Raw genomic sequence first — 71,652 nt, forward strand, 5'->3', positions numbered from 1 at the left:
AAAGGCAGTGTTAAGGCAGAGGCACCAGAACTCTAAGCAAATCACCAGCGATTACCTACTTGAAGAATTTTCTATCTGCATTTGAAGAAAAATTTACCCCGATGGATGGACACATAATCTGAGCCTGGATGGTCCACAGATGAACAGGTTATCACAGAAAAATATATGCTCCGCAGATGAGCAGGCTGCCTGAAACTAGATGGTCCATGAGACAAAGAGGTTATCTAACAAAGGACACGAGTCCGAGGGTAGCTGTGTTATTAGAGACAACAGGAGTCTTCTGTGGAAAAAACAGCTAACTGTGTATCAGGACTGTGCATTTTAATTAGAGGAAGAATTATCAAGTTTGGTCATAATTAATAACAGAGATGGATTCACATTCAGATGGCATACTTAATGCTTAAACTCCACAGAGTTGCACTGCAGCTCTTCAGAGTCAGATAAGCAGAACTGATTCCTCTGATATCTTACATTGTACTGCTATTTACGTGAATAAGGTCTTATTATTATTAAAAGAATTTATATTGAAGTTTGCAGTCTAAAGCTTTGTTAATTGTGCTCAATTGATCTTATTCCTTACCCGTGAGCTCTGGCTGATAAATCAGGTGCAAAAAAGCAAGGAAGATAGAGATGCCAAGGTGAGAATAAAGAGAGGCAGTAACAGGAGCAGCGGTGAGTTTGAGGCTGCTGAGGCTTTCTTTGCACCATGCAATTACTGTGCAGCTATTTTGTACTTCTTATTTCTTACCCTGTCCCTTAGTCTCATGGGCTAGGGAATTACTCATGCCAGGTGGAATTACTCTTCTTTTGCTATAGTTATCTGGAAGTTAATGATCTAAATCTAAGGGACTTGGGCTTTCTGGAGAGTTGATAGGGGCAGGCATGACCAGGGTTCACTGAATTTGCTAGGATACTTATGTCATCAGTTTCACTAGTAAAAAGTACTAAGGGCAGGGAATGAGATGGGCATGTCCTATAATCAATGACAACAAAGATACCCTTAGAGGATGAGCTAACAAAGGCAGTGAACAGATGCAGCAGTTTGCGCAGCAGTGTTTGGGCTCTGACTAGAACTTGAGGATTTTGTTGGAAGTTGTGGGCTTTCTGAGGACCCCCGAGGAACTAGAAGGTGATTGCTGCGAACAGGAAAGGGGAAGCTAGGCAAGGACAACTGCAGGAGACCTTAACTTCTTCTGGGAGAAGCTCTAGCTAGGAGTAGCTGACGAGCTCTCTTGGTTGCCCCTTACCAGAGGGAGTTGGGGCCTTTGATCCAGGTGGCCCCTGATTACGGCAGGTCAAGCACCCTGTGAGTCAGTGCTAGGGAGAGGCCTGTATAAGAGCCAGGCCTAGAGCACAGCTCCCAGAGGCAGTGAACAGATGCAGCAGTTTGTGCAGCAGGGTGCAAGAAGGCACCTTTGTTTCTGATCCCTCCAGTGTACGCTTCAAGCGTGGTCATGACACGCCGCAGAGCACATTCCCCAGTGGCTGCTGGAGTTGCTGTGTTGGCTGTGTCAGAGGCTGGGACCCAGACAGACCCTCTGACAGTAGATGCAGCTCTACAGGTCTCAGGCTGCAGGGAGTGCTTGGGGCCTCTCCGGGAGGCCTGGGCTGGCAGTCAGCTCTCCTGCAGGAGGTGTACTGCTGTTGATGAGGTTATGTTGTCAGGTAAAGGAGTTACGGGAAGAAATCAGTAGGCTGTGTAGCATCCGAGAAGATGAGCAAGAGATAGGGTATTCTCGGAGACTGTACAGCTTCAGGAGTCTCAAGCCCCCACAGCAGTGGAGTTGCCGGAGGGCTCTGTGCTGTGTGAAACGGTACATCATAAAACTGTAGAAGGCGGCTGGAAGCCGCTGGTCACTGCTCATAGGAAGAGAAAGGCTCCTACTCCTCCTGAGATTTTGCATTTGAAGAACAGGTTTAGTGCTCTCCAGGATGAGGAGGAGATGGGCATGGCTTCAAGGGAAGTAACTGGGACAACAGACCCTGGGACAACAGTCCCTGTGCCTTGCAGGAACACCTGGAAGAAGCGGTGGGTGATTGTTGTGGGGGACTCCCTGCTGCAGGGGACAGAGGCACCTATCTGCCTACCTGACCTCATGTCTAGAGAGGTTTGTTGCCTGCCAGGGGCTTGCATATGAGATGTCATAGAAAGACTGCCAAGGCTTGTCCACACTTCGGACTATTACCCGCTGCTGCTCTTCCATGTGGGCACTAATGACACCAAGGGCAAACTGGAGACCATCAAACAGGACTTCAGAGCTCTGGGGATGGTGGTCAAGGGTCTGGGAGCCCAGGTCATCTTCTCCTCAATCCTGCCAGTGAGGGGGGTGGATGAGAGGAGGAGATGGACTTTCCAAGCTAACAACTGGCTGTGCCGCTGGTGTTGGCAACAGGGTTTTGGTTTCTACAACCATGGGACCCTGTTTGAAGATCGACAACTGATGGCGAGAGATGGGATCCACCTCATGAGGCGGGGCATGCGGGTCTTTGCCAACAGGTTGGCCAACGTGGTAAGGAGGGCTTTAAACTAGGAAAGATGGGGGAAGGGGAGAGTTAGAGTGCCAGGGTAGTTGGCAAAAGACTGCTCAAGTCAGGACGCCTCCAACAGGTGCATGCAGCCAGGGAAGTGCGCGTGGGATGTGGCTATGGAGGATCCTCTGGTATCCCTCCTGGGAAACTTGCATGCTCGACTACCTCTCTGAAATGCCTGTACACCAATGCACGCAGCATGGGGAGCAAACAGGAAGAACTAGAGATCTGTGTGCGGTCGCAGGGCCATGATCTCATTGCCATTACAGAGACATGGTGGGATGGCTCACATGACTGCAGTGCTGTCATGGATGGCTATGTGCTTTTTAGGAAAGACAGGCCAGGCAAGCGAGGTGGCGGAGTTGCTCTTTATGTGAGAGAGCAACTGGAATGTATTGAGCTGTGCCTAGGGGTGGATGAAGAGCGAGTCGAGAGCTTATGGGTAAGGATTAAAGGGCAGGCTAGCATGGGTGACGCTGTTGTGGGTGTTTACTACAGGCCACCTGATCAGGAGGAGGAAGTCGATGAGGCCTTCTACAGACAACTGGAAGTAGCTTCACGATCCCAGGCCCTGGTTCTCATGGGGGATTTCAACCACCCCGATATCTGCTGGAAAGACAACACAGCTAGGCACAAACAGTCCCGGAGGTTCCTGCAGAGCATTGGTGACAACTTCTTGACACAGGTGGTGGAGGAGCCAACGAGGAGAGGTGTGCTGCTGGACCTCGTACTAACAAACAAAGAAGGACTGGTGGAAGATGTGAAGGTCGGGGGCAGCCTTGGCTGCAGTGACCACGAGATGGTAGAGTTCAGGATCCTGCAAGGAGGAGGCAGGGCACTGAGTAGGATCGCAACCCTGGACTTGAGGAGAGCAAGCTTTGGCCTCTTCAGGGACCTACTTGGAGGAATCCCATGGGTGAGGGCCCTAGAAGGAAGGGGCGTTCAAGAGAGCTGGTTAATATTCAAGCATCACTTCCTCCAAGCTCAAGATCGGAGCATCCCTATGAGTACGAAGTCAAGCAAAGGAGGCAGGAGACCTGTGTGGATGAGCAAGGAGCTCCTGGCAAAACTCAAACAGAAGGAGGAAGCATACAGGAAACAGAAAGGGGGAGAGGCCACTTGGGAGGAATATAGGAACATTGTCAGAGTATGCAGGGATGCGCCGAGGAAGGCTAAGGCCCGTTTGGAATTAAATCTGGCGAGAGATGTCAAGGACAACAAGAAGGGCTTCTTCAAATACATCAGCAGCAAGAGGAAGACTAGGGAAAATGTGGGCCCATTGCTGAATGGGGTGGGTGCCCTGGTGACAAAGGATGCAGAGAAGGCAGAGTTACTGAATGCCGCCTTTGCTTCAGTCTTTACTGCTCAGGCCAGCTCTCAGGAATCCCAGATCCTGGAGGCAAGAGAGAAAGTCTGGAGGAAGGAAGACTTTCCCTTGGTCGAGGAGGACTGGGTTAGAGATCATTTAAGCAAACCTGACACCCATAAATCCATGGACCCCGATGGGATGCACCCACGAGTGCTGAGGGAGCTGGCGGATGTTATTGCTAAGCCACTCTGCATCATCTTTGAAAGGTCATGGAGAACAGGAGAGGTGCCTGAAGACTGGAAGAAAGCCAGTGTCACCCCAGTCTTCAGAAAGGGCAAGAAGGAGGACCCAGGGAACTACAGGCCAGTCAGCCTCACCTCCATCCCTGGAAAGGTGATGGAGCAGCTCATCCTGGAGGCCATCTCCCAACATGTGGAGGACAAGGTGATCAGGAGTAGTCAGCATGGCTTCACCAAGGGGAAATCCTGCTTAACCAATCTGATAGCCTTCTCTGATGGAATGACTGGCTGGGTAGATGAGGGGAGAGCAGTGGATGTTGTCTCCCTTGACTTCAGCAAGGCTTTTGACACTGTCTCCCATAACATCCTCATAGGGAAGCTCAGGAAGTGTGGGTTAGATGAGTGGACAGTGAGGTGGACTGAGAGCTGGCTGAATGGCAGAGCTCAGAGGGTTATGATCAGTGGCGCAGAGTCTAGTTGGAGGCTCGTAGCTAGCGGCGTCCCCCAGGGGTCAGTACTGGGTCCAGTCTTGTTCAGCTTCTTCATCAATGACCTGAATGGAGGGACAGAGTGCACCCTCAGCAAGTCTGCTGATGATACAAAACTGGGAGGAGTGGCCCATTGTTATGGAAAATATTAGGCTCGCCATCCACCATAACAGGGTCCGACCCTAGGTTCCCGCTGAGGCAGAATTTCAAAGTCAGATTGGGGAGAAATAAAATTTAATGATACATGTGTGGTAATTACAGCTCGAGCTGGGTGCCTCTGATGAGGGACCCTGAACAAAGAAATCCCTGGGCAATTATACCCTTACAATCTAAATTCCCCACCCCTTAAGCGATAGTTTGGACCAATAGTAATAGTTAGGTCTGGGTTCTTCCCCTTCTTCGCTGGGCCCCTTCATTGTCTCTAGGCAGGCTGCTTCTTATCTTCAAGGTTGGCTGCTCCTGCTGTCCGTGTAACTTCTTTATCTCTCCAGCTTGAACCGGCTCTGGGGCCCCCTTTTACTTATCTGAGTAAAAGTTCACACAGCCTGAGGCCTAAGGCTTCAGCAAATTTAGCTACTAATGCTAAGCAAGTTATGCTAAGCAATTAATTCTAGACAGCTTCAGTCCGATATTCTCTAAGATGATACACCAGAGGGCTGTGCTGCCATTCAGAGAGGCCTGGAGAGGCTGGAGAGGTGAGCGGAGAGGAACCTCATGAAGTTCAACAGAGGCAAGTGCAGAGTCCTGCACCTGGGGAGGAATAACCCCATGCACCAGGACAGGTTGGGGGCTGACCTGCTGGAAAGCAGCTCTGCGGAGAAGGACCTGAGAGTGCTGGTGGACACCAAGTTAAGCATGAGGCAGCAATGTGCCCTTGTGGCCAAGAAGGCCAATGGTATGCTGGGGTGCATCAGGAAGAGTGTTGCCAGCAGGTCGAGGGAGGTGATCCTCCCCCTCTACTCAGCCCTGGTGAGGCCACAGCTGGAGTACTGTGTGCAGTTCTGGGCTCCCCAGTACAGGAGGGATGTGGCACTACTGGAGCAAGTCCAGCGAAGGGCTACAAAGATGATTAGGGGACTGGAGCATCTCTCTTAGGAGGAAAGACTGAGAGAGCTTGGCCTGTTTAGCTTGGAGAAGAGAAGGCTGGGAGGAGATCTTATCAACGTGTACAAGTATCTGAAGGGAGGGTGTCGAGAGGATGGGACCAGACTCTTTTCAGTGGTGCCGAGCGACAGGACGCGAGGCAACGGGCGCAAACTGAAACACAGACGCTTCCATCTGAACATGAGGAAAAACTTCTTCACTGTGAGGGTGACAGAGCACTGGAACAGGTTGCCCAGAGAGGTTGTGGAGTCTCCTTCTCTGGAGATATTCAAAACGCGCCTGGATGCAATCCTGTGCAACGTGCTCTAGGTGACCCTGCTTGAGCAGGGGGGTTGGACTAGATGATCTCCAGAGGTCCCTTCCAACCTCAACCATTCTCTGATTCTGTGATTCATTCTGCTTATCACACTTATCTTAAGATGGGATGAATTGTCCTTTAAAGGTGATATTGCTCCCTTTGTCTACAGGGGGAGCCTAGAATAGATGTTGACTAGACCCCTAACCAAGGGTAGGGGAGATTAATTCACAGAAAGATTTTTCATTACAGTGCACCTGCTGAGACTCCTAATTAAGGCCTGGTGTCTTGCAGGAGATCTAGTTTACAGACATTAAACTGCATCGAGAGTCATAAATACACCAAGTACTTTAGTAACACCATTTTTCTGAAGAAAGAATTCCGAAGCTGCAAGCACATCTGAAGATTTGGCTCACAGGGGGAATAAACTGACTTGATATCTACAGTATCTACTCTTGCCTTTCTGGATAAAAGAGGTCAGTAAGAGAATAGTTTTGTACATATGCAATACCTTGAAGCCTATGCTAGAAACAGACCTCAGCAAGAACTGAAACCTCCATTCAGTCACCCACATGATAAGAACTCTGCTTTGAGAGCGTCAGCCAGGTTACTGGTAACCTCCAATAGATTAACAATAATTTTTCATGTGAGGTGAAGCTAGCAGAACCTTTACAGGGATGACTGATTCCCTTCTTGTTCAGGATTCCTTCCCTTTTAGCATGAGATTTTTCACCCTCTAAATGGAAAGTATTTCATTTGGTGACTCTTCCCAATTTATTCCTGAGCAGAAAATGGCCACTTTTCCTTGACAACAGGGATGCAAGCAAATGAGAAATCCTTTCTGTATGGGAAAGTGCGGAAGGATGTCGAGGAGACAGGCGATGGAAGCTAGCCAGACCGTTCTGTGGGAAAAGGAGCATCAACAGGGCGTGTTGACCCATAGCCATGTATCTGGGCCTATGCCAGTGTGGTGTGCACCTGGGCTTTGACTCGAGATTAGCGATGAGCTCAATGTGCCCGCTGCGCATGTGTATAGTACACAAAAACCACGTACAGTGCCCCCTCAGCGTTCTTCACCGTGGACCAACACTCAGCGGTGCCCGGGACTCTCCCACTCCTTTATTGCCTCGATCTGGAAATCACTGGGGAATCCCCGCTCAGATGCCGCGGTAATAAACGCTCAGCATTGACCTTAGTGTGCCTTGTGTTTGTGTATCTGTTCCTGCCGGGAGTCCAGGTGTCGCCCCTGCCAGACCCTTACACTTTCTCAGCCACACCTGAATGATCTTGTGGTATCTCCTCCTCTTTGGGAAGATGCAAAGCTGAGTTTTCCTGCTGCTGTTGCCATTTAGTGCTTGGCACCATTTCATTCAAGAGAGGAAACTCTTACTTTCTTCTGCCAGGATGTGGATGTGTTATTTGTATGTTTACAAGTTGCAGTCCCAAAGGTCAGGGTGGTGGAGGTCCATGTAATTAAGGCAGGTCTTAGCAAGTTGGCGCAGCTGCAGCCTAACCATTATATTCCTATTTCAGCAAGGCTGAACAGGGGCTGCTTTGTCCCGTTAATGGACTTTGTGGCCCATACTGAGCTACAACTACACTGTTACCAATGCCCACGGGAGTTAGTTAATAGGCAAAAAATGTACTGGTGATTGCAATACAGAAAGCATGATGTCTGAACTAATGTCAAGACCATGTATCTTCAGGAACAAGTGGGCCATTGCCCTTGGAGTGGGCCATTTGGATGATACTGTACACCCAACGCTGGCCACGAGTGAGGGGAGAAGAGTGCTCCGTAGATGTCCTCAAGAAAAGCAGACTTTTTTCCTTAAAAAAGGAGAAAGGGAGCACACTAAAACCATTGTAGTGCCAAACTAGGACTTGTGTTTCACAGTGCTGCTGTTGCCTTTTGAATAAATTCTTTTACCTTTCTGCGCTTTCTTATCTCACCTGAAAAATAGGAACAGTACTCCCTTGTATCACAAGTCATTTCAATGCGTAATTAAAGAAGTCTAGTCAGAAGCTATGATGAAAATGCGCCGTGCTTCCTTGTGGCTATTGAGACAATAAACTGTGTTTTGCCGGTTTCCCATTACCTCTAGGTGTTGAACCAGTTTCTTGTTGGGAGATAATATGAGTGTGCTGGCAACATGCCTGAGAGGAATCACTATGTGGCCATTAAGTTTATCCTCTCTGGACTAACAGAAAGCCAAGAGGTGAAGGTAACCTGCTTTTTTTTAAGCACATTGATAGGGAATCTTGGAATGATCATGTAGATGAAGGTTGATCCCCCAGCTTCATACACTGTGTACCTTTCCCTCAGTAACTTGGCCTCTGTGAATTTCTGTTACTCCTCAGCTATCTCCCCAAGGCTGCTGGTGAACTCTTCAGCAGTGAGGAGAGCCATTTCAGTCAGTGCCTGTGTGGCACAGCTATTCACTTGTCTCCTCACGGCTAGTGCTGTGTGTCCCCTGCTGGCAGTAATGGCATATGACTGCATGTGGCTCTCTGTAACCCTCTCCTTTATGCAACTGTCACGTCCTCAAAAGCCTGTACACAGATGGTAATCATCTCCTATTTCACTGGCTTTGTGCATGCACTTGCGCAAACTATCTCCACCTTGACATTCTCTTTCTGTGACTTCAGTGTTATCAGTCATTATTTCTGTGACATCCCCCTAGGATCCAGCTTTCATGCTCTGACACCTATAGCAAAGAGACGGTACTTCACATTTTTGGTGTGTTTCGTGGCACCTTCACACCTCTGGCAATTCTAATCTCCTCCATCTACCTCATCTCCACCACCCTGAAGATCCACTCCTCCAAGGGCAGATGCAAAGCCTTCTCCACCCGTGCTTCCCATCTGAGAGATGTCTTGCTGTTTTATGGGAGCACCGTTTTTATGTACGGTAGCCCAATATCCAGCTGCTCGTTGGACTGAGATAAACGGGCCTCTCTGTTCTCTGCAGTGGTGGCTCCAGTGCTGAATCTTATCAGCTACAGCCTAAGGAATAAGGAGGTGAAGGATGCTCTGAGGAGAGTTTTAGGTCATATTAGAGAAACTTCAGAAGACTTGTTAGAAAGAGAACTTTGTTTGGGGAAAATTTATCAAAACCTTGATTCAAAGAGTAGGACTTCCAAGGAAGATTTGATCAGCTTCCAAGGGTGAGATTCAGAAAGGTACTTAATTGTTAGAAGTGATTTTAGGTGGACTTTTAACTGGTTGTATCTGCAATTTCTATCTTGAAAGATTGTGTTCCTCTGCTGCTGAAAGCTGGAGGAATCCTGACTTTTAACTTGCAAGTTCCAAGCACAACCAGGACTCCTGCCTGAGGAGTGCGTGGCACAGAATTGCAGTTCTCTGTTCTATTAGGAACGTTTGCTCTTGTAGGAAAACCACCGGTCCCTCAAGATGAGAAAAAACTTTCAAAGATATTCAAGAGGAGAAAAGAAATGTGATCTGAATTTATGGCCATTTCTGCTACGTCTTCGGTATTTCAAAGGAGTAGCCTCTTCCAGTGCAACACAAAGAACCTGAAGTTCTGCAAAGGAAATCTTGGAGAACAGACACCCATGTTTTTGCCCCCCAAACACTAGGGAAAGTAACTGTCCCTCTTCTGTTAAATGTCCCTCTTCTGTCAGTCATTACTACCTCCTTTTTTCCCCTTCTGCCTGGAAACATGAAAAAACTACAGAAATGCAAAAAAGATTGATTAGAAAAGATTCTAATTTTGCTACCATTGTAAAGTAACAAGAACTTATTCCTGCTTTTCATCTCCACAGATCGTCAATCCACTTGAGGCAACTGAGTGAATTGGTAGTTATTTTAAGGACATTGGACATAATTTGAAAGTTAATCAAGCTGCAGTGTTGTTTCACTTAAAAAAATGCTGAAATAAGATGGTGACTTACCAACTAACATGTCTGTCATCAATGTGATTTTGAGAATAAATGACCAATCATTGCTGGAAGATGAGAAAGCTGGGAAAGGCTTTGGAATCCTTTTATCAATTCAACTAAGCTAGCTCTAAGGATAGGTGTTCTGTCGCTAATAGATGTTTCATCCCTTCTGGCTGAGTTTACAAATGCTGTCCCTCAGTTGGCAGAAGGAGTTGAAATCTTTATTGAGCTGAAAGTGACAGAATTAATCTCAGACAGGTGAGAGGTTCCTGCATCTGCATAAGGTTTACAGTCAAAGGGGGATGGAAAGAGGTCTTGCGGATTCCCTTTGCATTTCACTGCAAGCCTGTTAGGGCTGTTATTTCCCCTGACTTCTTCTCCTTAAAGCTGTGCATAACTATAGCAAAGATTGTGTCCCTATGATCGCCTATGGCACCCTAAAGAAGAATTTTACAAGTCTCTTTTCGTCAAATGGCTGCCAGCATATTTTACAGAGAGGTGATATGACTGAGGAACATAATAATTTTTGCCCAAAGACACACGGCTGGGGAGAAAACTTATCTTCAGTATGTTGTAGTCTGAATTTTGATCAAGTAGTGATGATTAAAGGCCATCGCTATCTCAGAAGCCGTTTATCTCAGTAACACTAAAATTAGAATATGCACGGGGTAGTAAAAGCATTTGGACTGTATGCATTATTATCCCACTGGCCTGATAGTCCTAAAAAGCAGGAAAAAGAATGTGAAAATACAGCCTTTTGGTGCTGCTAGTTGTCATCTTTCTGTTGCTGCAGAGGCTGAAGCTCAAGGTTTATCTCTTGTTTCTGATTATTAAGTATCATCAGATATGTGAAGTTCACCATTTTTACACGTATCAATGTTGCGCTGTCCTTATCTTGAACAGAGAAGTGAGATTTTTAAACCAGATTTCTGAGTTATCCAAAATTGTCTCTTTCAGTGGACTCCCAGCTCAAAGGAAACAGCTTGAAAAGAAATCACAGGCATCATTTTATTTTCCTGTGTATGTTTACAGGTCTCTGGGAAGAGCAATGTACAATACTACTCTTCCAGAAAAAGACAGGTAGATTGTCATCAAAGAGCTTCCCTGCACAGCAATGAGTCATGTCTGCACACCTCTCTCTGCGCTGATGTTTAAGATAGTCAAAGCCATCTAGAGCTAAGCATCAGCAGAACCGGCAGCATGTTTCAATCAAGAATCACAATCTCAAACCTAAATATGCTTTCTGACAAATATCATCAAAAAGAACAGATTTTCATAAGCCCTGCATTCCTCTATCCCTTAGTCTCCACCTCGAGAAACCCAGACAAAATTAGGGAATTTAAAATGTTAAAGAGCTGCTGTCTCTTCAAATCTACACTTTGCTTTTCTGAGAAAGCCTTCTGATCCAACATCCAGAATCCTGTTCCTCTTCTTTCCTTCCCAAAATCTCAGTTCCAAGAGGAGATATGGGAAAATCCCTGCCTTGAATCACTTGTCATGACAGCAATACTAAAGTAAGTCCATTTGCGGTAGAACAGCATTACCTAGAGTCAGGAGGTCCTAGGGGCATTTGGGGGTTTCCCTGCTGCAAACAGTTGAGGAAAACTCAATGAATCAAGAACAGTACTGTTAAGAATTTTAGGGAAATTTTCAGTGTTCAGCTAGGAGTTAGGTTATATTGTGTGGAGTATGGAGAGATATTGGATCCCCGTATTTCCACTGAGATACCTGTTCCTTAGATTTTTATAGTGTAAAGCACCAGACGACTGGCCAAAGTATGAAACTTCATCCAGTCTCTAAATAAAGCAGTGAAAAATGTCCCAACAATTAAACTGGATTGTGGCTCCAACATTGACTATGGTATTTAATCATGCTTGGATTGCTGCTCTGATAGATTATAAAGCTCAGCTATGACATAAGGTCAAGGCCTTGGAAAGGTGTTAGCAGAGCTCCTTTAAATGAAACGTTCCCAGAGACACCAGGCTGGCACAGACTGATGAAAATCGGAGTTAATGCCTGGCATCGGGGAACGGCCTCTGTGTCCATCAGTGTTCCTGGGAGCCTTGGAAAGTCTAGTACAGTGTATGTCACCCTTCACTGTAAGGCAGAGACCTAAAACAGCATCCTGCTCCTCTCATGCTCCTATTTTACCATGCAATGAATCTCAGTCCCCTCAAAGGTTATTGCTGTCTTCAGCAGCTCTCTCAAGTTGAGGCACCTCATGTCAGCACACCAATATATGTGAGATGAAACCTGCTTGTGCTGTGCCACACTGAAGGATTTGCTTTCTCTTGGAAGCTTAGCACCACCATCACTTTTTTTGTGTAGAAACGTGAGCAGACACCACTCTCTGAAGCTCATAGGAGCTAGTAGGAAAGCATAACAATAGCTGAGTGGTCAGCAGGGTCTGCACCAGGGAGTGCACACAGCCTCCCACCCACGAAGCTGCCACCAGCCGGCCACACATACATGCTTCTTCATAATGCTTGTGTAATGAAGCGGCTTGCATATAGCAGCGTAACGATCATACGCCATTGCTATGAGGATGAACATCTCCGTGCAGGCAAAGAGATGGACCCCAAACAGCTGTGCTATGCAGCCCACAAAAGAGATGGTCTTCTTTTCAGCAAGAAGGTCATAAATGAGTTTGGGAACTGTGACAGTAGAGTAACTGATATCTACAAAGGACAAGTAGCTCAGGAAGAAGTATGGGGTGGGAGAGTCCAGCTGTTGACTGTTCTGTATAGCGATGATGCTAAGCAGATTTCCAAGAATAACAGTGGCATAGAAGACTAAGAAGAATGCGAAGCATACTTTTGCTAATGTATCATCTTGTGTGAGTCCCTGGAAGATAAACTCTGTCACATTGTTTTTGTTCTTCATATACGTCACGTAGACAGGACCTGAAGCACAGAATAAAGCCACCTGTGATGGCATTAGAAACACAGTGTTATCAGTACACATCCATACTGATCACTGGAATGTTCAATATTAATGTATTCCCTTTTATGTCTTTTGGGGAAAGTTTCCTTTCAAAGTCAATGCTTCTCTCAAGGGGTAACAGTTGATATCTAACTCAGAATGTATTACTGAAGTGTGTATAGTGAGCTCTGTTTATTTATTTGAGGGAGTTGGTGGAAATATCCTCCAGATTCATATTTCTGATCTTTGCCCCTTTCAAAAAGGAAGGCTAGTTACTAGGTTCCCTAAACATCCACTTTTGCAGTGTTGATTTGGAAATGAAAAACTGACTGAGAAGGATAGTGCATGTTACCATTTGAGTCTCAACACGTTAGTCATGCCCTAAGGAATTCTGCTCAAGCAGTGAACGTACCTTCTTTTTCAACCCTCTGAAGGAATTCAACAGAACTAGTCCTTACTCCTGCTCTCTGACTCTGGTAGAATGTCCATGCATTTTTGTGCAACCATCAGTATTCACATCATGACACAAGGCAGCTGGCTAATTAACATCACTTCAACTCTCAGTGTAGACCATTATGGAGGAGGTAAGGTGGACACCTACCTCATGTCTGTTTAGCAGAGATGTGCCTTTAGGCACAAACTGTCTTTAAGGCGCCCTAAGTGAAATCAGACCATGTTCAAGGCATGCCAGGAAACCTGAAGCAGGAGAGTCACTGTCCTATATGTGCTGTACTGGGCTACATCTTATGTGGATTGGTTCCAGTTATTGGTCATGAGTTTCTGGGTTGAGACCTCAGTCTCCAAAAGAGCTGGCTTGTATTTCCTCAGACCACCTTTGCTACAGTACGTGGGTGAATACTGGAGATAATCTGCATTAACGGTGTGTCAGTAAGGTTTTGTACACCTCACCCAAGTTCTGAACTAGGCATGGAAACCCCCATAAACACACCTGTGATGCCACTGGGGTAATAAATACATCGCTGTTGAATCTCCTTTACTCACCAACACCGTTGTACTCACCTTTGCTGCACTCTAGTGCAGTACGCAAGTATCACTAGTGTTCAGTTTCTACATTGAAAAGATAGATGGCAAGAGCTGCCTAACAATGTCTACAATACTGGCAAGTCCTTTGGGATCTTAATCCTGTTCCACAATCACAGGTCAATCAGTTCTTTCTCACGAGATCTCTGTCTCTTCCACCCTCCAGCTTTAGCAGCAGAGGAAATATTCTTTCGTGTCTCCGTCCCTATCTCCATGCCATTCCATGGGCAGAGGGAAAGCAGTGTGGGGAGGCCCAAAGCGTGTGTGTTAAGACCATTGTTGCCACGATGTGTACAGCAAGAGGGGACAAGTTAAGATTGAGTACGTAGGAAGTGCTGCAGCTACCTATTGACTCCTTGACTCTGTAACACCAGAAACTTCCTTTTGACAGATATTTCTGGAAATGGCATAGAACTGAAAAATAAGCAAAGAAGACACCAATTAAAAGAAAGGGTAAAAAAAATTGAGTTCTTTCTAATTCGTAAAATATACCTCACAAAAGTCACTCAACAGTAATGCCTGTTCTCAAAGGCAGGATTTCATAGTCACGCTTGAACAAAACAAAGAAGCAAGATCAGAAAACTTACACAGTTTATATTTGCTAGTCTCCAGCAGTTTGCCTGCTATTCTCCTCTGATGACCTTCTCGGACCACTTTAGGCAGTTTCATCAAAACCTCTCAGCTCCAAGCTGCTTCTTATGTGTCATGAGAGCAGTCCACATCTCTGCCAGGGCTAAAAACTACAGAGGATGAAACGGACAGCCTGAATGTCTAGCTCCATTTCTCATTCTGCAAAAACAACTTCCAAGAGCATCTGCAAGAACAACTCTCTCTCTCTCTCTCTCTCTCTCTCTCTCTCTCTCTCTCTCTCTCTCTCTCTCTCTCTCTCTCTCTCTCTCCTCCAGATGGGGAAGTTGTGGCAGAAATATTTCAAGTAAATTGCACAGCAGAAGCACAAGCTTACCAGAAGCAATGAGATCCCAGAGGCATGTGAAGTTTTCTTTGTCAGAAATAATCAGTGGATGGGGAGCTAAAATATACATTTTGGACAGCTATTAGAGTAATCTCTACAGGGTGACTCTGGAGCATGATCACCTAGACCATGTCACATTGTGTGGGGGTTTGCTTGCTTTCTTGCTTGCTTTCCAATGCTGTCCAGATAAATGGTCTTTACTTAGTATTAGCTATGTGCTTCTTTTGGAAACATTTCTATTTAAAATCAATGTCATGGCTGACCATTTGCAAGAGTTTGTGTTCACATTACCCTTGCAATCAAACATTTTTTGAGTAAAGATGTCTCCTACACGTGTCAGATATTTTTTCCCTTCTAAGCCTATAAACATATATTTCACATATGCTTTCTTATTTCTTATTAACTTGTTGTTACCATTGCATGTTTGCAGCATAAATAAATATCATAACTGTGCTATATGACTGTCAGCACTTAGACATCTGAACTGTACAAGTTTGAAAAGAGAAGTAAATGAGGAAATTATTTCAAGACTTTAAAAATGTTTGTGGTCAGGCCTCACTACTTGCCAGGTATGTTTACTCAGACAATGCAAAATACAGAAGCAGCTGGTTAGTCCTCATATTAAGTCATTATAAGAACCTGGGCCAAAGTGTAGAGGAATCAAATGTTGTTGTTGTTGACGTCTTGCATAAACTATGGTCCCACTGTTGCCTGCTAGCATCCAGCGGATGGAAGAGAAATCAGAAAAATCATGGCGTTCTTCCCCAAAACATTAACCCCCCCTCCCAGTTTTAAAATGATAAGCCTTAGCTTGAACTGGCCATGTGCCCTAATCCCTTAGCAGTTTCAGTATGAAGGGGGTGAGTGGGCCCCATCTGCCTTTCTACCTGCCCCACCTAGAGTGAGACAGAACAACCTCTGAAGGTGCCTGTCCCTCTCTGTTGACAGTGGTGCTGAACTAGACAACTGTCCTTCACTGCATGAAGAATTTAGACTGCTACAAATAGGTGGGGATGGTCCCACCTTTAGCTGTGTCCACAGAGTGTGAATGCTGGGTGAGGGACATGCTGGCCCAGGCCTGAGGGACACTATCCCTGTAAGGCCTGAGAATCAGGATTTATCCCAGTTCCATCCTGCTGGCTGCCATCCACATAACCCACCATGGTGAGGAGAAGACACTGAGATGTCTGCAGTGTACTGGTGCATGCCTGTGAAATGGGAACCCGCTCTGCCACTGCCTGCATAGAGCAGAGGACATTCGGGGAACCAGAGCATTTGCGACATTGTCCCGCGGTTTGGTCTGTAGATCTGCTGCTCTCCTGTGCAGGGAACACCTTCTTATCTTGAATCACACTTAAGCCATGTTGAGGTGCAACACAAGTGCAAGCAAATGTTTATAGGGAACATGAGGTGAAGAAATTTGTATCAGCAAATGACCCAGCCAGCATCTAATATCAGCAGTTTAATTGCTAACCCATGGATTCAGCATATGACAATGCAGTACTCATAAGAAGGCATTTACTCCAAAGTAAAGGGGAAGGAAGCCTTTGGTACAATTGCTTCCAGCAGCAGGGGACCTTGAAGGTCTTGCAGACACCTTGGGCCATCGTTTCCTAGCTGAGTAGACTGCAGAGTAGATGGAGTTTGTCTGACAGAAAGTTTATACCTGGGAGAGCTCGGACTAATGGGATGCTCTGCCTGGAACACATTTTAATATTTTTGATGGCATTCATTTATTTATTTGCTGGTGTCTTGACAGTGCTTGGAAGCCCCAGTCCTGGGCCTGTGCTATTCAGAAAGAGAACATAAAGGGAATCCCTGCTAGTCAGAGTTTACAATGTCATTCCAATCAAAACATGAACTTTCAGTGTCTTCCTAATTACTGCAACAGCTAAAACCAAGCTTTTCTTCAAAAGGGAGCTTTCAGTAAATTTTCCAAAAATGCAAATTCCAAATGGAATTATAGTGAGAGAGACTTGATTTTCTCAGCTCCTGAGAAAATGTTACCACACTTCTACACCTCACCCTTTTCACTCCAGACTTTTCTATTCCACAGCTTTCTCATGGCACTTTTCATCTCCTCATTTCTCAGCGTGTAGATGAGTGGGTTCAGCATGGATGTGATGACAGTGTAAAACACAGCTATGCTCTTGTCCTCCGAGAGACTGCTGGATGGGCGTATGTAGGTGAATGTGCATGGCCCAAAGAAGAGAATCACCACAGTAATGTGGGACCCACAGGTGGAGAGGGCTTTGTACCGCCCTTCGGATGTTCGCCTTTTCAAGGATAACAAAATGACAATGTAGGACGTGACCAGGATGAAGAAAGAGCCCAAAGAAATCATTCCACCATTGACAACAACAACGATGCCCGCAACATAGGTGTCGGTACAGGCCAGTTGTAGTAGGGGGTGGACATCACAGAAGTAGTGGTCAATTTTGTTGGGGCCGCAAAAAGGGAGGCTAACAGTTACGAGGGTCTGCACCAGGGAGTGCACAAAACCCCCCACCCATGAACCCATCACCATCCAGCCACACACACGCCTGGTCATGAGAGTGGTATAGTGGAGGGGTCTGCATATGGCAAAGTAGCGATCATAGGCCATCACTGTGAGGATGAAGATCTCAGCGCAGCCAAAGAAATGTGCTGCAAATAGCTGTGCCATGCAACCCCCAAAGGAAATGGTTTTCTTCTCAACAAGGAAGTCAGCAATCATTTTGGGAGCTGTGACAGAGGAGAAGCAAATATCTGCAATGGACAGGTAGCAGAGAAAGAAATACATGGGGGAGTTCAGACGCTGACTGCTAATTACAGTGACAACGATGAGCAGATTTCCTGCCACAATAACAATATAGAAGAACAAAAACACCACAAAACATATTTTCTGCACCCCCTGGTTCTTTGAAAGACCCAGAAGAATGAATTCCTTCACACTGCTTACATTCTCCATGTTGATCTGTTGGGTGCCAATATGCAATATACAGCTTATACACCTGGGAAAACAAAGAAAGACAGACATGTGATTCATGAGCATTTTTTCATTATTAATAATGAGTTCTATATCAGAAGTGGATACAAACCAAGAAAGATATAGGATTGGTATTAAGCTTACAAAGTGTTTAGTTTCTGTCATGTATTTTTTCACAGCTATTTAATTCTCCACAGTACAAAGCTTCTGCCATGGCTTTGGTGGCACAGAGATAGGTGCACTCTGTGATATGTTCCTTAATCCTGGTCCTCCAGGACTTTGAAGGATTGGCTCCATGGCTGGTAGCCTTCCATGCACTAAGGACAAGGCCAGAGTGTTCACCTTGGGCGCTACAAGGCAGATAATGCAGCATGTTTGCCCTCAGGGTAGACAAAGCCCCTGACAGCAATCTTTGTAAAATGGGTGTCTTTAAGAATACCCGGAAATATTGCTCAGAATGAGGATTTGTTTTATAAGTACAAATGATCTTTGAATTCTTGTTTAGAAGGGAAGTGTAACCACATGCAGAGAAAAGATCTCTCTTGTGTTTATACATTTTGAAACATAAATATGAAATGTCACAGGCTGAAAAATGAGTTCCGGGAAGGTTATCTATCATGGAGAAAAAATAATTACACATATGACTTAATGTAGTATTTCACATTGTTCTAAATCTCAGCATTGTTTCTATCAGGGGAAGGAAGAATGAAAGAATCTTGTGAGATCTTCTGTCCCAGCACTGTACTGGTTTTAGCTAGTATGATTTTTGATACGCTCTGCGTGATGCTTTCAAGGGTTAACTTAGCTTAATGAAGCTAATCTAACTAAACTCCTTCAACAGCCAGTATAAGTCTGATTCATAGGCTGATTCAGAATGACTAAATTAGGGTCCTTTGCAGAACCCTTTTTTTCTCCAGTCGCTATGAGGAGCTTAAGTAAATTAGCACCACCAGGTTAGAAGGACCTTTAGAGAATAATCCTTTTTGGTCCCTGAAAGTAGCTCAGAGCTTTGCCATCCACCTGTTTTAGGTTATGGCTGAGCTCCTTGTCCCTAGGCATTTCTACATCCATACAGTTTCTCATTCGAGACAAGGTCATGTTCCAGCATAAACATGGGACTTCTTTGGTTCACCCTGTACTCCAGCTACAACCCATCGAGCATTACATGTCACTAGTAAATGAATAGCCCACATCTTTAAAAAGAGTGTAACGCTTCTAGCTTGCCATTATGCACGCAGACCACCAGAGTTCCTTTGGTCAAAGAAGTCTGGGAACCACCAGATTAAACTCTTCACAGAGAGTTTAAGATCAGCCAAAAGCAGGCACTCTTTTAATAAAAATATCCACTGTATGGGCTTCCTTCTAGTATCAAAGCATTCCCCGTCAGCTGGTGTTAAAATGCACCATTTTAAGTCCTGCAGAATTACATCACAACCAGGTCTTCTCATTTGTGTTGGTGATCTGTGAGCAAATCTGTGGAATGATTCAGTTAATCCAAGTTATCTACCAACTACTTCAATCTGCAGCATAATCAGAAATTCTTGTGCAGGCACAAAGTGAACAAGCATCCACAGGAAACACTGAAACTGAGAAAACCCAAGATTACTTTCAAACCCACAAGGTGAAGCCGAGAGAGAAAGTGGGGAAAGTTAGGGACTTTTCCTATGCTTACAGTTGTACTTACACTAGATGAAAGTTTTTCAAGCAGAAGGGTAAAATTTACATGGATGGTTCCTTTTCAGATATTTCTACAAGGAAAAGGCTCAGTAAGAACAACGGGAGGTCAGTTTCTCCCTCGTCTTACCAAGTCGTGATCCTTTCTACCCCTCTTCCTTCTACTGAGCAATGACGTAGCCTTCTCAAGAAAATAAATGACTGGGATGAAATGAGCACACCTTTATGGCTGTGCAGTACCCAGTCCAAAAGAAATAGCTGGGCTCCATCCAAGCCAGAGCAGGACTGGAAGCATACCACAGCAATCACAGGGCCATATTTAGGCAGTCAGAAAGGAGTGACCAAGAGAGAAATGATCAGGGGAAACTATATGCCTGAATACCAGCAGATGGCAAATTCCTGAGCTAAAAACAAGGTGTGCATCTACAAAAGGACCGATTCACAATTCAGACAGCTCGACTGTGTATCTTGCTTGATAAGGTCCTTTCCATTACCACCAAACTGCATTTAACAAAATACCCATCTGTCTGATCTCATCTCATCGACTTAAGTCATGTAGGCACCTGTACCTAAGCTAGGCGTATTACACCTGACCAGTCTACTTATAGATGTGATGAATCCTGTGCTGCAGGTACCCGTTTCTTACTGTTGACTCTAAGAGGATTACTAGAATGACTAATTCAGTAGAGGAGTCCCACCAGTTATGGCTTATCTCTTCAAGTGCCTTTTCAGGGATAGACCTGAGCTATATGACATAATGCAATCAGCTGCAAAATAAAATAAATCTAATGTGTACTCTTAACATCTCAAAAAGGGTGAGAAATTGCACCATCTCCTTACTGCATGCATTCTTCCCTAAAATCTCAGGTGGTTATGGGAAACAAAAGAATAATTTCGAAGCAATCTAATCTGGGGCTGTAGAACTAGCTCTGTATATGATTCTAGCCAAAGATAACTAGAGACAGTTGATAACTTCAGTGGAAGTTCCTTTCTGTATTTTCACATTTGTTCAAGAAGAAAGGAAAAGGAAAAGGAAGAGGAAAGAAAAGCGAGCAAAGCAAAGCAAGAAGCCAGAGAAGCTGCAAAACTTACCTCACCTGTGTTTAGAGGTCTAATTTTTTGTGTAAGGGCTGTACAACTTTATCTCCTCAACTTCTGCCTTCCCTGGTATGAATGTGTTAGAGCACAGCGCTTTAAAGAACATAGAATGGCTTCTGGAAAGCTTCCAAAACTTGCTTAGGAGGTGGCTGTTAGTGTATAATCCAATCCCATCTAATTTATTACTTGCTTTTGTGTGTCACAAGTGTATCTTGATGTTTCCTGCCTATGTGAGAAGTGGTTTAATAGGCTGTGTGGATGATGTGACCTGGGTGTGCTGAATGATGCTTTCATATCCCAGCAGCTGCAAAAAGGGCTGAGAAGAAAACTGTTTAAGTACCAACCTTTAGCCCTCTCCCAGGAAATCTTCCACCTGAAGGGCTCTTGGGGCTGGAAGAGGGAGGTGTGGAGGCTTAGTGAAGGCATGAAAGAAAGGGGCAAAGGAGGAGAATGAATTCTGTCTTGACTGAAAAGTTTAAGTAAATATATTTTAAAGAAATAGTTGTCAGTCAGTGCTTTTCTAATGATATCACAAAGGCATTTTGGGGTTTCTCCATAAGAAATAACAGTCAAAGGAGTAGCTGAATATTAAACTGGACAAGCATGTGCATGGAACTATCCAGTTAACGCTTCTCGGAGTTCTTCCTTAATCCAAGCTGATAGTTTTATGGATTTCCCATGTGTAAAGGGCCATTAGGTCCACTGCTCTGGCTTCCTAGCATTGTGAACGCTAAAACAGTCCATTTGTAATCTAGACATTTTCTCTCCTTTTTTAACTTCTGTGTATTCCGAAAAACATGTAAAAGAGAAATCTTCATTAAAGGAAAAAAGAAAGAAACCTCAAGCTGTGAGAAGAGTCACCATCCTCCAGGGATGGTAAAGAATTCCTATCATGGGAGTCCTTTAAGGACAGGTTGGGCTCATTTCTCTCAGGAGTGGTTATGATTAAGTTTTTATAGGGACAGAAGATGTCCTGGGTGACCTCTTGATGACCCTTCAAGTCCTCACTCACCAGAAATTTCATCACTGAAAATCCAGTGAACAAAGCCTCTTTGCAAGAATTTGCATGTTTTAACAGAGGTCAGTGAATTACAAAGTAAGTAAAAAAAAATCCTTCATTTACGAATCGGGAAACTGAGGGAGGAAGTCAGCGAATTTAACCCTGACTTAGTCACTCTAGGTTCTTCTGAGGAAAAAAATGAATGTCTCTGGAGGCGGATGCATCTGATCTACCTCAGAACTGATTTTAGGATGTGATTAGGTCTGAAATAGACATCTAGCTTTTAAACAAAACAACCTAGGGCGGACAACTTTCACTGTCATGATGGGCCCCATCTTTCTTAACCTGAGCAGCTGCAGTCAAAGGTGAACCTACGAAATGAAGCCACCGCAGCAAATAGACATGCTGATTCATATCAGCATATCATCTCAACCAAGGCCCAAGTCAAATTCATCATGGCTCTGAACTCTACTGTGTATTTGTAGCTTATGCCTCACGGATGTCAGGAAAGACATTGTCTCAGCTACTGTCCTTTGCTTTCTTTTGCTGAAATTTCTGGAAATGTGGAATGGCCTGATAACAACATAGTTAATGTCTCCATCTCCTCTGCACAGAATGCCAGCGATCTACACAGTGAAAACAGAAATCCTACAATTATTGAGAATAAATACTGGTAAAGAAATGTCTTGGTGAAAATAGTCCCCTAACTTAAATGTCCTTTTACTGTCGCCTGGAGTCTTGGGCAGGTTAATGAAGGATAGCAGTAGTCACCACAGGAAACAAGAGTATTGGGTAAGAAGGTAAACAAAGTCTTACAATCTTTGGGAAAGGGAGAGGAACAACAGATGACAGAAGCCAGAGATCAGGCCAATAGCATCTGGCCTGCTAACCTAGCATGAGTCAGCCTGCCACTTTCTGTACCCAGTGGCACACATGGCAGCAACTTGGCTAGCATCACATTCATGTCCTTTTGTTTCCCTAGCCAAATGGACTACCAGAGGTGACTTAATGCACAAGTCCAAATGAAGAATTCCTGCTACCTCCTGCTGCAAAATAATTCCCCGTGGGGCTGTGCTTAGTGCCAGCAAAGGAGAAAGGTCTTTTCTCCATTTTCATTCCACTTACCTTGGCACCTGGCTCTGGACGCCACTATGGCAGCAGGTCAAGCTCAGGGGAGCTGTGATTTGGACAAGGAGGGACTGTGCGAGGTGAGATGAAAGAGGTTTTGCAGCTGGATAGTGAATACTGGCAAGGGGGGTTGTTGATAGAGCCATGGTGAATCACAGAATCACAGAATCACAGAATCGCTGAGGTTGGAAGGGACCTCTGGAGATCACCTCCAGGATCACGTCCAGGTGGGTTTTGAATATCTCCAGAGAAGGAGACTCCACAACCTCTCTGGGCAACCTGTTCCAGTGCTCTGTCACCCTCACAGTGAAGAAGTTTTTCCTCATGTTCAGATGGAATTGTCTGTGTTTCAGTTTGTGCGTGTTGCCTCGCGTCCTGTTGCTGGGCACCACTGAAAAGAGTCTGGCCCATCCTCTCCACACCCTCCCTTCAGATATTTGTATGCATTAATAAGATCCCCTCTCAGCCTTCTCTTCCTTAGGCTAAACAGGCCCAGCTCTCTCAGTCTTTCCTCCTAAGAGAGATGCTCCAGTCCCCTAATCATCTTTGTAGCCCTTCGCTGGACTTGCTCCAGTAGTGCGACATCCCTCTTGTACTGGGGAGCCCAGAACTGGACGCAGTACTCCAGATGTGGCCTCACCAGAGCTGAGTAGAGGGGGGGAATCACCTCCCTCGACCTGCTGGCAACACTCTTCCTGATGCACCCCAGCATACCATTGGCCTTCTTGGCTTCAAGGGCACATCGCTGGAATAAGTGTTGTGAATTTGATAATGGGCATGATGGGGACAAGGCAGGGTGTGGAGGGAAGTTTTGAAACTTGAAATGCATGCTACATGGCCAGGGGCTGTTTTCATGGAGTTTGTGAAATCCGAAGTGCCTGAGGTGTGGTGAGGGACTGTGCTGAAAGACAGTATGAAGTGGCAGGTAATACTGTGGGTGTTAAGCTGTGTTGAAAGACCTTGTGACATCAGAAGCGGGCATCATGTATTGAAGGGTAACACTAGGAGAGGTTGCAGAATTGTGGCTGCTGAGGTGTCATAAGGCTGGCTACAGAGTTCGAGGAGACCCTACAGTAGAACAGGTTGTCTGAAGTAGTAGGGGACAATGTATGGTGACAGCTTGTGTTGGGAGAGGTTTTGAGGTCAGAAGAGGACACTCGGTAGTGATGAGTGTGCTAAGGGAGGTTCTGCAGTGACAGTGGACCCTTGGGGAATGAGAAGTTGTGTTGAGGGAGGTTGTGAAATCAGCAGCAGGCATTAGGGAAGAGGACTGACCATTTCTCAATCTGTGTGACCCTGAGCAGCAGTAGAGCATCTTCTGCAAGGTCTGTGAAACTAGAGCTGCTCATGGATGCATCTGGGAAGCAAAGCATCGGTGCAAGAGTCAAGCTATAACTTTGGACAGACAGTTCTTGTGTTCTTTATATCGTGAGACTGTCTGAAGAAGGGAGAAGTAGTGAAAAAGCATTTCCTAAGCCATGACAGTGACAGGTTCTGTGCTGGGAGGGAAGGGGGAAGCGGCTGAAATCTAAGTGACCACATGCAACAAACTAGATGCTTCCCCAAGAGAGTGACTGGCTGTTTCTCCAGACATCACACTGAAATGACCGTGGCTTTTTTAACAGTGTCTAAATAGCTCAGCACCAGGATTTGATTTTACAGCACAAGGATTTTACCCGGACCATCAGTCACAGAATTCAGGTGACAATTTTCACCAGCAGATCCACACCAGGCAGTTGCTGCAAATAGTCCCTGAAATACCAAGGAACCCACAAGAAGGTGAGAAAGTCCTGGATGGCTGCAACGGTCTTTGCCATTGCACTCTGTCTCTTGCTTTCTGCCATGATTTTGGGGAGATGGTGAGGGGAAGGGAGGAGAAAAAAGAACGGGGGGAAAGGATCTCCAATATTTTCCTTTCCTGCTGGTTAGAAATTGGCTATAGCTACGCAATTGTCTTGATCATCTTCAAGATAAGGAGCTCTTCATTCTAGGGATCTTTTTCCAAGAACAAATGCTATTGCATTGCCCTAAATGCCCATCCGTCATAGAAAGTGGCATTCTTCAGAGATCAAACATTAGCAGCTTTGGTCTTAGATGATCAATTAAGATTAGCTGAGAAAGCACAAGAGCATAACTCTGTGTCCAGACAATGAGATGTCTTTGTGGTGCCAAGTTTGTTCAGACTAACAGCTGCCACAAGAACTATACTGTACTCAGCATGTAAACCACAGGAAGGATGTTTAATCTCAAGGGAAAGAAAGACCAGCTAGACCGCTGCTATTTGATGCAGGCTTTCATTAATTAGTTTCATTAAGGAAGTAGACTCAGGTTTTGAATATGCTTTGGAGACAGGAGACCACTCTTACCAAAGTCTTATAAGAGATATGCAAGAACTGAGAGTGACTTTTTCAGCATGCTTTTGCATGGTCTATGGAAGTCATAGGATGGTTACTTCACTTGCATTATATGGAATGCAAAGTTTTTGATGATTCGCCATATCTCCACAGGGTGTCCATTACAACCAGTATGACAGTACATGACAGTACACTGTCAATGGCCCAGGCTGATGCTATTTAACATTATGAAATCTGATTGAAATGCCTTAGAGAGAAACATAATCACCTGACATTCCCTGAATGCCCAATGGAGAGAGAGGCACCTCCAGAGGATGACCCACATTTCAGGTGGGGTGAATTGCCTTGTGGAGGTGATGGCAGCAGGGAGGTAAAACAACCACTTTCTTAATGTGAGCACCTGCTCAGAAGGTTGGAGTGGGCAAAGGCAGAGGTAGGTGCCACTCACATAGTTGCGTCCTCTTTAAATCAGTTGGCAAATTGCTTCAGGTCACACAGAGAGATTGTGGCAGAGGAGTGTGCTGCAACTGGATTCTCCAAAGGGTAGGTAACCACTAACCATTGGGTCTTCCTTTCTCCTCACTGCAGACTTGGTTCACAGAATTAGCGGCTGCTTCAGGTACTTTCTACTGTGGATCAAGGTCTGATAATTTTTCATTGTGGGAGATCTGCTGCAACCCCAAAACCAGATGGAGAGGAAGTGAACACAGTCATAAGGCCATATATTTTCACTGGGCTTGCTACAGATGTTCAGGGAGCAGGTAGCCTTGTGAGTGCTGTTGGGCAAGCAGTAAGCTACTCTACTAAGATAAAGAAACAGGAAGTGAGTTTGGACTCAGATGTTACATGCAGGACTTACCTACCTGTTCTGAAACAAACGGTGCTACAACAGACATTCTGTGCTTTCTGAACGAGACAATGCTTTTTGTTTGCCTTAGTCCGTTTCAGAAGTACGTACTTAAATTCTTTCTTGGATCCAACAGGCTCTAAAGGCTTGATGTTAGAAACACTCGAGGTCCCATAATGGCTGAGGATGGAATCTTCAGGCTCCCTACAAAAGAGTATGCCACAGTGCCAGAAGTCCCCTGGGTTCAGTCAACCCTAAAAGACACATCCTGCAAGCTGTGGTGATGAAATTAAGGGTGCAATTCACCTCACCTGCCTTTAGCCATCCAGATGTTAAGCCGCTAGGTGAAGCTAGCACCATGGGAAGTGCCTGCAGTCAGCAGAGAAAGACAGGCAGCTGACTGTGCACACCTAAGACACCTATCTTAGGGTCAAAATATTACCCTTGCAGGTGCTCCTAAACCTCCATTAATTCTAATGGTAGCTTTAAAAGCTAAGTGCAATGAGACGTTTGTATTCTTAATGCATAAAGTTAGGTGCAATGGTTCCACTTGGATTCCCAACCAAGCACTGCCGATGTATATGCCTGTCACAGACTCATGCGGCAAAACTATCCCCACTGCCCCGGCTATCAGCTGGACAAGGAGATCACCTGCAGAGTCTTTCCACGTAGCACTGAAGACAGGGTGGGCTGTTGAGACGAAACAATAATGTTTCAATTTGTCACATTTCACCCGTTCAGGTAGTCTGTCTCCCCACATGCTGTGGCATTTGACAAAGGGGTAAGGAACTATTCGTGCCGGTTAGATATCCCATGATTCACCTCTTCACCGCTGTCCTTATTTTGACTTGTTTCTCTCTTCTTTTTGACTATCTATCTCCTGCTGTCTTTCATGGCACTTCTCTATCTTGTCATGTTCAAATTAACAGCTGGCAGGGAGAGTAGGAAATGGACAAAAATGGACATGGGACAAAAATGGAGTGAATTTTATTTCTGGGCTTTTGTGGGGGGGGGCAAGATTCTCATTCAAATCCCAGTATCATGGTGGAGGGAGCAGGGTGAATTGATGGAACGGTGTGAAAGAATTATTTAAGCCATAATTCCAATGTCATGTGAGGGTCAGACACTTTCTCCTACACATGGTTCTTCAAACTTCTGAGAAAGAAATCAGTAAGGCCTAACTCTGTCAGACTGAATTATTATCTATACATAAGGCTCCAGAGGCCAAACCAATCACATTAAACTACATTTCATTAAAATAGAAATCAGTCATCAACATAAAAAACTACCAGCTATTATGACTACTCGACAATGTTTTCTGGGAGCATGGATAGGAGAAAACTCAGTCCGGCGTAATGTAATAAAGGAAGGAATCCTAAGGGATAACGAAGAGAGTCCCCCTGCTGCCACAAAACTCCCACCATCTGTGGGGCACAGGACTGCGTAGGAAGTTCCTCAGGGCAGAGAGAAGGGAAGACTGACAAATTCCCATCCCAAAGAAGCCACTAGAGGTAGGAGAGAACTTGGCTAGCCCTGACCTTGCAAAGGAGGCAGTAGGAGGTGCAGTGGGTCGACCACCTGATTTGCTGGGAAAGGTTGCTGGGTAGAGCCAAGCCCCCTTGCAGGCCAGAAGCACTCCTGTAAAAAAGCAGCAAGCTGGGGAGGCAGTGAGGCTCTATCAGACACACAAGAGCCTGCAGGGGCAGCGAAGGAACGCACAGCAGGCGGTCCCCTTTCTCCCGGAATCTGCTCCAAAGACCTGTGAGGGCCCTGTGAAAACCTGGCCAGAAGTAATCCAGAACATCTTCTGGAGGATCACAGGGAGAACACAGGCAGGATCGACCTGTCAAGGACATCATCCCACTCTGAGCTCACCATGACTCTCAAGTAGTGTGACACATCCCTGCAGTAAAATGGCCTGATAGGGCTAATGCAAGAAATTCAGCCAAATAGAGAGCTGGGGCCAAAGCTGACTGCATGGTCTCTTGTACACTTTCCATGTCAACCGTCATGTCAGAGGTAATCCCCAACAGGCCATTCACTCTCTTTCTCCTTAAAAGAACAGATGTGATCTGAGAGGGGAAGTAATAAGCGAATGCTACTTAAGATGACACAATGACGCAAAACTTAAAAGTACAGATACTATTTTTCTGCTTTTGCCGTTCAGCTTAGTAAAGTGTGAGTACATCTGCCCTGGCAGTTAACTGGTCAGGACTTTGGACTGTTATGAGTTGCTGCTTACCCCCTCCTGGGGATTTTTATCAGCTGTGTAAGGATACAAGGATATGGAAGAGCAGGGAGGAGAGTGCTGGAGGGTGAGGGAGGGAGAGAGGCAGTGGAGCAGTAAACACAGAAGGAAGCAGAGACTTGGGCCAGCAGTCCTTCACATTTTTCCCCAGGAAACCCTGCAGTCTGTATTGCATCCTTATGGAAACTGGCCTAAAGCGGATTGGCCACACACTCCCTATATATCTCAAGAACTCATTGTAATTCTTACTGGAAGGTTGCTCTTGGCTACCCACATTCAGAATACCCTTTCCAGGAAAAGCAGCCAAATCCTATCGATCGCAGTTGTCCTTTCTAGGCTGTGCAAGGTTGCACACCAACTTAGCCTTACATTTTCTGAACACTGGGTGGTTTCCGAGCTCGTCAGGATTGCTGTTCTTTTGAAACTGATCTCCAACAGGAAATAGCTTGCTAAAGACCATATCTCAGTAGAGAGATACTATCAAAAACCATTTTTACCTGTTGTAGACAGAGTGCAGGCCAAACACATTTGTTAGCATGAAAATCAGAACCCTTGTACAAATTATACATATGCAAAGAGGAATTAGGGACACATTTGTCCAATGATTTTAAAAAGAACTGATGATTTTTGTCATGTTCTGACAAAGTGAATCGATCCCTGCAGCTCCAAGCTGTCTCTGTCAGAGGCAAGGACTCCTTACAAAGCTTTCCTTGCTGGTGTTTCTGTCCCTGCTTTTTCCCTTCCTCTCCCATCCCTTAAGCAACCTTGTCACTTGGAAATCTAGTATTTCCCAGCTGCACGATGGCTGGAATTTGTCCCCTCAACATCCCTCAGGACTTTTCATGAAGAGGTCACTCTACACCAGCTCAGACTGAAGGAGAATTGAGCTCACAAAGTCTGGTTTCGTCTGAACATGGAGCAAGTTTTAGGGCGTTCAGCCATGCTCATGACTTCTAATCTTCTCTGCGTAGAGGAAATGACTCATGGAAAGAAAGTTCAGAAGACAAACAGGACCAAAAAAAATAAAGTTTTTAGCTGACAGAGATTCCTGTTTTGTATAGATTGTTTCTGTCCTGGTAACTAGATGAATATTAGCACCCATTTAATTGTGAGATTTGTTGTTGGTGTTGTTGCTGTTCTCTGCTCTTCATGGATCTCATGCACATTTGGTAATATATTTTCTCCATCTGAAAATCCATCTGATTTTCTCAGTCCATTATGCATTTTCTGGAGCTGCCTTAGGATGTGTTTCTGTTATAGCTGTGCTTTGCATTAGAGTAGCAACATATGCATCACCCATTTTGTGGGAAGTTCCTGACAAAGAGAAGGGATCTGAGAAGAACCAAGAATGCTCACCATACAGTGTGTGGTGGAGGGAATACTGTTAAAACTACTGTCAAAGAGAACCCTAAATATAAGGCAAATCGTAATGAAAAGGAATAAAGGGAAAACAAAAGGAAAAGGAAATGGGGACTGGACCAGGTAAATACTTTTTTATGTAGGACACAGGAAAAATCTTTGCTGAAAGATTCAATGTGGGCTCAAAAAGGACAAAAAAGGCCCAGGTTATTTGAGAAGAGCTAATTCCAGCCATGCTAGTCTGGTATTCCACAGCTGCACTTGCTCTTTGGCAAGGGAATAACATGTCCTTCAGTGATTTCAGGGGGAGCAGGACCAGTCCCTATGTGATTCAATGAACTACATATGAGGAGTTAGCATGCTTGGCATATTCCCCTGCAGCTGGCCTGCCCAAGTGGATCTTTTGTCATGCAAACAATTTATAGCATCCCTGTTACCCAATTCCACCCTGTAACATGTTTATCTGTGCCCCAAGACGACTGTTCATGTTCCGCCTTTACCATACCGGCCTCAGTCCACCCTGTGCTTAATAAACTCCAGGCCTCAAGTGCTCCTCCCGTGCCATCCTCCTGACCTCATCAGACATTTGCACTTGTGTAAACACCTGGCTGCTGGTCACAGCTTCTTAAGGCTGCCTCCAGTCCACACAAGAGCAAGGCTTTCATGTGAACTGCGTTTGTGTGAGCTCCAGCAAGGTGCAGAGGTATTACCTAAACCTACACATTCCCCCCGAGACTATCACAAGAAAGAGCAATACTTCTACTAGTTATGGTCATTTTCTCTTCTCTTGTATTGTTCAAAAAACTTCATTGAGAGATAAAATAAATGCAAAGTATTTAGGGTGGGAAGGATTTATCTTCAGTCTTGTAAAAGCTAAGGGTAGGATTTAGGTCACCGGACTTTGGGTACTCACAGTGTAGGTGTGCCAGGTGCCTAGGATCCCACTACAACCACGGAGTTCCAGGAAATGCAGTCAGTGGAGCCGAAAGAACAACTGGATATAGAAGGAGGACAGCAGAGAGGTCTCATGGTTTCTAGTGAAATCTCTGCTAAAGCAATATTGTAATCAGCCATCAAAGGGCTTCTCCAAACCTTGTTAACTGACATGAAATGGCATCAGGAATACTGTTACTTCGTAGAATTAAAACAAATAAAAAAGAAAATTTTTCACCCCGTTAGTTCTTTGAATGTTCTGGGGCAGACATTTTCCCTTCTTTCTCTGCCTTCAACTTAATTTCAAAAAATCAGATTTAGAGCCATTCCTTTTAAATCCAGTTCTTCACTTGCTCACAAACTGTTTTAGTGTTATTTCGATCCATGCACCAGCCAACCCAGAAAGAGAGTAATGGAGAAACAAAGGAGGGAAGGATTGAGGGCAGGAGCCAAAAAAAAAAAAAAAAAAAAAATAGAAAGTCTGGAGAGCTGGATGGAGAGGCAGAGAAATGCCCTTTCAGCCCTGCGGCAGCAGGCAAGTGCCAGTGCCAGGAAGAGAGGTGACCCTCCCAGCAGCTACTGGGAAGACAGTGAGATAAGGTGCTGTGGCTGGGAGCTGAAAGCTTTCTCAGAAGCACTAGGGTGAGAGGACTTGCATGGCACTGTGTAAGGGGAACAAGGCATCCCCAGTGTGGGGCGAGACGGTGGTGGGGAGGAGATTTGGCACAGGGCCAGGAGGGTGGCTGATGGCTCAGCAGGAGCTGTGTGCTGCAGCCACAAAGGGAAGGGAAAAGCTCCTTACAGGCACCTTTCTCTCCACTGCCTGTACAGGCAGCCTAGGGCAACTAACTCATCTGGAGATGTCCACCTTGGGCGAAAGCTGGGAGAGATGAGTTCCCCCTCCAGCCCTCTGGGGACAGCGATGGAGAGGCTCAGGGTGTAGGTGAGGAATTGGTGCTCTTCTCTACACACACAGAAGCACCATGCATCACTCCAGGACCCCTGTGTGTTGACCAGAGCAGCCGTGGCACCAGCTGAACGGTCCCCTAGGTGTTCAGACCTGAAGGATGTTTCTATACAAGCCCAAAATAGCCAGGATGAAACTCATGCCTGCTGAGAATGGCCTCCCAGGAGCTGCCAGAATGCACTGGAGTCCTGCAGGCTTGGCCTCAAGTCAAAGTGAGGGAAAAGTCTCCCTGAAAGGTTCAGGGTCCCAAAGACATGCCCAGCATCCTGGGTCACTCTTCCTCCCTCCACTCTGCATGCTCTGCTTAGCCATGCTCTGTGCACCATGTCCCCTTCCACAAGGGGGGACCACGTAATGAGAAGAGGCCCTGGCATGGTGTGCAGACAAGGATCGCTCTCACCCAGCTCCCTGGTCCCCAGCACAGCCCTGCTCGGAAGGGGCATGTCACCAGCTGAGCTGCTCCCACCGCAGTGGAGATGCCCTGGCTCTGCTGGGGGCTGAGCACTGCTGCCCACCTCCCCTCAGTCCCCTCTGCAGGCTGCCCCACCCTCCCACACCTCCTCGCCAGCAGGGATTTATACAGCAGTCTCTGCAGCAGTGTCTCTGGGCACTTGGCTTCCTTCTCCGCATGTTGCTTTCTCTGCAAACACTTGTCGGAAGGTGACTTTCCCAGAGCCATGGAGCCGGTGGTGACGGTTGCTCCTGAAGAGGAAGTAAATGACCGGGTTGGTGCTGCTGTCCCAGAGAGATGAGCCAGGGACCATCAAAAATGGGAATTTACCAATGTTTGGCATGCAGCAGCACAAGGGCTTCATCCACTGATTCTAATCACATTCCCGGCATGAACATGTTGCCTCAGAGATTACATCTCGTGCAGTACAGAGGGCTGCAAATGAGCTTTTCTCTGCAAGAGATTCTTGTCTCACAGAATCTCATCCATCAGCCTTATGGAGACTGCATCTTTACTGCTCACTTGTCTTTCTTTCCTTCCCTTCCTTCCTTTCCTTTACTCCTTCTTTCTGAGGTGTTTGTTTCCTGGGGAAAGACGGAGATCTCGAGAGGCTGCACACACACTACACGTGCCGCAGGCCCTCCTCACCCGCCAGCACAGCAACGCCATGGGAGAAGTGGGAAAGGCACCAAGACAGGAAAGAAGGGCAGGCGAAGGAGAGCACCACCTTCCCTGGCAGGGGCTGCTCTGCAGAGTGAGGGGCACATGCCCAGGCTGGGGAAGAGAAGACAAAGACCTCTGAGTGAGGGCTGCACACTTCTGTGGGAGGGGAAGAGGGAACACTTCTTCCCGGCTTCAAATTCGATGAGGACACGGCGTCAGAAAAAGACCTGATCTGGGGGAAGGTTCGAAACACAGCTCTGGGGACTTTCTCATACAGCTGGTCACTGCCCGTGGAAATCACAGCCGTGGGGTGCTGAGGGTGCCTGATGTGTGCGAGAGGCCCAGACCCTGCCTGCCAAGCTCAAGGGAGAAAGACCCCAGGACACCTTCTTCACAGGGGTGTGTGTGCAGCCAAGGAGGTGCCAGAGGTGCAGAGCCTGGCAGACCACAAGAGATGGCCTGCAAACTGATCCCCCCCAGCCATGCTGCTGGAGCCGGGGCCTGCCTGCAGTGAGCCAGCCCAGCCGCTCACCTGCTCTTTACACCAGCAAAGGGGGGCTGCAGTGGAGAACCCCCTGCCGGGGCAGCAGGGTGGGCACAGGGAGCAGTTCTTGCAGCAGATGCTGCTCCCTGGGCCTGAGGGAGGTGACCGCCGACCAAATGCTGACCCAGCTGCATTTCTGCTTCCTGCTGGCAGGGTTCACCTCCAGTTCTTGCTCAGCCTTTCACTTCAGCACAAGGACAGCAGGAAGAGGCAATCCCCCTCTGGTGGTCCACCACCACCACCACCACCACCACCACCACGTGTTAGCATTGCTGCTTTCACCCTGCCTGAAAACTTGTTTCCCCGAGTTGGCCAAAGCTCCACCAGAGCCTTCCTGTGAATGTGGCTCACTTCTCCTGAGCCAGAGAGCCCCCAAGAAGACCACAAGGGCTTGTTTGCTGGCAGAAGAAAGCAAAAAGTTTATTAGGTGAGGACCAGGACCGTGGCGGAGGTTGCAAAGGGGAATACAGGCAGTGCTTGGGGACCAAGTCCAGCAGAGCAGCACTATGCCAGGCTTGTGGCCCTGTCCCCACGCCACACTCCCCTTGCACAGCAGTGCCTGACCCCCAGCTTTGGTCACCTCCCTGGCAGCAAGAGGGCCACCAGCCACGGCGTGGGGCTCTCCGTCTCCTCCCGGGCTGCCTGTGGAGATCAGTATCTCCACTCCTGCCTTGCCAGAAGGTATCTACACAGTGGTCTCCACAGCAGTGTCGCTGGGGCCTTGGCTGCCCTCCTCACATGTTGCTTTCTCTGCAAACACTCAGTAGAAGGTGACTTTCACAGAGTCCTGGAACCGGCGCTGACGGTAGCTCCCAACAAGGAAGTAAATGACAAGGTTGATGCTACTGTTCAGAGATGCCAGCAGGTAAGAAATATAAGGGTAAAAATATATTTAAATCAATCATAGAATCTAGGAACATCACTGCAGTTAAAGGAAACCCAAAGGCAAAGAAGACGATCACATCATTGAGCAAGATCGCAACAAACAGTCTCCCAGGGTGACGCCTCCGTGAGCCATATCGAAGTCTGATGAGCAGGGTCAGGTTGGAAAGGAACGGGAAGAAAGAGAAAATGAAGAAATTCACAATGCCTAGTTGTAGAAATATATGTCGACAGTTCATGTTAAAGGGGGAATAACAACCCAGAAAAAACAAGCAAACAAAAAATCCCAAAAGAAACCAGATTACCCCACCCGCAATTCCTGACAGACACTTTGGGCGACGGCATCGGTGCCAGATTGGGAATAAAACAGACAGACACCTCTCCATGCTCATTGCTGCCAGGAGATACATGCTGGTAAAGTACCACAAGAGAAACAGATCTATTGGGAGATATTTGGAAAAGATATAGTTATATAATGGAGAACAAGAGATTTCTATAACCATGTCTAGTGGTAATATAACAAGAAGAAAGCGGAGCAAAGACAAGTCGGTGATGGCCAGGTTCAGAATGTAGACGGTGAAGGGGCTCTTCTTCATGTGAAAGCCCAGGAATCACACAACCATCCCGTTCCCCCCTAGCCCACCCAGAGACACTCGAAATTATCACCGCTCCGTAATCGCTTATGCACTGAGATTCTGCAGTCCTCTGGGAGTTTGTGTATCCTGTGGCCATGTAGCTCAGAGAAAGGGCTGTTGTGTTGGTGTCCACCATGATGAAGCCCTTGCTGTCATTGTCGTCTTGTCGCTCTCCCCTCTCCTGCCACCTCCTAGGAGAGACAAGGAAGGAGAGAGGAGATCGGGGGCATCAGCACTCCCAGCACTCGCGTTCCCTCCCCACTCCCTCATGCCAAGCCCTGGGCTGGGGCGGGAAGGACCACCTCCCCCCATGAGTAACCGGGAAAGGCCTGGAGAGAGACTGTCCTGGGGCGGCAGGGAGAGGTGGAGACAGGCTGGAGGTCCAGGGCAAGGGACATCTGGGAGAAAAAGAGAGACAGAGAGCGGTGGAGATGGAGTGGAATCACTGCAAATAGGGGATGTCTAAAAGGAGGGGTCCTGGAGAAAGGGAGAGCATGGGAGAGACTGACTTGCCCTGGGGCAGGAGTGGGCACTGAGGACAAAACCCCGTAAAGCAAAGCTTCCCTTCCTCCCACCCATGCCTTGTGCCCCAGCAGAGAGCCTGGGGACGACCTCACTACTGCCTCCCCAGCACCCCCCACCACTCCAGTCCCCACCCTGGCCAGCAGGCATTGCTCACATGGCCATCGCCGGCCTCCTGCCTCCTGGCACTCCACAGAAATGCCCGCCCCCCCTGGGAGCACCAGCGCATGGGGCGGGGGGGCCTCTGCCGTGCCAGCACCCCCCAGGAGAAACGGGCAGGTCACAGCAGCCAAGGCCACCTGACTCTGCTTCTGCCTCCTCCCTGGCACCCGAGATCAAAACCATTGGCTACAGATCACTTTGCGTGAGCAGGAGGCTCTCCTCACAGTCTCATCACATCACTGACAACTTCCCCTCACATGTCCTATGTCCAGCGATAGGACATGCATGGGGACAATGGCAGCCTCCTTTTAGGAAGTCCCAAGAGCAATGGAGAGCTGGTCCCGCAGCCTCTTCCGGGGCTGCCTGTGCTACATGGAATCGTCACCTGGTAGATGCCATGTGTTTTCTGCGCATCGCTGCTCCAGGGGCTTTTTTTTCTCCCAGGTGTGGGAGAGAGAAAAAAGGCGCTTGTCTAAAAGGAAAGAGGGAGCCCCACCTTGCGCAGCATCTCTGTCCTACCCCATGGCACTTGGTCCTGTTCCTGTGGCTTGCAGGAGAGACGGGAAAGAAGGGCTTGGTATTACAGAGCTCCGGCTTTTACCATTGCCTGCGCATAGGCACACAAAAGGAGCTGCGGCAAACAGAGTGACCAGACTTCCCTCAGTTAAGCTCCTTGTGTTGGAGGTAAGCTGCTAGAGTGGTGTGCCTTTACAGTTCCCTCTGCACCAGCAGAGTGACTTTGGAAAGCAGTGATTTCTAAAATGAAGAACCACATGCATTTCCCACGTGCAGTCTTTGTTCTCTTGCCTAGTCAACGATAGGAAGTGCCAGGACCACAGAGACTTTGCCTGAGTGCCAGGCAAAGGTGAGCAGTCCATCTGCTCCAGCAGATTCCTGCAGTGCACTGGTGTGCAGGATCTTAGCAAATTGCAGTCAGCTCCCGCAGGAAAGTAACTTGGCCCTGCCTGGGGGAGCTCAGTGGAGCCAGCTGGCGGGCAGTAGCGCAGGAACCCCATGGTGCTGCCCACTGCCTGCAGGGGCACCGTGACGCATAGTGCCAATCAAAGGGGAATCTGGACAGCCAAGGGAAAAATGCGGTGGACTTTGTGTGAGTAGCAAACATGTGCCGAGGCTGCAGGGAGTTTTGCTAGGGAAGATGGAAGAAGGGATCTGAATGCGTGGAGACAGATGCCACTTGCTCCCTGGAGGAGCTTGGGAGGAAGTCTCATGTGCAGAGGCAGAGAGGCCAGGCGGGCAGCGTGCCCCACCTCTTCCTCGGTCAGATTGCTTGTGCCTGGCTGTGGCTTCACTGGATCAGAACAGCAGCCTAAGAGAGCCCTGGAGTGATGGCCCACTGGGCAGGTGCCGGGTCGCTGGATGCAGCACAACCCGTTGGGACAAACCTCCCTGCGGGATATAGAGCCACAGCTTCCTTCCTGGGCCCAGGAGTCTCTCCAGCACATGCTTGGCTCTCTCTATTTTTTCCCTGGAGCCTCCCTCAGATTTATGAGTTGTTGATGCCGCTCACTGGTGGCCCTTACTGCTGAGAGGCTGCACTGTAAGCATGACAGGTTTCTTGCAGGCTGGCAGGTGGAAATGCCCTCCCTTGGTCCCACCAGGCAGTGAAGATGGACTCCAGAGCAAGGAAACCCTCTTGGCAGCAGCACCAGCACCAGCACCAGCAGCAGGGCTTGTTTTCTCTGGCCATGCCAAGATTCTGCTACAGCCAGCAACTTGGAGGAGATGGTCAGCAAGGCAGGGCCAGATGTGGAGGAAGCTGTTGTGGCATACTCACTTCCAGAGCATCAGAAGCAGGAAAAGAGAAATTATTTTGCAGAGACATGGCTTGGAACCCTTCTCTCTCCAGGGCCTGTGCTGAGCCACAAATAGAGGTGCTGAGAGCTTCTTCTTGGTGTGGGACAATTTCATTCTGGGGCAGTGGTGGATGCCTTCTGCGGAGGAGGCAAGTGCTTTTGCAGGCCCTCCAGGAAGAGGATTTATCTGTTGCTTGTTCCAAAGGGAAAGGAAACACACAGCCACACCAGAGAGTTGATACTTGTCAGTTCCCAGCACACTCTCCTCCCTAAGATGCAGGTGCAAATCCCAACCTCTTGAAGCCCTAGAGGGCTGTCTTGATGCTCCTGTCATCTGGGGCAAGCGCACTGCATTGGGTAGTGCTGCCCTGCCAGGGAGTGCTGGGCAAGAACCTAGGCAAGCAGCAGCCCTACTCGAAGCACTACCATTCGACACCAGTGCTAGCAGCAAGGAGAGAGAGCAGGAGGGAGGGCTTTTCAAGTGAAAGGGTAGAAGATGCAGAGGAGCAGGAGCGCCTGGGCAGCAGCCCTCTCTGAGAGGACACAGTGAGTCAAATGTAAAACCAGATCAGCAAAGGTTCTGTCCCTTGAGGGATGCTCACAGTTTTACAGCTCGGGTGGTTGTTTCCTTCGTAAGCGCTTAGCTGCCTTGGAGTTTCTCCAAAGTCTGGGGTAAAGTGTGTGTGGCGGCTTCAGCTGTTCGCTCTCAGCTCTTCCTCCTGCATCGCACAGCACTGCACTGCACAAAGGGGAAGGGCAGAAGTGCTCTCTCCTCCTGATTTTCTTGCCTGCTTTTTGCTTGATTTCTGTTTGCAGTGGGCAGAAGCAGGAAAAGAAAGACGACGCTCCCATGGCCGCTTGCTCTGCAATGGACGTCTGCCAATGGCCATCTACCAGGGCAGCTTTTGGTTCTGGGCTCAGAAAGGCAGGCTGTGAGCAGCCTCTGGCAGCTCTCCGTTGGGAAGAAGGCCCATTACCGCTGCCGATCCAGGTAAGCAGGCCTGGCAAGGGAGTTACCATTGCTCCAAGCTGATTTCTTGTCTTACAATGCCAGACACGAGCTTTTAAAGCAGTGCAATGAACACGCTGATCTCAACAGATTATGTGCATATGTACATATACACAGTATGTATGGAATAACAACAACGGGGGCACCTGGGGTGGGCAGGGCACCGGGACGGGCTGCAAGTGCTGTGGCGGGTGTGTGGGACCCGCGGGGTTGCGAGCAGGGCAGGAGAGCGATGGGGCACCCGAGCACAGCAAAAATGCCACTGTCTGGGGAAGCAGTTTTCCTCCCCAACACTTTCCAGAGGTTGCGCTTACTTCTCTGAGAATCTCTAGATGTGCAAGGAGATCTGAAGAATAATAACCTCTGAGCTGCATTGAGAGGTTTCTGAAGGAGTTCCTTTGCCTGTATCCAAATCCAATCTGTTTGAAAGTCCTTGCCTAATAGACAATGGAATAAGCAGCAGCTCATAGGAGACAATGTAAGGGTTTGTGAATTTTCAGAGCATCTGCCTCATTAAGGTTATCTGATCAAGGACAGAGGGGGAAGTGATAAAAAACAACACAGAGACCTGAACCTGATAGGCAAGGGATAAGAGACAATGACAAAGACCAGAAGTCTCCAGTCTCTACTTAATTGGCCATTAAGAACCTACAGGCATAGTTTTGGAGAGGGATAACCTGGACTTTGTAACTGAGGATTTTGGGTTGTTCATGGAGGGTTGTGGAACCATGCAGAACTGACTAAGCTGTGTGTGAGGCAGGGGATCAGGGAGCAACAAAGAGGGGGAATAGGGAGGAGGGGTATAAAAGGGGCTGGTCATATGTAAGCAGTCGCTAGTCATTATGCTTGCGTGACCGAGCCCTGTGGCTCATCACCACAGTCTATCCTATCTTCCTGTTAAATCCTCTTAACTATCTTTCCATGGCAGTTCACTCTGTACCCCATGTGTGAGTGCTGTGAGGTCTAGGTGCCAGCAACTGGAGAGATCTGACGGAGTGAATTTGGGGCCAGCAACTGGAGTCAGATCTGAGGCGGTGGTGGCCCCCATGACTGTGGTGCCAGTAACTGAGGTGAGAGAGGGCCTCAGGTGCTCAGGGCTCCTATTGCCCGTGTATCGTGCAGGCCAGCTGAGGGGAGGAAGGGGTGAGTAGAGTGAGGGCCTCAGTGTCAGTGGCTGGTGCCGGACCACATTTCATAGCACCCATGTGCTTGGGCACCAGCTGCTGAGGGAGCCACAGTGTTTTTGTGTTTTCCCTTAACCTGGTGTACACTGGGGTGTGATTCTCCAGCAAACTCCAAGGTGGACTAGCCGTCAAGCAAGAGGCTCAGAATCTGGGTAGGAATATTAGAGGGAAAGAGGGCTCAGCCTTGCTATTGATTGAACCTGCAAATGGGAGAGCAGCAGCTGTGTCCATCAGCCTGGGACAGAAAGACTTGCAGGTCCCTAGGCTCACTGGGCTGGGCTCTAGCGGCCAGGCAGGAGGGATCCCTGGTTCCCAGGGCTGTCACGTGAAAGGGAGGGATGGAAGGCCCTTCCTTATCTTTATAATTTACGTTTGCCTGCCAGAGCCCCCCCTGTTTGAGGACTTTCCCTGGGTCAGTTTCGCAAAGTAAAAAGAATCTTTGTAATTTACCTTTGCCTGCCAGAGCCCCCCCTGTTTGAGGACTTTCCCTGAGACAGTTTCGCAAAGTAAAAAAAGAATAAGGTTTTATTAAAGCGACAGATACAACAGGTTCGGAATTGCCGTTGATAAATGCACTTGCTGCTACAAATGTTCTTTCTATGAGCTCAAACTAACAATTAAGTGCTTTCAATAATAATATATTTTCCCGGGTAACGTCCAACGTTTGTCGGAGGCGCAAGTCTTACCAAAGAGGCGTCCCTGTTTGGGGGAGGGGAGAAGGAGGCTCGCTCGTCAGCAATCTCCGGTGAACAGGTCGGCGGTTCAGTTTTCTTCCCTTCCAAAAACTTTGGTGAGCTATCCTCTGTTTTATAGTTGCTGAAGGTGGGATGTGGAAGCACGGCAGACATACTTCATTGGCCAGATTGCCATTTGCGCAGTTGTTGGGGGTATGCCCCCCTTATTTACATATCATTATGCAGCAAAGGGCATGATTTTTAATATGGTAAGCAGGGATAATGAGGCTGGGGATACTACAGGTCAACAGTTAGTCTGTGAGCAGCAATTATTTTTTGGGATGCAACCCTTTGTGGTCAGGGGCGGACCGTGATACCTCCATATCGCTCCCTCCTCCGCCGTGCAGCTGGAACAAACTGTCTGGCCTTCACCAGCTAGTTCGTTACTCATGTTGCAAAAGGGTGATGTGCTTTGGCTGCCACGTACTGTTTTTCCTGTGTGCCCCCTTATTTTTCTCCCTGAATTCTCTCTTGTTCCCACATCAAGGGCCTGCCAGGGCAGTGACTCTCTAACATCCTTTAACACACTGGTTATGCTAATTGTGGGTCTTTCTTTCATTTAGTTACTGATTCTGGTGGGAAAACTTGAGATGATGCTATTAATCAAGACTGAGTCTCAGCTGCACACTCCCATGTACTTCCTTCTTGGTAACCTGCCCCTCTTAGATGTCAGCTACTCTGCTGTTATTGCTCCAAGGATGTTGCTGACTTTTGCAGCAAAGAGCAAGGCTACATGCAAAGTTACGTAGCTATTAAAAAAAAAAACCCAAACTGTTTGGGCTCCTCTTGGAATCAACAGTAAAAAATAGACCCCTCCAGAGGACATGTTGTATTACCTATCTCACACACGTGTATTATCATGAGAATGACTCATCTGAACACAGCTCCATTTGAAGTGACTACTGACCCCGTTAGAAACACACGTGGTGTAGGATTCATCCCTCTGAACTTCACAGGCATCTAAAGAGAGACTAAAATGCTGCTTCCAAGGTGTAGTCAGTAGAGGTCTAGTCAAGAAAATATAGTAATTCATCTAAAAATATGTCTCCTCTGGAGTAAGATGAAACATTACCCAAAAGAATCCCAGGCAACCGGTTGATGTGTGGCTCTCTGTGATGTAGACACCTGCAGTGGCACACAATTCCACACGTACCTATCTGATGTGGGGCTTAGGGATTATGACATCTAGATCCTGTGGGAACCTAAGAAGAACAGTCTATGGAGTTCAGGGTGTTCTGATGAGCACATGTAAATGTCTACTTTCGGGTGAGATAATTTGTCCTATTGACTTCAGTAGTACTGTTGGCTAAATGTCCATGGAATACGATGGGAACCTAGATACCCAGAACACATACAGGCATTGATACTGCTGATACAGGGAACTATGTGTTTTAATTACAAACGTGCAGTTCCTAAGAAAAATATTGCTTAGGAAAGTGCTAGAGTTCTGGGAGAATTTCAGAAAGGCCCCATAGCTTCCAGCTCTGAACAAGGTGGTGTTAATGCCCCGAAATATCACTGCTTATTAATCATCCTGTTTTTACAAGGTCATCATCTTCTAAATCTGCAGTCATTTCAATTTGCTGATGTGCATACCTTTTTTTCTGTCCTCTCTAGGTAGCCATTTTTACTTAGAAACAGTTGTTACCATATCCTGACTCCTTCTCAGTAACTCTCAGTAATTGTGCTTGAGATTCCTTCATGACCGCAAACCTGTAGAGACTGCTAAGAACTGATCTTCTGGTTTATGCTTGATTATGTCAGCAACCTTTCTTTCCAGGTTTAAGTACTTACTTTATAATCATTGTATTCTGAGCTCTCACCATATACTTACTTTATAAATGGCTGGAAGGTCTTAGGCAATGAACAACAGGAGTCTTCTGTCCTCTTTTAAATATCTGCTCCTGGATGAAACTAACTGCTTCCTGAAAGTGCTCATTCATTTCCCTTGATAACAGAGTAAATGTAGAGGAATATGCAGCTGTAGATATCTTTATTTGGTCACATGAATTCCACCCGAAGAATGGGAATAATTCACAGACTCAAACTTCAGTGTACCCTTATTAAGAAATGTTAAAATTACAAGAGATCTCACAGTTTCTTATTCATTTAACTGATCTGAAAAAACTAAGCTTTACCTTGGTTTGGGATTATTGTTTCTTTATTTTGTAGTTTTCTGTGGCTAGGGATTTTCTTTGCTGTTTTGTTAATTGTATGTATTCTATCCCCCTCTGCATCAGAAAGTGCAGCTGGAATAAACGGTGAAAGGAAATCTTACTGGGGTGTGTGAGTTCACTCTCCAAGGCTTCACAGACAGCCCTCAGTTGCAAGCCCTCCTCTTTGTGCTGTTGCTCCTTATCTACACTGTGAGCCTGCTGGGAAATCTCACCATCATCACATCAATCAGAATTGAGCCTCACCTGCACATCCCCATGTACTTTTTCCTCTGTAACTTGTCCTTTGTTGATATCGCTTACTCCTCTGTGATTGCCCCCAAGACGATGGTGACTCTGTCAGCACAGAAGAAAGTAATTTCATTTGCTGGCTGTGCCACACAATTTTTTCTTCACTCTTTTTCCATAAATGCTGAGGTTCTGCTCCTGGCTGTGATGGCATACGATCGGTTCATATCTGTTTGTGAGCCACTGCGGTACGCAGTCCTTGTATCCAGAAAGCTCTGTGTTCAGTTGGTTTCTGCATCATACTTATGCAGTTGCATTAATGCGGTTGCCCGCACAGCTGCTTTGTTCAGCCTGTCCTTCTGTGGCCCCAATGTCATCAATCACTTCTTTTGTGACATTCCTCCCTTGCAGAAACTCTCCTGCTCTGATACACGCTTTGCTCACGTGGTGCACGTGGTCTTTTCTGCGGTAGCAGGGTTGAGCACTGTTTTAGTCATCCTCATCTCTTATCTGTATGTCATCATTTCCATTCTGCGGATTCACTGTGCCCCAGACAGGTGGAAAACCTTTTCCACCTGTGCCTCCCACCTGTCATCTGTCACCCTCTTCTATGGGAGTCTCTTCTTTATCTACTTAAGACCCATGTCCAGCAGCTCAGCTGATCAGCTGAGAAAGTGGTGTCTGTGTTTTACACACTGATCGTCTCTATGGTGAACCCCCTGATCTACAGCCTGAGGAACAAAGAGATGAAGGATGCTCTGAGGAGGACAATAGCAAAAACAATTATTACTAAGTAAAATCACCTTATGGGACAAATCTGGAAGCGTATAAAAATTCAGAGAGTAAAATTTGTCTCCTGTGGAAGACGTCCATGTTTTTGAGTCAGCAGCTAGGAACCTCAATAAGATGGGATGCTGCTTTTTTATTTTCCTTGGGATATAACTTTTTTGGAAGTCAGTAGAGGGAAAATCAGAACAGGATATTTTCAGCCACCACTTGCCTTCTACAGAAGATACCAGTCAGTGAAGCGAGAAATGGTTTCCAGGTTGCTTCCCACGGAGTTGCCCCAGATCTCTACAGCCCCAGCTAACGCTCTACCCAGCTGTCGAACATGCAGCTATGCTGTGCAGGAAATATATAGCAGGAGAAATAAGGACCCTAGGTGAAAACCTTCCTGTTAGCTCAGTTCAAACTAGATAGTTTGAAGTGATAGCTGCTATTACTAAGGGTCTTTGAGGTTAAGGGCTGGAAACTTAACACCTTTCTGAGGTCACCCAAGCCAGAAAAGGAAATGTCAAACTAACGGAGAATTTTGTACTGAAAGAGTCAGTCTTGTGTATAGCATAATTCTGTGGGGAGCTGTTCCACAGAAAATTACCGCCAGCTGCAGGGGTGAGGCAGGAGCCTGGTCTTAACATGGGAGTGTAACCCCAGCCATCATGACTTGCCCTGTTAGCAATACGAACTCTGAAGACTAGCAATGTAAGAAGGATGGTATACTGAATTATCATCAAGAAGTTGCACCACTGGTTTAAATAAGTGAATCCCTACCTAACTTTCATAGGAGAAATTGTCTTCTGATCTATACTGCTTCCTCCAGTTGGATGCCCAGGTCAAGCTGTCTAGCTTTCCCTGGAAAGGAAATGGAAGGAGGAAGTGGCATCCTGAGAAGGTAATTCATCCCACTTTCCTTAGCCACCTCTCTTAGGTTAGGGTTTATGCCTCTTTGGTGGAGGTTTCTGTCTGCATCCATTGACCACAGAATGGGGGTGGCTTTGTAAATTTTTAAATCTGGGGTAGGATTCATGCGCTCTAACTCTAGGTTTCCAAACAAAAATAAAGCAACATTCATTTTCCTCATTCCCATTTTATGCTTAACTGGTTTCACTTGTGTCCATGTGATCATGTCACCTCTGTGTGTTCCCCATAGATCTCCTCACCAGTAGAAATAATAGTACTAGTAAACAGTAATATTAAGAGATGTAAACTTCTGTAGATGTCCATCGTACCGAGTGAAAAATATGGCTGCAAAATTTGACCTCAAAGGAGATTCCATTATTTCAAAAATTTCCATTATTTCACTGTGCCAGGACAACACAGAGAAATATGAAAGGATTGTTGTATTTAATTAAAATATATAAATATTTATATTTTAAAGAAGCCTTCAGTATTTTGTTTCCACATTCTGAGTCACAGTAAACTAATCAAAACAACTTTTATTTAGTTTGGGTTAGTATATATACATCAGACTAGGTCACTGTAAGTACCACCCCCTCCTACTGCTAATACCATTGCTAATATGCTAGCAGTAATGTCCCGTGCTGGACCCATTTCACCTGCTATTAGGCACTGAGCCACATCTCCCAAGGTTGTAATTATATCAGCTCACTGCCAGAGGAAAGCCATTTTGTTTTTCCCCTATCTTTTCTTTTGCCTCCCATCCTTGGCTTCCAGATGCATCCCTTCCCATCCATTAGCGCGAACTCTCACACGTCAACAGTTCTCCGAGCTGTTCCAGCAGAACAACAGAAAATTATCTTTTCTTTTTTTCTTTCCTCCTGCATTGTGTGGAATTTCTGTTGGGCTTCCACGTGCTGTAAGGTCCACATAAAACAAGAGCACCCAGCTCTCCACAGAAGGGGTGGACAAGCAGGGGCACCCACGCTTCAAGAAGATTTGGGGGGCTTGTAACCCACACATCCTTTGAGAGCTCGTATGTACATTTAACTACCTGTGCGCGTGAGTGTGCACAGGGTTAGAACATCTTGGGATTAGGTATGGTATGCATTTACAGACACTTTGTAGAAATGTATTATTGCGGTTTATCTGTTGTATTGCCGATATGGATCCTGAACACAGAGTTCAACCATTGACACTTAATGACGTGTTGTTAAGAAACTAATAAATATTTTCAGTCCTGATTTTGGTTTAAACCATGTGAAGTGATTTGTCTTTTTTTTTTTTTTTTCTCTCGTTTGCAACAGTTTTCTCAGTAAATATAGCGTCTGTATCCATTTTCTCCAACAGGCTCTGGTATTTGAAAGAGCAGGCTAACTCAAACACCCATTTACCTTCCTTTTCAAGACATTTCTAGGTCACCTCTAAGCTTTTGGCTCTTTGGTGCTCATGGCTTTTTTTCAATATAAGAAACAGTCACTGCTTCAGTCCTCTGGAACTCTGGAATTCCTCTGGAATTTCCAAGTCTAAATGAACAGGAAGCTGAAGAATCTGCCTCACAAGAGGCCACCAACCCTTCCATAGCCTGGAAACTACACATGCCAGAAGAAGATGCCTCTAGAAGTGACAGGCGACAATAGTGGCTGGGAGAGAATGCAAAGAATGAACAAGGAAATAGCTGGGGAAAGGTATCTGGAGACTGCTTGTTTTGGGCAGATGGCCAGTCAAAAGCTTTCAAAAGGATGTCAAACAGAGCACTATATAACCCTGACAACAGGACATTTTTCCTCTTTCTTTACCTCTCCCTGCCTGTTTCCTCCTACCCAGTTTCAGACTTAAAATTCCTCTCTTATTTTTAGGGGCCTTTTAAAGGTTATCCCCAACTCTCTCATTCCCTGTCACGACCTCCCCCGCTCCCCACCCCCTACAAGTAAGTGGTGAAAGCACGCGTCTGGGAAGAAAGAGGCGTACACAGTGGTGGGAAGCTATTAGATCGTCGCTTCTGGAAACACACCCTACTTTCAATGAGATACATTCAGACCCTACTCTTGAGCAGTAGGCACTATAGTAATCACTGCTGTACAAGCACAAGCCAAAAGAGCTTAGTTTCCAAAGGTCCCCTCATTAATTTTAGCGCAAGTATCCTCGATTATTTTCATTTTTATTGTTCCTACAGGGACACAGCTAACGCTAAGGATATTAGAGTCACTGTCAGAGTGGTGCTTCTATGGTGCAGTTTTGAACCTCATACTAGGCATTACCCAGTAGCAAATGAAAAGCTTCAATATCGTACTCCTCGCATTTGGGCCTGGGATTTCAGTCCATGCCGGTTCTGTGCCACTTGTTGAGATGGAGAGTTTATGGCATTTATCTTTCGCTTTAACACACAACACTGCTCTGACACCAGCAGGGTTTCCCCTAACTACTTTACTATTGTGTAGCCTGGCATTATAATGTCCTGCTAGCTGTTTCCTTCCACCAAGTTTCCAATACACCTTGTATAACAAGGCCATCATTTTAGGCCCAAGATTCAAGTTTGGGGAAAGTTTGTTTCTTAAGCCTCTTTTATTAGTCGGAACCTTCTTCAGTGCTTTCCATTCATTTTCCACCTTCTGGCTTGGCCTTCACTTCAGGATACAGAATTTTCATATATTCAGTCTTAGAAACATTACCCTGGAGCCATGCAACCTTCCACATTTGTTAGTTTTCCCCTTACTTTTAAAGCTCATTTAACATCTTTTTGATTTGCCAGCAGCTTGGCTTCCTACCAGTTCAGATGAAATCTACTCCTCTTGCACAGGATGCCTTTATTACAGAATTGTACTGAGTCCTTAAGGAAGCTAAAGCTTTCCTCACACCATAATCTTAGCTGTTTAAATAGATGTTTCTCCACTCTCTCCTTAATATGCCTTACAATGCTAAGAGCACTTCAGAAAATGTAACCAAAAATTTCCAGCTCTTCATGTGCCTTTCCATGAGCCTAAACTTTGCCTCCAGAACTTTACTCCTGCTTTCCCCTATATCATTAGTACTTACATGTATGAGGACAGCATATTAATCCTGTGACCTTCACAATAGACTATGTAGGTTCACTGCGTAATCTACAGACTTTGTGGTTCAGAGGAATACACTCTTTGTTCCTTTCTGCCATCTATGTTGATTAATTTTCCCCTCACAGAATCTATGAACCTATGTAACCTTGAGAAACTTGATCTTTTCTTCTCAAGTGTCAATAACTTTTCCTCCCTCCAAGTCTGAACAGCTTTAGCTGGGCAATTGTCCCATTAAATTGAGTGATCCAGAGAAATGAAGCAACAGAAAGGGCTGGGGACTTATTTCTCTTGGACTGAAGGTACGAAGATTATTTCTTGAACACTGACTTATTTGGCCAAAGTGTTTGATTTGGTTACACATAAACATATCCCTTGGTGATTAAGAAGAGACCTTGGCAAATATGTCGTTGTTTTAACTGGAGCATCTTAGAAGAACATTAGTTTGTGCCTTGAATTAATTTACTGCCCTATTTCACATGTTGGGGGTCCCAGTGTAGAGGTTGGAAGTGTAGAGAAAGTATTTGAAGGAGCAACTCCTATCTGTGCTTCTTATGTCTTCAGCATGTTTCAGAACAGGCTGAAGCACATGTCTGATGTCAACACACAGCTTGAGAAAGGGGCTTCCCAGAATGCAAAACAAGGCCTAAATGTCACTCTTCTCCAGGGGTTTAATTCACCCCTGCATAACCTAGAGCCTCAGAAGGCCGAGACAGGTTGATGTGGCTGAAATGACCAGTCTGCTTCAGAGCAGTCTGGGGAAAGGGCCTTCTCCTCTACTGAACAGCAGCATCTTTTTCTCATTCCCTGTGTTGCCCTCCCCAGTTTGGAAAATGATTTTTTTTTTTTTTTTTTTTTGGTCCATAATGACCTAGGTTACTACATAGCAGAAGAAACCAAGAAAAATAACACAGAGGACCACATGGGGAAAAAAAGAAAAAGAAAAAATTTCTCTTTAAAAATGTGAGGAAGAAAGTCCATTTGTATAATTGCACAAGAAGAGAGGACAGGTTTTCTCCACAGGGAGCACAAAGGACATTTTAATTGTCCCACTGTGCCTTGCCTTGTGTTCAGATGCTGTGCCCACTCAGGAATTCTACACCCAAATGGAGCATAAGTATATGAAAGTGCATGTTAATTGCTAAAATACCTCCTTTCTGACAAGCAGCAGGAGACTTTCCTCTCCCACAAGTAAGCTCTGTCCCTGGTTCAGCTAAAGATGCACTGTGTCTTCCCTTTTGGTTTTAGAGAACGGGAATTCCTTCTTCTTTGGAGACAATAGAGATTGTGCACCTTGCAGTCAAAGCTGCATTATTTTCCTCCTCTTTCTCTGCTTCTTTTACAGGAGAGTTCGTTGACAGTATAAGCAACACTAACACCCCCAGCATGCTAAGACGTGAATGGTAAGGTAAGAATAGTGGGTTGTAAACACAAGTTCTATTGACAAGCCTGAATGCAGAAGATGAGCTATTTCATACCTTTGCTTTATATCATGAGGGAAGCGGGAATTCCCTTCTTGACCCTCCCCCCTGTCTATCAATACAAGTGTTCTTGAAAATAATCTCTGTTTTTTTTCAGGTTGTGAGAGCTCGCTTCAGGAGCTTTCAAAGCAGTAGCTTTCTCATTTCTCTGCAATTCCATTTGGCATAATTGCCATGAGAAAAAACTCTTTGACTGAAGATAATAACTTACAAAATGAGCTAACACCTTACTGGACACAGTCCAGGAAAAGCTATATGCTAAAAAAAAAAGCATGGAAACTGTGTTAAAACCAGTGGTGGAAAAATGTCTAAAAAGTGAAAGGGGAAAAACTGTTTCTTATGCCACAATGAGTGGGACAAAAGGCTTTTCGGTTAAATTGCAATGGGAAAATTGGGGTTAAAATTTAGGAGAAAACTTAATAATCACTAACTTTTTAAGAAGAAACATAAATAGCTAAGGATTGGGTGAAAACTGTGCTACTAGAGAGTTTAAAGAAGAAATGAGGCAAAAGTTTCTGGGAATCACGTTGGTGCAGTGCATTCTTCCTTGGAAAAAGAAAAGTGGACAAGATGAGTTATTCCAAGGTCTCTTCTAATTTTCTATTCCTGGGCACAGAAAGCTTATTTCTGGACTTCTGAAACAGAACCTGCTTGAGAAGTCAGCTGATTATAATTTTCACGTTAGTTCCAGATTTACAGAAGCAACAGCAGACCATAAGCCCTGCTCTTTTTCAAGCTGAAATGCCATTCACGCTTCTAGGTCAGCTTTTCCAAGCCACCAGCTTTTGCCTGCTACTTACCGTAGTTGCCCCAAAATATCATTCTGGCATAGTGGTAAGCTACAGACTTCTTTGGCCCCTTGTTTTGGGTTTGAGAGATTTTCCTAGTTTCACATGTGTTTATGTCTCAGCAATGTACAAAGTTAATTACCTAGACTGTGTCTATAACAACATGTGAAGAAAGCATTTCTAGGGCATGATGCAAGTCACCTTTGAGTGAACATCTACTATAGGTGAGGTGCAACAAATACTATGGAGCTAAGGCCTGCAGTGCAGATGACCACTGTAGAGGTTAAATCAAGCATTTGGGGAGGGAAAAGTAGTGAAGTTTGCAGGAACAGGTGTGATTTGTTAACCTGTGCTCCTTCAAAGTACACAGAAAGAATGCATATTTTTGAAAGGCAGGAAATGTCTCTGAGATAATCTGAGTTCAAAACTTGAAAAACATGAATAGGAAGATATGAGCAAAATTAAACCTTCATCCTCAGTCAACTTGACTAGAGCCGTGTTGGCATTCTGACAGTCACCTTGCATTTGTCTTGTTTTCTTCAGTGTAACCCTGTCTTTCTCACCCATGATAGATGGTAGAAGGGAATCACACTGTGGTGACAGAATTTATCTTGTTGGGCTTCACAGACAGCCTGAGGTTGCAAGTCCTCCTCTTCATGGTGTTTCTACTGATCTATCTGTTCACTGTAGCGGGAAATCTAGGGATGATTGTGCTCATCCAAATCAACTCCAGGCTCCACACCCCCATGTACTTCTTCATCAGCAGCCTTTCCTTCTTAGATGTCAGCTACTCCACCATCATTATACCCAGCACTCTGATGACCTTTGTGGCAGAGACAAAAACCATATCGTACACAGCATGCGCATCTCAGCTCTTCCTGTTCGGCATTGCAGTGACAGGAGAATGCTACCTCCTGGCCGTGATGGCCTATGACCGGTTCATAGCCATCTGTAACCCCTTGCTTTACCCTGTCATTATGTCCAGGAGGTTCTGCATGCTCCTTGTGTGCGGCTCCTACTTCATGGGCTGTGTGAATGCAACTGTTCAGACAATAATTATATTCCGCTTGTCCTTCTGCAATTCCAACATCATCAACCATTTCTTCTGCGATGTGCCCCCCATCCTGAAACTCTCCTGCTCTGGCACTTACATCACTGATCTGGTCCATTTCACCTGTGCTGCTGTGCTTGTCACCTCCACTATCCTCCTCATTGTCATCTCCTACATATGCATTGGGGTCACCATCCACAAGATTAAATCTGCCAAAGGCAGACACAAAGCTTTCTCCACCTGTGCTTTCCATGTGACTGCTGTTACTGTGTTCTATGGGACAGGCTCCTTCATGTACTTAAGGCCCAGTTCAAAATACAGTGTGGAGCACGACAAGATCATCTCTGTGTTTTATACCCTGGTAATTCCCATGCTGAACCCTATGATTTACAGCCTGAGGAACAAGGAGGTCAAAGAAGCCCTTCGAAGGACAATAGCAAGGCTGTATTGCTCTCCAAGAAAACAACAGAGATTCAGGACTCCAAGCAGAACTGAGAGAAAATGATGTGTGCTTATTGTTGAAACAGCTGAATTAAATATGCAGGTAAGTGGGTTCCCCCCTGCCAAAGAGAAAGGAAAAGGGAGCAATATCCAAGACTGCCTGTTGCCACGTCCTGCCTTTTGTGAAAGAGGCTAAGCAAACCCCCTTCCTATTGCAAGGCTCCCTCTTTTCCCTCACCCCTAAGAGAGGCATGTGTCATCAGCAGTCCTTAGGAACGAGTTTTTCAGATGCAATGTAGCATTACTCCGTAATGTGGCAGTGCCTCACACCTCATCTCATGTTGTGACCTCTGCAGCTACACACGTTGTCAGACAAGTTCACTGGGAATAATTATACGCATTCTTGTTTGTTTATTTGTTTATTTGGAAGCCAAAGATAGTAGGATGTATCTTAAATGTAAGATATTTGATGTATAGAAGTCTAAAACTGAGTTAGGCTTTCTGGGTCCCTTTATGCCAGCTGAGTCTGAGTTTTCGTGACAGCTTCACCAAGCTCATGTGTTAGATCATACCACACGGTCATGCAGGATGACAGTACGTGATGGTTATGTGCTGCCAATTTCTACATACGCTCCAGCAATTCCTAGGTTTCCCAGGTTGCCCAGGTAATACCTGCAACGGTGAGTGAAGGAAGAGATCGGCTGCCAGGAAAGAGCAGGTCACCTCACATCCCTTCATCTCTCTTCCCATTAGGACTTCATAAAGTGAAATCCTGATACTAAGTTTAATGCAAGAGACCAAGAGACCAACACATACGCTGTGCTCTGGGGTAGTGGTCCTTCTCCAAAATACGATGGGCAGGTCCTTGCTGGTAGTGGATAAAACTGGGCCAACTGATCTACACTGTGACTGATGGTCAGACCACTTGGTGAGCACTTCTCTCAAATAAAATCTTACCCAAAGAAATCAGCTGAATGCATAAGTATGGTGTGGGAAGTAAATCCTTCTCTATGGCAGGAGATGTGGCAAAGGAGGTGCTTGCTGTTCTCATGGTGGGGATCTGCCTCGTTAATGAATGGCATAGGGAGTCCAGCAGGATGAACCTTAGGAAGAAGAGAACCACTACAAGGCAACAGGCCCAGCATATGGGACCAAAGAAGTCAAGAACAGGCCACAGTGAAAACAGAGACTGGTAGCTTGGTGGCATGGGGGAACCTTCAGGTTAGCTGGTGGGTGAGAATGTGCCTTTTTTCAGGCTGCATCCTTTACGTAAGAGGATGTGTACCTGGGGAGACTGGATCATTGCTCATCCCTGTGCTCAGGGCTCCCCAACAAGCCAACCAGGAATGGCAACTGGGCCCCACCCAACCGCTACCAAGCTCCCATGGATCCCATTAGGAAAGTCCAATTCTAAGAGGAGATTCCTAGGCCACCCCCCAGGGCAACTGCAGGAGATAGTGTGGGAAACAGCAGATAATGAAATAGGGGTTTCAACAATAACATGGTTTAAAATAGAAGCCTTATAACAAACCGGGGAAAGTTCCTAGCAGCAGGAGACCAAAACAACTGGGTTTGGTACACAAAAGATGATGGGCTTTTACTCAACATCAGTGCCATAGCAGAGTCTAGACTCTGCATACTTCTTAATGATACCATACAGGGGTCCTCCAAACCTGGGAGGTGCGTAGTCTAGGGGCAGCCACTGGGACTACAAAGGGGTAGGTCAAGGTCAACTAATTTTTAATTGTAATGGTGTGGGCATCACCAGGGGAAATCATTCATCTTCACCACAGATACCTTTGGAGACTGTTATCATGCAGCAAACAGGACAAAAATGGGAAAAAGCAAAATGGTGCTGGCAAACACACTCAGAGGCCCCAGTGGTACTGAATGCCACCTCAACAGCTTTCAGAATCACACTTGGATTCACCCAGGGCTTGTCCTGATCTGTTTACCCTAACTGCATCCAGCCCATCTGGGTGAGTGCGAGTGCATATCTGATCCCTATCTCTGGTTTGGGACTAATTAAAGGACAAAAAGAGGAGGGGAGGTTTAGGAAACTTCTGGAGGCAAAGTGTATACCTCACCTCAGCATACAACCTCCGAGCCAGGCCCAGACCATGATTTACTCTAAGTGGTTGGGTGTGCTGGGAAAGTAGCACAGGCATTGCCTGAAAAAATGGAACAGCAATGGCCCAAGGACTTGCGTGCAAATACTTAACACCAGCTGATGTGACAAACTGCATTGAACTGAAACTGACTTTTAATAATCAAGAAGTGGCCTTGCTCTGGCTTTCTACACTGCAGGGTCACTTGACAATCAACACAGACCTGCTTGCAGAAAGGACTACCAAAGAGGATTGCCCAGGCCTGCAGGAGCCAGATCACATCTGCAACATGTCAGGGACCTGAGCCTACAGGCAAAATGAGGACTCACTCTAGCTGCATGATCCCATGAGATAACAAAAGCATTGCACCCAGCTGTCAGTATCCCATGGCTCTGTGGGTGGGGAGATATTGAGTGCACATCAGAGCCAAAGAACCAGAACTTTCTGCATGGACTATTACTCTTAAAGAAGTGTAATTGAGAGTGCTTTAGCGTGTACATGCTGTACTGCCTCTGAAAGGTCATGGTGGTGCCATCCATGTCAGGAGGTCAGACTGCAGTTCCTTGCGCACTCATGGTTAATGACCAGTAGAGTCAGTCTCCCACCCCCATGAGAGCAATTCATAAAGGGAAGCACCGCAAAAGACCCGGTTAGGCACTCAGAGAGTGCCGGTTAGGCACTCAGAGAGAGCGTTTCCCATACCGCCCGCCGCCTCACAAGGGCGCCTGACTCACCGGTCAGAAGAGTTGCGTAGCTACGACTTTTCTTTTCCCGTCTTTTTTCAGACGGCCAGGCTCGTTTTCCCCGGGCACAAGCCTCCCGGGCGGTATCCACTCCCGTTACTCGAACTCTTAGCAAAGCCAGCTTCTCCTCCGCAGTATCACGTCGGGGTCGCCAGATGTCGCGGTCCGCGGGAGTGACGGGAATGAATCATACGCATTCACAGAATGCAGGTTCAATTCCATCTTTATTCAGCAATTTGCCCATTTTATAAGTACAGGTATTCGGCGCTCTGGCCCTTGATTTGTGGTTCATACAGATTATGTCACAGGTAGCCAATCATTGCACCGATCACGCACGCAGCGGTCATGCCTTGTACCTTGCTGCTTGTTTAGCAAAGCTGTCTAGCCCTTAACCTTGGTTCCCACTGGCTTCTGCTAGCTTATCTGTACTTTCTCAGGATGTATCATTCCCAGCTGCACCAGTGTCCTTGGCAAAACTACTTCAAAGCACGTAGCAGTGGCTATAGCCTGAGGCCTAAGGCTTCAGCAAATTTAGCTACTAATGCTAAGCAAGTTGTGCTAAGCAATTAATCCTAAACAGTGTTAGTTCCATGCTCTATATCTCATATAGATTATTGTTCTGAAGCACCGCAAGGGCCCCAACACCTCCCCCTCTTCTTTCAAATAATAGATCGACCATTTTCTGTACCCGAGCTAGGATGCATTGCAGTATGCAAGGCCCACAAATCAATAGGAGCATACCCACGACACCTACGGTAATCAGCTGTTTTAGTCCCGTCGCCAACCAGGGCCCTATAGCAAGCATATTCAACCAATCAAACAGTCCCCACAAGTTTTCACCATCGTCTTCTTGCAGTTGTTTTGTTAACTCCTTCAATTTTGCAATGCTTGTATGTACTGACTCAGAATGATCATTCAGGTTCATACAACACATTCCTTCAAAGTCTTGACGGCCATGGCCTTGGGCCAATAGCAAAAAGTCAATTGCAGCCCGATTTTGTAAGGTGGCATATCTAATTGAATCTACGTCTGTTAATAAGGTACTTAAAGCAGTACTAGTAGCATTTGCTTCTTTTGCAAGCCAGCATCCTAATCTGTTAAGTTGTGATAAAGCATGAGCAGTCCCTATTCCTGCAAAAATACTACTCAAGATACGTTCTGCTGGATTCCAAAATTCTACGTTACTATCGCAACCTGACATAAAGCTGTGGGTGGATCGCTTTGCTCGAAGATGGACCGTTCCGTCAATTAACCATTTTTCGGGATGGAATATTGTCAAAAGTCCAAAGATACATGGTCCCCCCACAGCTTTACCTGGTACGCCTTTCCAGGCTCTCTGACCACAAATTAAGAATATCTTAGCAGCCAACCCTATGGGTTGTGGTCCAGGTGTTATTTGACCTGAGGTGGTGTGATTACACCATACAGATGTATTGGCATAAATGCCTGAGGGAGATGCATCAACGTCACCCTCTTTGGTAGGTGCCCTTGCAGTATAATTTAGATAAAAGCAGACTGCAGCCTGTGTAATTCCCAATAAGTCAAGTTCTTGTGGCTGCAGTGGCAAGGCAGGAAAATTGTGTACATTGTGCATATTGTTATACCATGTGGAAATATTCCACTCCTGCGTCTCCATTCTGCATCGCACCACCATTTGGGCTGAAGTGTACCTGGCGCACTACAATTTGCTAACACCGTGTCATTGTAAAGAGACCCCATGCGCTGTATATCAAGAGGAAGTCCGGTCAAGCAAGTGTGGAAAGGGTCTGATGGCATCGTCATTGATAAACAAGGTGTCCGTATTGGTTACATTCGCAAGAGTCACCCAGATGTTGCCACGTTTCCAGGTGCCTGGTCCGACGGGCGTGCTTGTTGCTCCGAGGATGAGGCAACATAAGGTCATAAACGTTGCGACGGCACCCATCGTAACCGAATTCCTGTAGAAACACAAGCATTTCCCCTCCCCCAGGTTATCAGTTCCATTGGTCCCACCCATTGGTCGGAAACCAAGTCTTTGACCAAAACTGGGGGCTTTTGTATTGATCTCATGTCTGTGGCTTGCTGACGTTCGAAATTATTATGACCGGCTTCATCACAATTCAAAAAATTAAGGACATATAACGCTTTGTGTAGTCATTCTTGTGGGGTGAGCAGTGTCTCCCCCTTTTTTTTTTTTTTGTTTTTGTAGCATGTCTTTCAGGCTGCGGTGTGACTGCTCAACAATGGCTTGGCCGGTTGGGGAGTGGGGTATGCCTGTTACATGAGAGATGCTCCATGTATTGAGGAATTGACGTACACGGCCTGAGCAATAGGCTGGGCTGTTGTCCGTTTTGATGGTTGTTGGCACCCCCAAGACCGCAAAGCAGGCAAGCCAATGGCGAGTCACATCCCTAGCCTTTTCACCAGTGTGGGCGGTGGCCCACAAAAATCGAGAATGGGTGTCGACTGTGACATGTACATATTTAAGATGACCAAATTCTAAAACATACGTAACGTCTGTTTGCCATAATTCATTAGCCTTTAAAACTCTAGGGTTCGCCCCTTCCTTTGAAGGCATTGGGGCAAACTACTGACAGTCTGAACAAGACAAAAATAATGTCTCTGGCCTGCTGGATGGGTAGCTGAAACTGCCTCTTCAGCGAGCAGGCGTTTTGATGAAAGAAGGAGTGAGACAGTCTGGCTTGTTCTAGAAGGTTGAGTACCACCGCTGGCATGGCTGCAGCATCAGCGCGTCGATTTCCCTCAGCGATGGGTCCGGCCAGGTCCGTGTGTGAGCGTACATGTAAAACATAAAAGTCATGCTTTCTGTGATTAATAAGAGTCCAAAGAGCATAAAGTTCTGCACAGAGCAATGGATTGGAGACCTCGTGGAGAAAGGAGGCCTCCAACCTTTGCACAAGGCCCGCGGCATAACAGGAATCAGTAACAACATTTACAAGTTCATTGGCACAAAGTTCAAAAGCCGTACGGATGGCCACCATCTCCAGTACCTGTACCGACCCTCGTTCCTGTGTACGTATGGTTGTTCTCCATTGTTGCGTGACAGGGTCCTGCCACATGATAGCAGCCCTTTTAGATCTGCCCGAAGCATCGGTGAAGACAGTTAAACCAGGAACCGGGACAGGGCGACAGCGACTAGGGGTAGGCTGCCAGCCTCTGCCCATAACCTGTGCCGAGGATAATGAATGGAAAGTTGTCCAGTGAAATCAGCAAGGGCGATTTGAAAACCCCAGTCCTCTGAAATTAACCAGTTCAAGTTGTCTGTAGTGGCTGGGATATAAATAACTTCAGGGTCACAGCCATTCATGGTTTGCAGTCTCTCCCTGCCCTTAATGATAAGCTTAGAATACATTTCTGTAAGAGTCCATAAGGTTTTTGGAGGGGTATGTTACAGAAAAATCCATTCCAAAATGTGCAAGGGATCTGTGCTTTTTGTATCCCATCAAAATAATACTGCAAAAGGCTGGAAGCTGTTGGCAATCAGAGCTAAATAAAAAGGCAATGAGAAATCATGTCGCCAGCTCTGGCATTCCTCCAGAGCACGGGCACATAACTGGAGTGCCTTTCTCGCTTCAGGTGTCAAAGTTCGAGTGGAGGTTAGGGAGGTGTCCCCTTTGAGCATGTCAAAAAGGGGGTGTAGCAGTTCCGTGGAAAGTCCTAGCACTGGTCAGAGCCAATTAATGGCTCCTAATATTTTTAGTAGGTCATTAAGCATGACAATATCGTTTAATTGCAGTTGGACTGGCTGCAATTACAACAAGAAGTGAAGGAAGAGAATTAGAGCCATTATCTCTGAGGATCATAGTCAAAAGGTTGTAGCATTACTTTGAATTTGAGGTCGGTGGGCGGATCGAGCACCAGGATCTGCTCGTGCTTAGCCAGAGCCCTGGCGGCCGGCATCTCGCTCGCTCGCTACTGCGGGGGGGGAGGAGTGGGAGGGGGAGGCGGGGAGGCCGGGCGGCGGCTCGGTGCTGGTGCTGGCGCTGAGGGGCGGCCGCCGCGTCGCGCCCCCCCCCAGCGCGGTGCTGCCCCACAACGGGAACATCCTCTTTTTTTTTTTTTTTTTTTTTTTTTCTTTTTTGTTCCCCCTTGCTCGTACCTCTGAGCCGCCCGTGCAGCGGCAAGGGATTCGGTGCTGTGGTGTTTAGAGCCTGCATTTTGACAAGCCCGCACCATCTCTGCAATAGTGCAAGCTGCTCGGTTCCAAATCGCCTGCAAGGCTCTCGCACAGTCAGCATTCGCATTCTCAAAAGCAAGCTGCCTCAGCAACAGTGCCTGAGCCTCCTCATTCTCAATCTGCCGCTCAGTTGCTGCATATAACCAATCAACAAATGCAGGGTACGGTTCTGTAGGTCCCTGTAATACTTTTGCAAAGGACAAACTTGAATCGGCGTTTGTACCTGTCAGTCCACGCAAGGCTTGTAAAACGAACTTTGCAATCCTCTCATATGTTTCTCTATTATATTCCGTCTGGGTTGCTGGATCCGCATGCAGCCCCTCTCCAGCCAATTGGTTATAGCCTACTCCTTGTCCGTTATTCAAGTTATCAACCGCCTGTACGGGACATTTGTCTCGAAAGTCCGAAAGCCACATAGCATACTGAGTGTTAGTCAAATCCATTTTCATTAACGCTTTCCAGTCACAGGGAGTCATCATATACGTAGTAGAAAGCACTTCTAGGAATGTGATAGTATGAGTAGATTGAACTCCGCTTTCTTTTACCAATTTCTGCAGTTCCTGCCACTTATTCAAAAACACCAGCAAAGAGGTGGGCCCCAAAATCAGTTCGGCAAGGGCGCGGATGTCGCTCGGCACCAAGTTTTGATATTTCACCAGGGCTCTCAGCTGCGCTTGCACTTGGTGGTTGTTTATCCCGTACTGCATTACCAACTGTTGCAGCTTTGTTACCACTTGCCAATCCAGAGGCTCCCACCTCGTCTGTCCCTGACCCGTGGTCACCACCGGGGCTACTATAGGGAAAAACTGCATGTCCCCAACCAGTTCAGCATTCTGAATGATCCCGTGCCACCTTTTTGCCATGTCAAAGTCAGGGTCCCTAGGTGGCAGGGCTTTCTCCGGTGCTCTCGGTAAACGGTCCAAAATCGTTCGATACTCCTTTTGTGTTAAAGGGGTTTTTTTCCAGGCTTGCAGATGCTGCTCCGCCTGCTCAAGGGACCACGTCCCTTTGAGTACGTTGGTAATCACCCAGTCTCTGGGGGCGATCTCTTGGTTCTCCTGGGATCCGCCGGCAGGATCCCCGGAGAACCGTTCCTCAACTGCTTTCAGGCCGTCCACTATGGCCTGATGCGCCTTCTTATACGCCTCCCTCACATGCGCCTTTTTCGACCCCCTATCCAACCTCCTCATTTCCTCCAACAGTTCCTCCATTTTTTTTGAATATTCAGTCAGATCAACGCTTTCCTCCTCAGGTAATGGCACAGCGGCCGGATCCACTTCCATGGGGGGAGCGGACGGCTCAGGGGGGGCGGCAAAGGCGTCAGCAACGTCCCCTTTCTTGTACGGTGGCAAGTCCTCATATCCTGTGCCAGTCCCCCAAGCCTCCCGCTCTAGCTTAGAGAGAGGTGCCGCACATGGCGGGGAGGGCTCATCTATCACCGAGGGCCCCCCCGAGGATGGTGTATCAAAGACGGGCACCGCGCACTCCGCTCCCTCGTCCTCATTCCCCGGCGAAAGTGCCGCCGCAGAGGGCTCCGCCTGCAGCGCCCTCCGTATGGCGGCGGTCGCCTGTGCCTCCCCGTGCAGCTGTTCGATCATGAGCCGCACGTCTCGATATGTTTTGGCCAGACGCCTGGCCTCTTTTTCTCCTTTCTGGATGGATTCCCACAGTTCCTTCCCAACCTTCTTCCAGGCTTCCGCGCTAAAGACCTGGCTGGACTCCCGTAACAAACCACGCCGCCTTCCCCACCACAGCAAGTCCACCAGCGCCTGGCGCTCCACCTGTCCCTCTGTTTGTGCTGCCACTTGTAACAATTTTTCTAACGTGGCCTTTTCTACCGCTGATACAGCGTTTCCCATACCGCCCGCCGCCTCACAAGGGCGCCTGACTCACCGGTCAGAAGAGTTGCGTAGCTACGACTTTTCTTTTCCCGTCTTTTTTCAGACGGCCAGGCTCGTTTTCCCCGGGCACAAGCCTCCCGGGCGGTATCCACTCCCGTTACTCGAACTCTTAGCAAAGCCAGCTTCTCCTCCGCAGTATCACGTCGGGGTCGCCAGATGTCGCGGTCCGCGGGAGTGACGGGAATGAATCATACGCATTCACAGAATGCAGGTTCAATTCCATCTTTATTCAGCAATTTGCCCATTTTATAAGTACAGGTATTTGGCGCTCTGGCCCTTGATTTGTGGTTCATACAGATTATGTCACAGGTAGCCAATCATTGCACCGATCACGCACGCAGCGGTCATGCCTTGTACCTTGCTGCTTGTTTAGCAAAGCTGTCTAGCCCTTAACCTTGGTTCCCACTGGCTTCTGCTAGCTTATCTGTACTTTCTCAGGATGTATCATTCCCAGCTGCACCAGTGTCCTTGGTAAAACTACTTCAAAGCACGTAGCAGTGGCTATAGCCTGAGGCCTAAGGCTTCAGCAAATTTAGCTACTAATGCTAAGCAAGTTGTGCTAAGCAATTAATCCTAAACAGTGTTAGTTCCATGCTCTATATCTCATATAGATTATTGTTCTGAAGCACCGCAAGGGCCCCAACACCTCCCCCTCTTCTTTCAAATAATAGATCGACCATTTTCTGTACCCGAGCTAGGATGCATTGCAGTATGCAAGGCCCACAAATCAATAGGAGCATACCCACGACACCTACGGTAATCAGCTGTTTTAGTCCCGTCGCCAACCAGGGCCCTATAGCAAGCATATTCAACCAATCAAACAGTCCCCACAAGTTTTCACCATCGTCTTCTTGCAGTTGTTTTGTTAACTCCTTCAATTTTGCAATGCTTGTATGTACTGACTCAGAATGATCATTCAGGTTCATACAACACATTCCTTCAAAGTCTTGACGGCCATGGCCTTGGGCCAATAGCAAAAAGTCAATTGCAGCCCGATTTTGTAAGGTGGCATATCTAATTGAATCTACGTCTGTTAATAAGGTACTTAAAGCAGTACTAGTAGCATTTGCTTCTTTTGCAAGCCAGCATCCTAATCTGTTAAGTTGTGATAAAGCATGAGCAGTCCCTATTCCTGCAAAAATACTACTCAAGATACGTTCTGCTGGATTCCAAAATTCTACGTTACTATCGCAACCTGACATAAAGCTGTGGGTGGATCGCTTTGCTCGAAGATGGACCGTTCCGTCAATTAACCATTTTTCGGGATGGAATATTGTCAAAAGTCCAAAGATACATGGTCCCCCCACAGCTTTACCTGGTACGCCTTTCCAGGCTCTCTGACCACAAATTAAGAATATCTTAGCAGCCAACCCTATGGGTTGTGGTCCAGGTGTTATTTGACCTGAGGTGGTGTGATTACACCATACAGATGTATTGGCATAAATGCCTGAGGGAGATGCATCAACGTCACCCTCTTTGGTAGGTGCCCTTGCAGTATAATTTAGATAAAAGCAGACTGCAGCCTGTGTAATTCCCAATAAGTCAAGTTCTTGTGGCTGCAGTGGCAAGGCAGGAAAATTGTGTACATTGTGCATATTGTTATACCATGTGGAAATATTCCACTCCTGCGTCTCCATTCTGCATCGCACCACCATTTGGGCTGAAGTGTACCTGGCGCACTACAATTTGCTAACACCGTGTCATTGTAAAGAGACCCCATGCGCTGTATATCAAGAGGAAGTCCGGTCAAGCAAGTGTGGAAAGGGTCTGATGGCATCGTCATTGATAAACAAGGTGTCCGTATTGGTTACATTCGCAAGAGTCACCCAGATGTTGCCACGTTTCCAGGTGCCTGGTCCGACGGGCGTGCTTGTTGCTCCGAGGATGAGGCAACATAAGGTCATAAACGTTGCGACGGCACCCATCGTAACCGAATTCCTGTAGAAACACAAGCATTTCCCCTCCCCCAGGTTATCAGTTCCATTGGTCCCACCCATTGGTCGGAAACCAAGTCTTTGACCAAAACTGGGGGCTTTTGTATTGATCTCATGTCTGTGGCTTGCTGACGTTCGAAATTATTATGACCGGCTTCATCACAATTCAAAAAATTAAGGACATATAACGCTTTGTGTAGTCATTCTTGTGGGGTGAGCAGTGTCTCCCCCTTTTTTTTTTTTTGTTTTTGTAGCATGTCTTTCAGGCTGCGGTGTGACTGCTCAACAATGGCTTGGCCGGTTGGGGAGTGGGGTATGCCTGTTACATGAGAGATGCTCCATGTATTGAGGAATTGACGTACACGGCCTGAGCAATAGGCTGGGCTGTTGTCCGTTTTGATGGTTGTTGGCACCCCCAAGACCGCAAAGCAGGCAAGCCAATGGCGAGTCACATCCCTAGCCTTTTCACCAGTGTGGGCGGTGGCCCACAAAAATCGAGAATGGGTGTCGACTGTGACATGTACATATTTAAGATGACCAAATTCTAAAACATACGTAACGTCTGTTTGCCATAATTCATTAGCCTTTAAAACTCTAGGGTTCGCCCCTTCCTTTGAAGGCATTGGGGCAAACTACTGACAGTCTGAACAAGACAAAAATAATGTCTCTGGCCTGCTGGATGGGTAGCTGAAACTGCCTCTTCAGCGAGCAGGCGTTTTGATGAAAGAAGGAGTGAGACAGTCTGGCTTGTTCTAGAAGGTTGAGTACCACCGCTGGCATGGCTGCAGCATCAGCGCGTCGATTTCCCTCAGCGATGGGTCCGGCCAGGTCCGTGTGTGAGCGTACATGTAAAACATAAAAGTCATGCTTTCTGTGATTAATAAGAGTCCAAAGAGCATAAAGTTCTGCACAGAGCAATGGATTGGAGACCTCGTGGAGAAAGGAGGCCTCCAACCTTTGCACAAGGCCCGCGGCATAACAGGAATCAGTAACAACATTTACAAGTTCATTGGCACAAAGTTCAAAAGCCGTACGGATGGCCACCATCTCCAGTACCTGTACCGACCCTCGTTCCTGTGTACGTATGGTTGTTCTCCATTGTTGCGTGACAGGGTCCTGCCACATGATAGCAGCCCTTTTAGATCTGCCCGAAGCATCGGTGAAGACAGTTAAACCAGGAACCGGGACAGGGCGACAGCGACTAGGGGTAGGCTGCCAGCCTCTGCCCATAACCTGTGCCGAGGATAATGAATGGAAAGTTGTCCAGTGAAATCAGCAAGGGCGATTTGAAAACCCCAGTCCTCTGAAATTAACCAGTTCAAGTTGTCTGTAGTGGCTGGGATATAAATAACTTCAGGGTCACAGCCATTCATGGTTTGCAGTCTCTCCCTGCCCTTAATGATAAGCTTAGAATACATTTCTGTAAGAGTCCATAAGGTTTTTGGAGGGGTATGTTACAGAAAAATCCATTCCAAAATGTGCAAGGGATCTGTGCTTTTTGTATCCCATCAAAATAATACTGCAAAAGGCTGGAAGCTGTTGGCAATCAGAGCTAAATAAAAAGGCAATGAGAAATCATGTCGCCAGCTCTGGCATTCCTCCAGAGCACGGGCACATAACTGGAGTGCCTTTCTCGCTTCAGGTGTCAAAGTTCGAGTGGAGGTTAGGGAGGTGTCCCCTTTGAGCATGTCAAAAAGGGGGTGTAGCAGTTCCGTGGAAAGTCCTAGCACTGGTCAGAGCCAATTAATGGCTCCTAATATTTTTAGTAGGTCATTAAGCATGACAATATCGTTTAATTGCAGTTGGACTGGCTGCAATTACAACAAGAAGTGAAGGAAGAGAATTAGAGCCATTATCTCTGAGGATCATAGTCAAAAGGTTGTAGCATTACTTTGAATTTGAGGTCGGTGGGCGGATCGAGCACCAGGATCTGCTCGTGCTTAGCCAGAGCCCTGGCGGCCGGCATCTCGCTCGCTCGCTACTGCGGGGGGGGAGGAGTGGGAGGGGGAGGCGGGGAGGCCGGGCGGCGGCTCGGTGCTGGTGCTGGCGCTGAGGGGCGGCCGCCGCGTCGCGCCCCCCCCCAGCGCGGTGCTGCCCCACAACGGGAACATCCTCTTTTTTTTTTTTTTTTTTTTTTTTTCTTTTTTGTTCCCCCTTGCTCGTACCTCTGAGCCGCCCGTGCAGCGGCAAGGGATTCGGTGCTGTGGTGTTTAGAGCCTGCATTTTGACAAGCCCGCACCATCTCTGCAATAGTGCAAGCTGCTCGGTTCCAAATCGCCTGCAAGGCTCTCGCACAGTCAGCATTCGCATTCTCAAAAGCAAGCTGCCTCAGCAACAGTGCCTGAGCCTCCTCATTCTCAATCTGCCGCTCAGTTGCTGCATATAACCAATCAACAAATGCAGGGTACGGTTCTGTAGGTCCCTGTAATACTTTTGCAAAGGACAAACTTGAATCGGCGTTTGTACCTGTCAGTCCACGCAAGGCTTGTAAAACGAACTTTGCAATCCTCTCATATGTTTCTCTATTATATTCCGTCTGGGTTGCTGGATCCGCATGCAGCCCCTCTCCAGCCAATTGGTTATAGCCTACTCCTTGTCCGTTATTCAAGTTATCAACCGCCTGTACGGGACATTTGTCTCGAAAGTCCGAAAGCCACATAGCATACTGAGTGTTAGTCAAATCCATTTTCATTAACGCTTTCCAGTCACAGGGAGTCATCATATACGTAGTAGAAAGCACTTCTAGGAATGTGATAGTATGAGTAGATTGAACTCCGCTTTCTTTTACCAATTTCTGCAGTTCCTGCCACTTATTCAAAAACACCAGCAAAGAGGTGGGCCCCAAAATCAGTTCGGCAAGGGCGCGGATGTCGCTCGGCACCAAGTTTTGATATTTCACCAGGGCTCTCAGCTGCGCTTGCACTTGGTGGTTGTTTATCCCGTACTGCATTACCAACTGTTGCAGCTTTGTTACCACTTGCCAATCCAGAGGCTCCCACCTCGTCTGTCCCTGACCCGTGGTCACCACCGGGGCTACTATAGGGAAAAACTGCATGTCCCCAACCAGTTCAGCATTCTGAATGATCCCGTGCCACCTTTTTGCCATGTCAAAGTCAGGGTCCCTAGGTGGCAGGGCTTTCTCCGGTGCTCTCGGTAAACGGTCCAAAATCGTTCGATACTCCTTTTGTGTTAAAGGGGTTTTTTTCCAGGCTTGCAGATGCTGCTCCGCCTGCTCAAGGGACCACGTCCCTTTGAGTACGTTGGTAATCACCCAGTCTCTGGGGGCGATCTCTTGGTTCTCCTGGGATCCGCCGGCAGGATCCCCGGAGAACCGTTCCTCAACTGCTTTCAGGCCGTCCACTATGGCCTGATGCGCCTTCTTATACGCCTCCCTCACATGCGCCTTTTTCGACCCCCTATCCAACCTCCTCATTTCCTCCAACAGTTCCTCCATTTTTTTTGAATATTCAGTCAGATCAACGCTTTCCTCCTCAGGTAATGGCACAGCGGCCGGATCCACTTCCATGGGGGGAGCGGACGGCTCAGGGGGGGCGGCAAAGGCGTCAGCAACGTCCCCTTTCTTGTACGGTGGCAAGTCCTCATATCCTGTGCCAGTCCCCCAAGCCTCCCGCTCTAGCTTAGAGAGAGGTGCCGCACATGGCGGGGAGGGCTCATCTATCACCGAGGGCCCCCCCGAGGATGGTGTATCAAAGACGGGCACCGCGCACTCCGCTCCCTCGTCCTCATTCCCCGGCGAAAGTGCCGCCGCAGAGGGCTCCGCCTGCAGCGCCCTCCGTATGGCGGCGGTCGCCTGTGCCTCCCCGTGCAGCTGTTCGATCATGAGCCGCACGTCTCGATATGTTTTGGCCAGACGCCTGGCCTCTTTTTCTCCTTTCTGGATGGATTCCCACAGTTCCTTCCCAACCTTCTTCCAGGCTTCCGCGCTAAAGACCTGGCTGGACTCCCGTAACAAACCACGCCGCCTTCCCCACCACAGCAAGTCCACCAGCGCCTGGCGCTCCACCTGTCCCTCTGTTTGTGCTGCCACTTGTAACAATTTTTCTAACGTGGCCTTTTCTACCGCTGATACAGCGTTTCCCATACCGCCCGCCGCCTCACAAGGGCGCCTGACTCACCGGTCAGAAGAGTTGCGTAGCTACGACTTTTCTTTTCCCGTCTTTTTTCAGACGGCCAGGCTCGTTTTCCCCGGGCACAAGCCTCCCGGGCGGTATCCACTCCCGTTACTCGAACTCTTAGCAAAGCCAGCTTCTCCTCCGCAGTATCACGTCGGGGTCGCCAGATGTCGCGGTCCGCGGGAGTGACGGGAATGAATCATACGCATTCACAGAATGCAGGTTCAATTCCATCTTTATTCAGCAATTTGCCCATTTTATAAGTACAGGTATTTGGCGCTCTGGCCCTTGATTTGTGGTTCATACAGATTATGTCACAGGTAGCCAATCATTGCACCGATCACGCACGCAGCGGTCATGCCTTGTACCTTGCTGCTTGTTTAGCAAAGCTGTCTAGCCCTTAACCTTGGTTCCCACTGGCTTCTGCTAGCTTATCTGTACTTTCTCAGGATGTATCATTCCCAGCTGCACCAGTGTCCTTGGTAAAACTACTTCAAAGCACGTAGCAGTGGCTATAGCCTGAGGCCTAAGGCTTCAGCAAATTTAGCTACTAATGCTAAGCAAGTTGTGCTAAGCAATTAATCCTAAACAGTGTTAGTTCCATGCTCTATATCTCATATAGATTATTGTTCTGAAGCACCGCAAGGGCCCCAACACCTCCCCCTCTTCTTTCAAATAATAGATCGACCATTTTCTGTACCCGAGCTAGGATGCATTGCAGTATGCAAGGCCCACAAATCAATAGGAGCATACCCACGACACCTACGGTAATCAGCTGTTTTAGTCCCGTCGCCAACCAGGGCCCTATAGCAAGCATATTCAACCAATCAAACAGTCCCCACAAGTTTTCACCATCGTCTTCTTGCAGTTGTTTTGTTAACTCCTTCAATTTTGCAATGCTTGTATGTACTGACTCAGAATGATCATTCAGGTTCATACAACACATTCCTTCAAAGTCTTGACGGCCATGGCCTTGGGCCAATAGCAAAAAGTCAATTGCAGCCCGATTTTGTAAGGTGGCATATCTAATTGAATCTACGTCTGTTAATAAGGTACTTAAAGCAGTACTAGTAGCATTTGCTTCTTTTGCAAGCCAGCATCCTAATCTGTTAAGTTGTGATAAAGCATGAGCAGTCCCTATTCCTGCAAAAATACTACTCAAGATACGTTCTGCTGGATTCCAAAATTCTACGTTACTATCGCAACCTGACATAAAGCTGTGGGTGGATCGCTTTGCTCGAAGATGGACCGTTCCGTCAATTAACCATTTTTCGGGATGGAATATTGTCAAAAGTCCAAAGATACATGGTCCCCCCACAGCTTTACCTGGTACGCCTTTCCAGGCTCTCTGACCACAAATTAAGAATATCTTAGCAGCCAACCCTATGGGTTGTGGTCCAGGTGTTATTTGACCTGAGGTGGTGTGATTACACCATACAGATGTATTGGCATAAATGCCTGAGGGAGATGCATCAACGTCACCCTCTTTGGTAGGTGCCCTTGCAGTATAATTTAGATAAAAGCAGACTGCAGCCTGTGTAATTCCCAATAAGTCAAGTTCTTGTGGCTGCAGTGGCAAGGCAGGAAAATTGTGTACATTGTGCATATTGTTATACCATGTGGAAATATTCCACTCCTGCGTCTCCATTCTGCATCGCACCACCATTTGGGCTGAAGTGTACCTGGCGCACTACAATTTGCTAACACCGTGTCATTGTAAAGAGACCCCATGCGCTGTATATCAAGAGGAAGTCCGGTCAAGCAAGTGTGGAAAGGGTCTGATGGCATCGTCATTGATAAACAAGGTGTCCGTATTGGTTACATTCGCAAGAGTCACCCAGATGTTGCCACGTTTCCAGGTGCCTGGTCCGACGGGCGTGCTTGTTGCTCCGAGGATGAGGCAACATAAGGTCATAAACGTTGCGACGGCACCCATCGTAACCGAATTCCTGTAGAAACACAAGCATTTCCCCTCCCCCAGGTTATCAGTTCCATTGGTCCCACCCATTGGTCGGAAACCAAGTCTTTGACCAAAACTGGGGGCTTTTGTATTGATCTCATGTCTGTGGCTTGCTGACGTTCGAAATTATTATGACCGGCTTCATCACAATTCAAAAAATTAAGGACATATAACGCTTTGTGTAGTCATTCTTGTGGGGTGAGCAGTGTCTCCCCCTTTTTTTTTTTTTGTTTTTGTAGCATGTCTTTCAGGCTGCGGTGTGACTGCTCAACAATGGCTTGGCCGGTTGGGGAGTGGGGTATGCCTGTTACATGAGAGATGCTCCATGTATTGAGGAATTGACGTACACGGCCTGAGCAATAGGCTGGGCTGTTGTCCGTTTTGATGGTTGTTGGCACCCCCAAGACCGCAAAGCAGGCAAGCCAATGGCGAGTCACATCCCTAGCCTTTTCACCAGTGTGGGCGGTGGCCCACAAAAATCGAGAATGGGTGTCGACTGTGACATGTACATATTTAAGATGACCAAATTCTAAAACATACGTAACGTCTGTTTGCCATAATTCATTAGCCTTTAAAACTCTAGGGTTCGCCCCTTCCTTTGAAGGCATTGGGGCAAACTACTGACAGTCTGAACAAGACAAAAATAATGTCTCTGGCCTGCTGGATGGGTAGCTGAAACTGCCTCTTCAGCGAGCAGGCGTTTTGATGAAAGAAGGAGTGAGACAGTCTGGCTTGTTCTAGAAGGTTGAGTACCACCGCTGGCATGGCTGCAGCATCAGCGCGTCGATTTCCCTCAGCGATGGGTCCGGCCAGGTCCGTGTGTGAGCGTACATGTAAAACATAAAAGTCATGCTTTCTGTGATTAATAAGAGTCCAAAGAGCATAAAGTTCTGCACAGAGCAATGGATTGGAGACCTCGTGGAGAAAGGAGGCCTCCAACCTTTGCACAAGGCCCGCGGCATAACAGGAATCAGTAACAACATTTACAAGTTCATTGGCACAAAGTTCAAAAGCCGTACGGATGGCCACCATCTCCAGTACCTGTACCGACCCTCGTTCCTGTGTACGTATGGTTGTTCTCCATTGTTGCGTGACAGGGTCCTGCCACATGATAGCAGCCCTTTTAGATCTGCCCGAAGCATCGGTGAAGACAGTTAAACCAGGAACCGGGACAGGGCGACAGCGACTAGGGGTAGGCTGCCAGCCTCTGCCCATAACCTGTGCCGAGGATAATGAATGGAAAGTTGTCCAGTGAAATCAGCAAGGGCGATTTGAAAACCCCAGTCCTCTGAAATTAACCAGTTCAAGTTGTCTGTAGTGGCTGGGATATAAATAACTTCAGGGTCACAGCCATTCATGGTTTGCAGTCTCTCCCTGCCCTTAATGATAAGCTTAGAATACATTTCTGTAAGAGTCCATAAGGTTTTTGGAGGGGTATGTTACAGAAAAATCCATTCCAAAATGTGCAAGGGATCTGTGCTTTTTGTATCCCATCAAAATAATACTGCAAAAGGCTGGAAGCTGTTGGCAATCAGAGCTAAATAAAAAGGCAATGAGAAATCATGTCGCCAGCTCTGGCATTCCTCCAGAGCACGGGCACATAACTGGAGTGCCTTTCTCGCTTCAGGTGTCAAAGTTCGAGTGGAGGTTAGGGAGGTGTCCCCTTTGAGCATGTCAAAAAGGGGGTGTAGCAGTTCCGTGGAAAGTCCTAGCACTGGTCAGAGCCAATTAATGGCTCCTAATATTTTTAGTAGGTCATTAAGCATGACAATATCGTTTAATTGCAGTTGGACTGGCTGCAATTACAACAAGAAGTGAAGGAAGAGAATTAGAGCCATTATCTCTGAGGATCATAGTCAAAAGGTTGTAGCATTACTTTGAATTTGAGGTCGGTGGGCGGATCGAGCACCAGGATCTGCTCGTGCTTAGCCAGAGCCCTGGCGGCCGGCATCTCGCTCGCTCGCTACTGCGGGGGGGGAGGAGTGGGAGGGGGAGGCGGGGAGGCCGGGCGGCGGCTCGGTGCTGGTGCTGGCGCTGAGGGGCGGCCGCCGCGTCGCGCCCCCCCCCAGCGCGGTGCTGCCCCACAACGGGAACATCCTCTTTTTTTTTTTTTTTTTTTTTTTTTCTTTTTTGTTCCCCCTTGCTCGTACCTCTGAGCCGCCCGTGCAGCGGCAAGGGATTCGGTGCTGTGGTGTTTAGAGCCTGCATTTTGACAAGCCCGCACCATCTCTGCAATAGTGCAAGCTGCTCGGTTCCAAATCGCCTGCAAGGCTCTCGCACAGTCAGCATTCGCATTCTCAAAAGCAAGCTGCCTCAGCAACAGTGCCTGAGCCTCCTCATTCTCAATCTGCCGCTCAGTTGCTGCATATAACCAATCAACAAATGCAGGGTACGGTTCTGTAGGTCCCTGTAATACTTTTGCAAAGGACAAACTTGAATCGGCGTTTGTACCTGTCAGTCCACGCAAGGCTTGTAAAACGAACTTTGCAATCCTCTCATATGTTTCTCTATTATATTCCGTCTGGGTTGCTGGATCCGCATGCAGCCCCTCTCCAGCCAATTGGTTATAGCCTACTCCTTGTCCGTTATTCAAGTTATCAACCGCCTGTACGGGACATTTGTCTCGAAAGTCCGAAAGCCACATAGCATACTGAGTGTTAGTCAAATCCATTTTCATTAACGCTTTCCAGTCACAGGGAGTCATCATATACGTAGTAGAAAGCACTTCTAGGAATGTGATAGTATGAGTAGATTGAACTCCGCTTTCTTTTACCAATTTCTGCAGTTCCTGCCACTTATTCAAAAACACCAGCAAAGAGGTGGGCCCCAAAATCAGTTCGGCAAGGGCGCGGATGTCGCTCGGCACCAAGTTTTGATATTTCACCAGGGCTCTCAGCTGCGCTTGCACTTGGTGGTTGTTTATCCCGTACTGCATTACCAACTGTTGCAGCTTTGTTACCACTTGCCAATCCAGAGGCTCCCACCTCGTCTGTCCCTGACCCGTGGTCACCACCGGGGCTACTATAGGGAAAAACTGCATGTCCCCAACCAGTTCAGCATTCTGAATGATCCCGTGCCACCTTTTTGCCATGTCAAAGTCAGGGTCCCTAGGTGGCAGGGCTTTCTCCGGTGCTCTCGGTAAACGGTCCAAAATCGTTCGATACTCCTTTTGTGTTAAAGGGGTTTTTTTCCAGGCTTGCAGATGCTGCTCCGCCTGCTCAAGGGACCACGTCCCTTTGAGTACGTTGGTAATCACCCAGTCTCTGGGGGCGATCTCTTGGTTCTCCTGGGATCCGCCGGCAGGATCCCCGGAGAACCGTTCCTCAACTGCTTTCAGGCCGTCCACTATGGCCTGATGCGCCTTCTTATACGCCTCCCTCACATGCGCCTTTTTCGACCCCCTATCCAACCTCCTCATTTCCTCCAACAGTTCCTCCATTTTTTTTGAATATTCAGTCAGATCAACGCTTTCCTCCTCAGGTAATGGCACAGCGGCCGGATCCACTTCCATGGGGGGAGCGGACGGCTCAGGGGGGGCGGCAAAGGCGTCAGCAACGTCCCCTTTCTTGTACGGTGGCAAGTCCTCATATCCTGTGCCAGTCCCCCAAGCCTCCCGCTCTAGCTTAGAGAGAGGTGCCGCACATGGCGGGGAGGGCTCATCTATCACCGAGGGCCCCCCCGAGGATGGTGTATCAAAGACGGGCACCGCGCACTCCGCTCCCTCGTCCTCATTCCCCGGCGAAAGTGCCGCCGCAGAGGGCTCCGCCTGCAGCGCCCTCCGTATGGCGGCGGTCGCCTGTGCCTCCCCGTGCAGCTGTTCGATCATGAGCC

General features: G+C 47.1%; 1 protein-coding gene and 2 pseudogenes across 1 annotated transcript; 2 read left to right on the top strand and 1 right to left on the bottom strand.

Moving 5' to 3' along the window:
• Positions 1–33,793: 33,793 nt before the first annotated feature.
• Positions 33,794–35,129, bottom strand: LOC136991811 (proto-oncogene Mas-like; annotated as a pseudogene).
• A 1,733-nt stretch (positions 35,130–36,862) lies between these two features.
• Positions 36,863–43,174, top strand: LOC136991812 (olfactory receptor 5AR1-like; annotated as a pseudogene).
• Positions 43,175–49,945: 6,771 nt separating this feature from the next.
• LOC136991962 (olfactory receptor 5J3-like) lies at positions 49,946–55,400 on the top strand. The gene is made up of 2 exons (XM_067295463.1): positions 49,946–50,865; positions 55,289–55,400. Exons 1-2 carry the CDS (start codon positions 49,946–49,948, stop codon positions 55,377–55,379), a joined length of 1,011 nt encoding a protein of 336 aa, XP_067151564.1. The 3' UTR covers positions 55,380–55,400.
• Positions 55,401–71,652: the final 16,252 nt, after the last annotated feature.

The sequence above is a fragment of the Apteryx mantelli genome, chromosome 4 (genome assembly GCF_036417845.1).
Source record: "Apteryx mantelli isolate bAptMan1 chromosome 4, bAptMan1.hap1, whole genome shotgun sequence".
NCBI classification, from domain to species: domain Eukaryota; kingdom Metazoa; phylum Chordata; class Aves; order Apterygiformes; family Apterygidae; genus Apteryx; species Apteryx mantelli.

Coding starts and splice junctions, on each gene's coding strand:
- LOC136991962 (XM_067295463.1), top strand. CDS start 49,946: ATGGTAGAAGGGAATCACACTGTGGTGACAGAATTTATCTTGTTGGGC. Junction 50,866..55,288: donor CTTCGAAGGACAATAGCAAG/GCTGTATTGCTC, acceptor GTGGCAAGGCAG/GAAAATTGTGTACATTGTGC.